Source organism: Camellia sinensis, chromosome 7 (genome assembly GCF_055761805.1).
Source record: "Camellia sinensis isolate YWXY chromosome 7, ASM5576180v1, whole genome shotgun sequence".
NCBI lineage: Eukaryota > Viridiplantae > Streptophyta > Magnoliopsida > Ericales > Theaceae > Camellia > Camellia sinensis.
This window is the reverse complement of record NC_138967.1, coordinates 57557564-57629652: the sequence shown is the minus strand read 5'-3', so window position 1 is coordinate 57629652 and position 72089 is coordinate 57557564. Positions and strand designations below refer to the sequence as shown.

At 38.8% G+C, this 72089-nt stretch overlaps 4 protein-coding genes across 4 annotated transcripts; 1 reads left to right on the top strand and 3 right to left on the bottom strand.

Moving 5' to 3' along the window:
- Window positions 1–26641: 26641 nt before the first annotated feature.
- On the bottom strand, window positions 26642–27118 carry LOC145795830 (uncharacterized). Its single transcript, XM_082880751.1, has one exon. The coding sequence runs from the start codon at window positions 27116–27118 to the stop codon at window positions 26642–26644; it is 477 nt and encodes a 158-aa protein (XP_082736877.1).
- A 518-nt stretch (window positions 27119–27636) lies between these two features.
- On the bottom strand, window positions 27637–30090 carry LOC114292036 (uncharacterized). The gene is made up of 2 exons (XM_028235944.2): window positions 29371–30090; window positions 27637–29277 (listed from the first exon to the last, which is right to left on the bottom strand). Exons 1-2 carry the CDS (start codon window positions 29987–29989, stop codon window positions 27776–27778), a joined length of 2121 nt encoding a protein of 706 aa, XP_028091745.2. The 5' UTR covers window positions 29990–30090; the 3' UTR covers window positions 27637–27775.
- A 9875-nt stretch (window positions 30091–39965) lies between these two features.
- LOC145795111 (uncharacterized) lies at window positions 39966–41742 on the bottom strand. The gene is made up of 2 exons (XM_082877973.1): window positions 40536–41742; window positions 39966–40215 (listed from the first exon to the last, which is right to left on the bottom strand). The coding sequence occupies exons 1-2, from the start codon at window positions 41599–41601 to the stop codon at window positions 40181–40183; spliced, it is 1101 nt and encodes a 366-aa protein (XP_082734099.1). The 5' UTR covers window positions 41602–41742; the 3' UTR covers window positions 39966–40180.
- Window positions 41743–50308: 8566 nt separating this feature from the next.
- LOC145795829 (uncharacterized) lies at window positions 50309–50860 on the top strand. The gene has a single exon (XM_082880750.1). It carries the CDS (start codon window positions 50309–50311, stop codon window positions 50858–50860), a length of 552 nt encoding a protein of 183 aa, XP_082736876.1.
- The last annotated feature ends 21229 nt before the right edge of the window (window positions 50861–72089 follow it).

The window sequence follows — 72089 nt, the reverse complement described above, 5'->3', positions numbered from 1 at the left end:
ACATGATCATTTCAACATTTACAATGTCATCCTCCACCGATGACCAATGACAAAACCTCTAACAACATATATTAAACACATAATGCCATTAACCACTTCTCATGAGACTTTAGATCCAGTTATACAGTAATAAAATAAAATATATTTGTGGTTCAATCTCCAGTAAATTTCCGAAATTCGCACGGTGTTGGTGTTTCACTCTTCCATTTCAAAATCAATTATCTTATCATTCTACATTAACATTCTCTCCCCTTTGCCTCAACTGATTTACTCATTTTACCATAAAAGTATGACCAACTCAATTTCCTCCATTTTAAACAAGGGATTTCCAATCACGGCTAACAAAATTATAATTTATGCAATTTCTATTTAGCAGTAGTATACCTATGGATATTCTAATCGCATGGTTTATTTCATTCTCTTCAATATACACATTACTAATTCATCACAATCAACTTTGAACAACACAATACAAAGTCGACATTAAGAATTTATGAGGTTCAATTAATCTCTAATAACTTAACAACTCATCATGTTTAATTATAATTAATCCAACACAAGTAAATCTTCAATTCATAAAACCCAAGTTATTCATAATTAAATTTCCAAACCATTTATCACATTGTTAAATTCATAACACATTTCAATCACGATTCAACCCCTATTTGTTTATTAGACATTACTACAAAAATTAGGGCTTTGCCTCTTTAATCAATGAATATATTAAATCACCCCCAAATTTAACCCAACTTCACCCATCTCATGAAATTCAATCTCTACACCCTTATCTTACACCTTCTATCACGATTTTCGAAAATAATCAAAAACAACATGGTTTTATGCAATACAAACTTACCACATATCTATCTGTAGGGGAAGCATTGAAGAAAATTTAGGAAATCCCTACCTCAAGGTCTTTGAGAAGATGGAGAAAAGAAACCCTATGTAGACCGCCTGAAACTCTCTACTCGCAGCCCCCCCTTTCGGAGAGGGTGTGAAGTGGGTTCTAGCTACAACAGTTCGGACTCCTGTCGCGGTTCTGAATCTAATCTCACAAAGTGCAATGTAAGACTGATAAATCACCAAAGAGTCCAAATCTGGCAATCGATTTTGAATCAAAAAGCGCCAAACATAGACTGCTTTGCCAGATTACAGAGTCGCTACCTAAATATTTTATTGTGGGAAATTTAGGAAACCCTGACTCATGCCAAAGGCCACGTGTCCGTCATCACCAAAGTTGCCTTGGCTCAGGAACTTGGGCACGAGAGGGGAAGGTCCTGAAATGAGCACCCCCGCTCGCCCGATCAAAGATCGGCCTCTACTAAACATGATATGCTGTTTTTGAAAACACATGTGTTCTTGTTCCGGTTATTTAGCTAACTTACTACGTGATACGCACAGCATACAAGTATAAACTAAATCGCTCGATTTGGAAGAAAACATCTCATGTCTGTTTTTCGAAAATGGTTTGAATTTGCCACCCTCAAGTAGGCTTAGAAATGCGGATTTGCCACCAAACAAGGTGGGCTTAAAACATGATGATTTGCCACTCCAAGTGGGCTTAAACTCACATTTTGATGAATTGTTCCAATTCAAGTAATGAAGCCTTCATCCACAGGCATTCATGCAGTTAATCATTTAAGCACATAGCCTCATGGCAAGCATGCTATCATGGCAGTCACTTACACACATGCAAGGATGCTAAAGCGTAAACACTTACAGTGTACTCCCAGCCAAAACAGAAGCTAATTAGAAATCAATGCATGATCGTAACTATGTTAAGTGCCTAATGCAACACATGCAAAAATGTAACTAAAATAGGCTCGGCTATCTAAGATGGCATATGAATGCAACACTTGATAACATGCTTTGAAACACATATTCAAGAAAGTGTATTGAAATATAATGCAGTTTGAATGATGTGTCGAGCCCGGTGCATGCAAGACAAATGAATGATGCACGCATGCAAAGCATAAGGTATGCTAATTGAAATATGCCCTAATCTAACCACCGAAAGTGGATAAATAAAAGGGAGAAAGACGTGGGATTGGAAGACATGCGCACACACATGCACCCTTATTACATCATTTGCCCTCTCGACGGAGGGTTTGAATGAATAAGCTAAGCTAATCTAAGGTAAGCTACCTAACTAATCTAATTAAACTAATTAGACTAATTATTACAACACTTTAACTAATTAACAAATTAATTAATTAATTACAAATTCAATGCTAACTAACAAGTAAAGCACTAAATTAAACTACTTCAGCTCTGATTGAAGATGTTGAACATGCATGAACGCATTTGGTTTCTCGCCCCGAAAAGCCTTCCGGTTTGCTCTTTAGAGGCTCTGTTTGCAAGGTGTCTTCAAGATCTTTCTGCTGAACCTTACCAAATCAAGGCTGGGGAGTACACCGGTGGCCTGCCGGCCATGAGGAGCTGCTGCCGGCCACTTGCTGGCCAAAGATGGGCCTCTGCTGGCCAACAATGCAAGGGTGTCGGCCATCAATGTGGCACTGCCGGCCACTGGTGTGTTGTGACACCAAACTGCAACAGAGCACAAAACAGAGAAAATTGAGGGTCTCCCAAGGGCATGTATGTACTGTGCCACTCCTTATCATCTCAAAACGTCAAAGGAGAGGCACTGTTGGATCCAAAACCATCACTCAAGCATGCAATGTATGATGGCTAAAGATCCAACTTGCACACATTTAATAAATGCACGACAAACAAGACACTAGGACCACGGCCTTATCATGAGTGATCAAAGGCAATGGAGACAAAGAGAATTGGCTCATTTTCATCACTTCAAGTATGAAATGAACCAATTCATCTTGTGTTCAATATAATGTTTGATTGAACACAATGCAATGCAAATGCAACATGCTTATCTTAATATGTTTTACTTGATCAATTCTTGTTTACACATTTTACATTATCGAGTCATTCATTAACCGATTAAGTCCAATGTGAAAGTCCTCTAGTGGGAAAGATGGCTTCAGCCACAAGCACCTTGAGCATGAAAGAAGCCTCATGCTTTTGGTTAGTAGAAACCCTCAAGAGAAGGCTAAAACCATTAGGCATGAGAGCCTCAATTCCATGCTCAAGCTAACAAGGGGCTTAAGACTACTTTCAAAGAAAATGAAAGAGTGAAGCATGGAGTGCAATGGCATATATTTCAGCACTGAAATGACATGCTAAATGACTTAAAATCATGCAAACAAACCATGCACAACATGTTAAGAGTCAAAAGCATTGAAACTAGTGAAGGACACAACACTAGAGGTATGCAATACAAAGCTCAAATGACCAAACCAGTTCAAAATAGAGCTACATCATGCCAAAACAGTGGCCTAAACATGCTGGAATTGAAGCACAAAAGGCAAGAAAAGCATGCTCACTTATTGGTTCACAAACAAGGCATCAAAGCACAACTCTCAAAAGCAATGAAATAGTGATATATGTGAGAGTGTGACAGAGGTATATGCTCTGAAATTACATGCTAAATGATGATATGGCATGCAAACAACACAAGCAAAGCATGTTGGAGGCCTTAAAGCAATGGACTAGTGAAGGCATTTGCACTATAGCTATACAATACAAGGCTCAAAAGGCCAAGACCACTCAAAATAGTCCTAAAGCATGCTAAATCAGAGCCAAAAACATGCTGGAGTGGAGCATACACATGCTAGATTAATAGGCCAAACCATCAAGTACATTAGGCTAGTGAACAAAATTGCACTACACATGCAAGATACAAGCAACCAATGACTAAACAAGCCTAAAAAAGAGTTATAGCAGGTCCAAAAGTCACAAAAACATGCTCGAACCAAGCCTCAAAAGGGGAGAAATGCATGCTCATTTGGTAGGCCATCACCACATGCAAACAAGACAAGAGGAGAGGGGACCACCCCCTCCTCTTTAGGACCTCAAAACAAGTTTTCTACCACTGAAATTCCTTTGGAATTCAGTGGTTTTAAGGCTACAAAGAGATTGTTTGAAAAGCTTTAAAAGATGGCTCAACACTTAGCAAATAAGCAACAAAGGATGGTGGACTACCCCTAACATCAAAGAGGCCTCAAACCAAAATTTTAAACACTTAAAAATAGAGGTTTTTGTAGTTGACAACTAGGCCAAAATTAGCATGCAAAGGTAGCCAAGATTGTGTACAAAAATAAGCTTAAAAGAAGGAGATGCTCACCCTTGAAGCACAACACAAGAACAACCACTTTTCTTGAGCCAAAACCACCTTTTGGAGCTCAAACAAAGTCCCAAGCTACCTCAGCCCAAAGATGATCCACTCTTGTTAAGGGTTGATAGGTTGAAGATGGTTGTATGCAAGCTTCTAGCACAAAAGCTTTAGAGAGAGAGGATTGTAGAGAGAGAGACTCCCAAACTCTTCCTAAAATGTTCTAACCCTTGAATATAATAGATATGGCCTCCATATATAGCAAAAATAGAGCCTTGGGTCGAAAATATCTCAATAGAGACAGCTGTAATAGCTGGCACCAAAATATCTGCAAAAATCTGCTTTCTGGCATCAATGGCCGGCACTTCCTCATTGTTGGCCGGCACTTGATCATCCATGGCCGGAAGGGGTTACTTTTGGATGGAATGGGGACGGCATTGGCCATTCATGGCCGGCACATGGCCCAAAAATCCCATTTGTGGCCCACATCCTCCACCTCTAGTTGGACAGAAAAATCTGCTTTTTGGGCCCGACTTCAACTGGACATATCTCCTTCATCTGGACTCCTTTGCAAGTCATTCTTGAGCCTAAATTGAATCCTTGGAAGTCTCCTTTCCAATGGTGCCAGCCTCACTTTAAAATTCCAAGTGTGCAAAACGTTATGCCTGTTTGAGTGAAAACTACTCAGTTTCGATCCTACCCGAATTCATGCCGAACTTCTTCCCCAACTTGTTTTCTTCTCTCCTCTCCCATTTTTTTCAACTCCAAACCCTTAAGGAAGGTGTTTTGAAAGATCTTTCAAAGAGTTCACCTCTCTTTCATTCATTCCCACTTTGTCCTTGGTCGGTTTACCGAAAAGCGTAACATTTAACAAAATGCGAGTTTCGGAACATCGTATGAACTTTGTTTCAAAAATATTTTGAAAGAGAGGGTTTTAAGATCTAAAATCTTTGGTCAAAATGTTTTTGGTCCAGAAAGGGGTATACGGTTGGGCTTTGAAGTTCCTCCTACCGAAGAAACCGAACCTTTGCACTGTACATCTTTCACCATGCAAATGATCAGTAGCGCCCAAGTCTTAAGGGCGGTAAAAAATAGGGTGTCTACAGTTGCCACTCTTTGACAGAGCTCAGAGTCATGAAATGACGTGAGTGAATGTCAAAGCTCAGAGACGACCCATTTGTGACAAGGCTGAAGACTTGGACAAACAAGCAAAATATAGATAAATAAATGGTTACGCCCGCAGGCTGCCTACGTATCCCTTTGCAAAGAATCAAACCAGCGTAGTTTAGGGCAGGATGCAAAATGATACACAATATAACAAAACAGTATCAATGATATACAGTGTAACGAAACAATGCAAATGATATGCAATGTAATTGAAATAATCGAACCACAAGTAGTGCAAACCACACAAATACCATCAAGGGATAGAGATGCAAAATCAAACTACGTTTAACACAGAAAAGCAGTGGGCACAAGCCGAACGACGCCTAACACAGGCTAAGTGCCTACATCCTCAGTACTGACCTCAACCCAGCATGGATGCTTACACATAACAGAACCGTGTTTCAATGTGAAAGGGGTGCGAGCACATGCAAAACTATGTGTTTTGCAACAAGAATACAAGATACAAGTAATTGAGGTGGTATGATATAAGTGAGGAATAATCTGCTGTGGAAACACAATGATCCTACATGCTGAATGCAACAAAACAAAATATGATGCAATGGATGTAATGGATAAGGCGCGCGGCCAAACCACACTTCTACCTAGAAAAGGTATGGACACAAAACAAACCACGTCTAACACAGAAAAGGTGCCGAAGCCCTCAGACCACAATTCTCTTAGTGGAATAGGCGCGCATACATGCAGAGCTATGTTTCAACGAAGGAAATGTATGAGCACATGCCAGACTAAGCTTAACATGGAAAGGATGCAAACGATACAATGGATAATGCAGTAGATACATGCGATAGATGCTATATACAATGTGATAGATGCCATGTGATGCAATAGATACTAAATATGATGTAGTAGCTAAGAAGTGAAAGTACCTTACAGGGGCAATCGGCGATGACTGACCTCATGCTGCTGGGGATCTTCCTCTTCTTCTCAGTTGAACCACAGGTACTATTTTTCTTCCTGGCTATGGTCGCAGCTTTCCCTATTCTTCAACAAGGTGACAGACTAGGTTGGTTCAGTATCCAAAATTGAGGCACATACCCGCTATCTCAACCTATGGGGCTGCCGTACAGATTTCAAGTCGGGGATACACTCCTCGGTATTTAAACCAGACTTTAGTCTTAGAAATCCCAAACCTTTACATTCTAGGCATCGGCCATTCGAACTCTAGTTTCCACCGTCTCAGTTGATCTCCTAGGAACTCACTGCAAACACAGGCAGGTGGCTATACCAGACCACCGGAAGTCGTTCAGGCACGACAAACACCAAAAGAATTGCACCTTTAGAGGATTTAAGGTCTCCTAAACCGGAGGATTTAAGGTCTCTTAGATCAGACGAGTGCACAAGACAGTCTGAGGTAGCGTGAATGTACAAAGCAGTGCAAACAAAGAGAATGGACAAAACAGTGCTAGTGTGATACAAGGTGCATAAACAAAATAAATGATTTGGTGATAAATGGACTGAGCAAGATTATTGCGCGATAGATGCACAGAGTGAGATTATTGTGCGATAGATACACAAAGTGAATAAGTGCGATAGATATACAAAGTGGACTTGTGCGATAGATAAACAAGATGAGTATGTGTGATAGATACACAAGATGAACATGTGTAATAGATACACAAGATGAACATGTGCAATAGATACACAAGATGAGTATGTGTGATAGATACACAGATGAGCATGTGTGATAGATACACAAGATGAGTATGTGTGATAGATACACAAAGTAAACATGTGCAATAGATACACAAAATGGGTATATGTGATAGATACACAAAGTGAACATGTGCAATAGATACACAAAATGGGTATGTGTGATAGATACACAAAGTTAACATGCGCGATAGATACACAAAGTGAACATGTGCAATAGATACACAAAGTGAACAAAGTGTGATAGATACACTAAGTGAACAAAGTGTGATAGAAACACTTAGTGAAGAGAGTGTGATAGATACACTAAGTGAACAAAGTGTGATAGATACACTAAGTGAACAAAGTGTGATAGATACACTAAATGACAAAGTGTTCTCTTACTGAGACATAAATGATCTTGTGTAGAACTTCTCTGAATGAACCGTACGCATCAGTTTTAAATGAATCGTACATATAATATCATGCTTGCAAATGAAAGAAGCTTCACAGGTACAATGCTATGAGAATGCATGTTCTATGCAAAATAAAAACGACGCTTATGTAGATGCGCCCGCGTGAGGCCCTCGCTACAGTTCGGACTCAATTTGTGTCACGGTTCTTAATCTGAACCAAAGAGTCCAGATCCGGCAAATCGTTTTGAGAAACAGATTTTTGAAAAGAAGTGCCAAACATGGACTGCTTTGCCAGATACAGAGTTGCCACCTAAATATTTTTATGGGGGAATTTAGGAAACCCTGACTCGGTGCCAAAGGCCACGTGTCCGTCATCACCAAAGTTGCCTCGGCTCGGGAGCTTAGGTACGATTGGGGAAGGTCAGCTATGAGCACCCCCTCTCGCCCGATCCGAAGATCGGCCTCTACTAACCGTGATATCCCTTTTTTGAAAACGTTATGTGTTCTTATTCCGGTTATTAGCCTAGAATTACTATGTTATGCGCATAGCAAACAAGTATAGACCAAATCGCCTAAATTGGAACAAAACATTTCATGCTTGTTTTGAAAATAGTTTGCTACTCGCAAGTAGGCTAAAATGCAGGTTTTGCCACCCTCGAGTGGGCTTTTAGAAAAGATGGTTTTGCCACTATCTAGTGGGCTTAAAATTCATAGTTTTAATGCGTTATCCCAATTTAAGCGATTCGACCTCCATCCACAGGCATTCAAGTAGTTATATCACATAAGCAGCTAGCCTCATGGTAATCATGCTATTATGGCAACACTCACACGCATGCGGTATGCTAAAGCATAAATACTCACATCGTACTCCGTGCCAAAACAAAGAACTCGTTAGCAATCAATGCATGATCCAAGTCCATGTTTAAATGTCTAATGCAACGCATACAAAATGTCACTAGAGTAGGCTCGGCTAGTCTATGAATGGCATGTGAAAATGCACAAGTAGCATGTATTCAAGTTAGATTTGAAATACTAATGCAGTTAGCATGATGCGCCGAGCCCGGTGCATGCAATACTGATGAATGATGCACGCATGCATAGCATAAGATATGCTAAATTAAACATGACCTATTACTAACCATCAAAGCAGGTAAGTAAAAGGGAGAAAGAAGTGGGGGTTGGAAGACATGCACACACTCACCCACACTTATTACAAATTCGCCCTCGCTCAGAGGGACTGAAACAAATTAACTAACTTGCAAGCTAATTAATTATTACAAATTACCTAATTAATTAACAAATTAACTAAGCTTAGAAAAGCAAGAAAAAGGGCCTCGGGAAGAGGGCTCAATGCACGCGTGCTCGGGTCTTGTTTGGAAGTCCACTGCCATGCATAGGCTGCCTCTGTTTTCCCTGCTCTGCCTCTCTGAAGACTGCCAAAGTCTCAGGATGTGCTCACTGGATGTTGAGGAATGCCACCGGCTGGAGGGAATTATCATCAGCTGTGATTTGGTGGTCATCAGCCACAAATGAAGCTATCGGCCACCAATGGATTGCTGGTCGGCACTCTGTGCAGTCGATCGGCAAAAAGTTCCTGCAGAATCTGTTTGACAGCAGCAGAGGATAGAGCTTTGCATGGCAATGCAATTCAAGCAATGTATGCACCAACTATATTCCTTATCATGTTTATGACTCAAAGGGACATGGTCCTTGGTTCTCGGACCATCAATCGCGCATTTCAATGCGTGATGGCCCACGAGACCAATTTATGCATGTTGATTTCAAATGCAATGCAAACCAACAAACAAGTGAGGAGCTCAACCTCAATCATGGATAATCAAGAGGCAAAGCATGCATGCAATGCAACCTAAGCATGTTAACTAGGCATGCAACATGGTAATGCAAACAAGCATACAAGGCATGTGACAACTATGCTAGTTACTCAAGCATGCAAGTATGCAAAGCATGCAACATGTTAGGCAATTCCAACTAAGAGAAATGCATGCCAAATGCAAAGTCACTTAAACATGCCACAACACGTGATAGGCCAAGCATGCAATCAACACACAAGGTAAGCATGTCACAACATGCAAGAATGGACTTAGACTAATTTAGGCAGCCCTCAAACTAACCTAAAACAGTGGCCAAAATGCTATGGAATGAGGGGCAAATACACATATAAACATGCATGCAAATGGACCAACACTTAAGCATCGAAGAGACAACTTTTAAGCACACTTAAAAGAAGATAAACATGGACATATGGCATACATACCAAGCTCTAAAAATCATGTTAAGGATGGTGCCAAACCAACTAAACAAGGCAAGCCAAACATGCAACAATGGTCCAAGACTTAAGGCAAGCCAAAGGGGAGGTAAACTAAGGCTAGGTCAACCAAGCCTCACAAGGCCAAAGGGACTTAAAATAGGTCTAATACAGACCTAAACAAAGCTAAGAATGTACTTAGATGGCATCTAAGTGGTCTAAAAAGTGCAAGCATATTCCGAGGCCTAAACAAGGGGCATAAGGTAACAACCTTTAAACACATTGAAGGAGGATTAAATGCAAGCATATAAGCATGTCAAGTGGACTGAAATGACATGGAAAATGGTCTCAACTCACTAAATCAAAACAAGTAATGCATGCTATACACTCACATACTTGAAGCCTACAAGCTAGAATGCAAAGAGGCTATGCAATGCATGATAAAGTTGACCCAAACAAATAAGGATAGACCTTAAACATGGCAAAATAAACATGAAAGCTTCACGAAGCCAAGCCTAAAACATGCTAGAACAATGGTTTACAACCTAAGGCATGTTAAGGCAACAAAATGGCATTACAAGGCATGTATGCTAAGCAAGCATGGTGTACCAAAACCAACTTAAAACAATGCTATTTCATGGAAAAATAAGCATAAATAACAACTAAGGCATGGTCAACAAGAGCCTAAGCTAGGTGCTCTCTTAAGAGGCAAAAATGGTCATTTTCAAGGACAACAAGGAGAGGGGGTGGCCCTCTCCTTCTTGGGACCTTAAGGCACCATCCTCACCTCTGAAATCCCTCAAGATTTTAGTGGTGAGGAGGCCCAAACACCAAGGTCTCGGAGCTCACCCAAAATGGCACAAAATGGAGCCTTACAAGGCTTAAGAGGGGTCAAACAACCCCAAAGCTTGAAGCAACCTTAAACAACTATTTAGAGGGCCTAAAAATAGAAATTTTTTATGTTATACACTAAGCTCAAAAACAGATGCAAGATAGGCTAAAAAGCTATGCAAAAATGGGGTAAAAAGGGACAAAAGTCTTACCCTTGTAGACCCTCTTCACAAATGGTGGACCAGCAGTCTCCTTAGGTCCAAACCAGCTTCAAAACTTTGAAAATAATCCCTTAGAACCTCAATAGCCAAGGGAAGGTGTAATGGTAGGTGTTTGTGTGTAATACTATGAACAAACACACCTAGAACACTCAAGAGAGAGATATAGAGATGGAATATATATATATACCCTAACCCTAATCCAAGACTCCCTCTGAAATTTTTGTAACCCTAATGCCAAGAGAGGAGCCCTCTTCTTATAGGCAACTCCCTCTTGCAAGGCTTCCAAAACAAGCCATCCAAGAGGGAAATCCCTCCATACAAGTGTATGGAGGGGAAGAGAGTGGGTGCCAGCTATCACAGTTGGCACAAAATATCTACTAAAAGTAGATGAACAGTGATCGGCCATTCAAAATTGCCATTTTGGCAAAATAAATGGCCGACCGGCAACAAAGAGTGCCGACCGGCAATATACATTGCTGATGGCATAAAATCACTGGCCGGTGGCCTCAAGCCATGGCCGGTGATGTGTGGGGATGCCTCACAAGGCATTCCCTGCCCCTCCAAGGCAAAACACAAGTGTTTGGTGCAAAACCAGACACAACACGGTCAAGTCGAGAGATCCTAAGGCAAGGCGCGCAACCGAGACCTCCGGGAACTCAAGACGAACACAAACAAAGGTAATCACCAAGTGTTCCAATGGTGACGTCCAAGTCTTGAGGATGGTCAAAAATGGGGTGTCTACAGCTTATTCAACGCGAGATAATCAATAATGCATATTCAATGCAAGATAATCAACAATGCATGTTCCATGCAAACATAGTAATGCACGGTCTATGCAACAACTTAGAATACATGTTCAATGCAAAATGCAAATGCTATGTGACAACAACAGCATGCTCGATAAAGACAACTCGAAAGCAACTTCCGATTTACCTCCCGGAAGAGTTGCAACGTATTAAAAAGGATACACCTTGTACGTGCTGAGCATCACATGCTGAAATCACAGTCCGGAGCTTCCGCGCAGGCCACTTGAGCTTAAAAAATGTACTTCCCTTGCATTTTCTTAAGGGATTCAGGCACAAAACAGCAAAACAATAACCAAGGAGAGCATCAGAGGTCCACTGGCCACTCCAGGAAGCCACCGGCCACCCATCGGCCACAAATTAATTTCATCGGCCAACAATGGCAGATTCGGGGTAGATTGGAGATTTCACCTTGTGTTGTTGGGGATCTCTTGCTTCTGTATCTTGTGCTTAAAAACCACAGGAACTACCTTTTTTCCTGGCCATGTTCACAACTTTCCCTATTCTCTAACGGGGTGACAGACTAGGTTGGTTCAATATCCAAAATTGAGGTGCATACCTGCTACCTCAACCTATGGGGCTTCCATACAGATTTCAAGCCGGGGATACACCCCTGGGTATTAAACCAGACTTTTGTCTTGAAAATCCCGAACCTTTGTGTTTTAGGCATCAGCCATTGGAACTCTAGTTTCCACCGTCATAGTTGGTCTCTTAGGAACTCATTGCAAACACAACCAATATACCTCTTGCAGGGAATGGTACTCAGGGAGAGCACTTCTGATTGCCATCCTGGCTTGAAGCAGGCTTGAGCTTGAGCTTGAACTTGAGGTAGAGGTACATTCATACTTTGGAGCATTGACAAGGCCTGAGGAAGTACATTTGGAGCGCAATCTCGAAACTTTCTGAAGTTGAAACAAACTCAGATGCTTCGATTTTTCTCTTTTCTTTTGCTTTGCAGTCTGGAACCTATATAGCTTCGGATAGGTCCTGGTTTTACTGTTTTCACATGACCTGGGTTGAACCCTGTAGTTTTATGAGAGAACAAATCCTGCTTTGCACAAATGTAGAGAATGGCACAGCACTTTGAGCACAAAATGATTCATTTTTGAATTTGAAATTGAGAACTGAGTTCTTAACCGGGTATTGAGCCTACAACCGACCACAGTCAAAATGACTCAACAATAGAAAACAAAGGTAAAACAACCTAAATACATCTATTGACACTCAAAACGACTCAAAACAAGAATTGAGACAAACAAAAACACAACAAAACACACGACTCAAATGTGCACAGGGAGCCTATTTCTCCAGGTATTGTTTCCCACCCCTTCTCATTTGTGATTCTCACATCACTCTGGCACTCAATCTCTTGTTTTCTAAAAAAACCCTTTTCTCACTTTTTTCTCTCAGCGCACATCTCTCTATTCATCAATCTCTCTTCTTTTTTATCCCTTGCCTGGGTGGTTGATGGATAAACAGGAAGTTGTGGGCTCTTGCCCCTAGTATTCTACTAGATGCTCCTTCTTGGGCTCACAACAATGAACTTTCCTACAGAGGGATAGTGCTATGACTGGATGTGCAGCAGATCTGCAATTGACATCGGTTAACGATGCACTTAGCTTAGCTTGATCAAGGTGAGCTACAACAGGTTCCACTGGCCAGGCATACAATTGATTGGTCTCACACACATTGTGTTTTCTACGTCCCCATTCCGGGTCAGACGCCAGTTTGAGCATGATCATCCAGATGAAGGAGTCAAACATCCCGCTATATTTTCAATTCATGCTTCGCACTCGGCTTAATACCTCGCTGCCTGGAGGATGAGAGAGCTTTCTGCCCTTTGCTTGTTAGCTTCAGCTGTGCCCTTTCTGGCAAGTACAGTGCCCTTTCCGGCAAGTGTGTTGACGATGGGGAAAAAACAGAAAACCTGACTCAACTGTGCCCCTAGTTCATCATTTTGACCATTTTTGTTTTTCTTTCTACTAAAACAGTTTTCACCAACATGAGAGTTAGATTAACATGCTTGTTCAATTTTCTGATTTGAAATCATGCAAGTCAGGTTATGAGCACTGAAAATTTTCTCTTTTTGGATCTAAGAAATGGTCCAGTTTTGGGAAAATTGAATAATTTTCGAGACAATTAGTCAACCTCATTAAAAATTCTCAAAACTATTTTTGCAACTGGCCACTGCTCGACCAACATGGAATTTACTCTTGAGATGCACAACCTCAGATCCAAAACAATGAAAAATTGCCCCTTGTCTAAATGGCACCGCACGGCAACAGAATGTTGGCCCTTGTCTGCATGGCACCACAGCGCACTGTAATCAGTCCTCAAAGTGACGATCACAATCGAACTCTCGGATACAGAGAAGACAAAGATGATCAGAACCATTACATAGACATAGTCGATTTGGAAGTGTGTATGGCTGAACTTCAAAATGAAGTTGCCTACGTATCCCAAAGATGGGAATCAAGCCTTACGTAGTTCGGTTGAGGTTCACTCGAGTATTGACACTCTCCTTTTGTGTTCTAACTTTTGCCAAGGTCGCCCTTCCGGGTTTTCAACCTTGCGAGCTCTGTTTTTCTTTTCATTTCATTTTTGTTCTTTTTCTTCTCTTTTGTTCTTTTCATTCTTTTTTTTTTCTTTTCATTCTTTTTTTTTCTTTTTCTTTTTATTTTTTCATTTTTTCATTTTTGTTCTTTTTCTTCTTTTTCTCTGCTCTAGCTTTTGCCTGGGTCGCCCTTCTGGGTTTTCGGCCCAGCGAGCCTCTCAAGCATAGAAAGTGTAATATGTCCATGTTGAATGGTCGTAGGATTTCGAAGTCATCTGAATCCAAGAGAATGGCTGCTGTTTGCTGATGATGTAGGAGTCCATCCAACCGGGTCTGAATTGCCCCTAGTGTTGCGGATAGGAACTCAGTTGTCCTTTAGCAATACTTTCTTCTTTTCTCCATTTTGGGATTGGGTTTTCTTGCCAGTCTTTATTGGTTTGCGGAATGACCCATCTTTTGAATCTTTGAGCACATCTGACATTTTTGCCTCTAGTTCAAGAGCTACTTTTGATCGACCTTTGCAAGCTTCCTTTGATAACGTCTGATCTTCTTGATCTGACTTTCTTGCCCCTAGTTCGAGGGCTGCTTCGAATCTAGCTTGAGGGGCCTCCTTTGATGTCATACGACATTATTGCCCCTTGTTCTTGGGCAATTTCAAATCTGGCCATGCAAGCCTCACATTGTGATTGATCATTGAACATTCTGAGTCAAGGTTCAAGGTTTGAAAGCAAAGAGGGTCGAGTCTTGAGACTGAGAGCGATCCAATGCTGCACAATCTCAAAATCAATTCCACGCATGTCTTCGCAGAACCACACAAAACATTTTTTGAAATCTTTTAAGAAAAGTGACTAATCGCTTGCACTGAAGACAATGTAGAACCAATCTGGACCAAGCCAGGATCTTTCTCAATACTCACATTAACAAACATGATCTCATTCATTAAGGGCTTAGCACGCCTCTCTTTCTCTCAATTGATCAAAGTTTTACAAATCCCGAGGAATTCCGCCTTCTTTGTTTTCATCACAGTGTTCAAAAAGTTTTGAAAAACTTAGGTCAATGCAATGATTTCAAGGCACATAAAAGTAGGTGAAAAGCATTGCCGTTTCATTCAGATCTTCTAGCACAACTGGCTCCAGTGGTAGAAACAGACACAAACGAAAGGGTGTAAAAGACAAACACAAGACAAGATAGTGATGCTCGATATAACACCCCCGAAATCTCCAACCTTCGACATGACAAGACTGACTCGATACAACAAGATAGATTCAACTGACTCAGTACAAAAAGACTGACTCAAAACAATACAACGAGACTGACCCAATACCCAAGTCAGAAAGTAAAATAACCAACATTTGTGCATTTGCTCAAAACAGCGCATGCCATCCACCAAATCTGGAGTAAACTGAGCACCAACAGCAGCTGATTCATCCCCGATCACATAATCACATTATTCCCCAAGTTCACTAATCCAGTGCCGATAGACTTTGTAGAGCTTGGCGCGGCAATGACCTTGTTATCAATCAGATCTTGTATTTCGTGGTGAAGATGAAAACACATGTCAGTGTCGTGGCCAGTTTGTTGATGGAAGGCACAGTACTTGGCTGGATCATGGGAGTGAGGAAGTTTATTCGATAATAGCTGCGGTTCTAGGGGCTTCAGATGCCCCTTTCTGATCAGGACCTTCAGGGCCGCTGACAGAGGCATGTACAATGAGGTGAACACCCTCTGGCCCTAAGGTGGGTATTTGGCAGGTTGTGAGCTGGTTGTGTTGGATGTACCAGCGAAAGGGTCGGCGGGTGCTGACTGGGTTTGCTGATCTCTTCCAAGTGTAAGATTGGAACTGAAAGGGGTGTTTCTAGTATGACAGCCCTTTTTCCGGCTTGCCCCTTGATTCAGAATACCCTCATCCCGAGTAGCAAAAGTGTCATCCATAGTTTTTGCAACAACTGCGAGCATTTGCTGTTTATTTAATCCTTCGGCTTCAAAACCTCAACAGCCCACTGAAGATGTTCGTAAGGACCAATGCTTGACCCTACCTTGTTCTTACCACTTGCCTCCACTTTGCCAAAGGATTAACTTTCTTCCAATGTAGCTTGTCCCAAGATTGGGGAGCCTTTTGGTGTGAAATTTCTGGCATGTGATATGGTTGATGACGGAGTCAAAATTTCAAAGGCTAAATCTGCCACAGTTCTTTACAGATCTTCAATTATGCTCGCCAGTTTAGAAGTAGTGGGTTCACGAGTTTGAGATGATTGGGGTTCAGGTGCACCCATCATGCATAAGTCCATGCTTACTGGAATGAACACCTCAGGCTTGGGTAAATGGGCTGGGGTGATATATATACTGGGGTCAAACGGGTTGGCCATTGTTTGGATGAAGTTTACCTGCCTAGGTGGGGGGTTTTGATTGACATTTGGTTTTTCTGGAGGTGCTATTACCTTGTTGTCAATGAGATTTTGAATCTCATGATGTAGTTTGAAGCAAGAGTTGGTATCATGACCGTACTGCTGATAGAAGGCACAATATGTAGCCGGGTCATGCTTTGGAGGGAGAGGATCGGGTAGATACCGTTGTTCTAATGGTTTCAGATGTCCTTTCCTGAGTAGGACGCCTAGAGCTTTAGACAAAGGCATATAAAGTGGGGTGAAAACCTTCTTGCCTCGGGGTATATAGTTCAAAGTTTGGGGGTTTGGATTGGACGTACCAACAAAGGGGGTGGTTATTTTCAGAGTGGTGGTGACCATTCCGACTTCAGAAGATCTTGCAGCTGCATTACCACTGGTGGTCGCATTTGAACTGCGTGTATAACCCTTCTTAGGTGACTCCCTTTCATGGTCAATCAGACCATGTTTCATAGCGTCTTCTAGCTGTACCCCAATCTCATGGAGGTCAGCAAATATGGGGAGGGGTAAGACAATCATCATCTGCATCAACTTCGGTTGCAGATTCCGCACGACCATCCTTATCTGGTCTTTCTCAGCTGGCCTGGTGGTCATCATAGAAGCCTTGGCTCTCCAACGGGTTATAAAGTCAGAGAAGCCCTCCTTCGGCTCTTGTCTAGTTATCTCGAGATCACGAGTTGTGACCTCGATTTGCGTGTTATACGAATATTGGGTAACGAAAGCCTCGACCATCTCTTCCTAACTCCTCTTTACTGAATCTTCTAACTTAGCGTACCAGATGGCCGCAACACCCGACAAGGTCTGACCGAAGAGAGATAGCTTTTGTAATCTAGAGAGGCCCATTGGCCGTAAGATATCTGAGAACAACCGCAGATGTACCATAGGATCTCCAGAACTATCAAAACGGTCTATATGTGGCGTCTTGAACTGGTCCAGCAATGTCACTGCCGAATCTGTGTAACCATCCTCTATGTCTGGAATGGAGTTAACGCCTTGAGCCCTCTTGAATAGCTTTTCAAGCTTGCTCACTTTTAATGCAGTTAGATCCACTTCAAACTCGATAGGGGCCTCAATTGGGTAGGCTTATGCTTTGGAAGTCTGAGGTGGAGTGGGTTCCACTGGGACATCTGTATTCTCCTGAGCATTGGCAGTAGGGGCAGGAGCCCTTGGTGCAAGAATTTCTACTAGAGGTGGGTGGGACGCAGAAGATGTTCCCTGTTGTGTTTGTTGCTACTGCTGTTGAAGCCTGGCAATGAGTTCGGCCTGTTGGGCCACGACCTCAGTTTGGTGGGCGGTAACCTTAACTTCGCGGGCAGCATCCCGCTGCATGGCCTCCATAGTCTGTTGGAGCTGACGTATCATGTCTTTCATACTCATACTGACTAAATGGGGCTGATCTATCGGATATGGTGAGTTTTCTCTTTCTGAGGTGGAAACAGGAAACTAAGCCCAACTGCGCACAGGTGATGTAGATAGTGACCGCTGAACTAGAGACTGTTGAACTGGTGATCTGTGCCTGACTAGCCTTTTCTTTGCCTTGCCTTAGCAAAGGAAACACTGGTTGCCCTTGAACTGAATCTTTGAGTTAACAAAGTCTATCAACACAAGTCCAACGTACCAGGGGGGATATTGGAACCTTCTAAAGCTATGGTTCCAGGACTTCCTTACAAAAAAAGAAAACAGACAGCATCTCAGCCCACTTTCACCAGAACAAATATGAGCATAGCTGAATGACTGTACTCTTTGTTGAATTTTGCCCTAAAATCAGATACCAAACTCACAACTGATATGCACATCCTTGTACAGTTTCACTATAAAGCACATACTAGGTAATTGAGAGCCAAAACACCCCTATGATGGGGTAGGGTTACCCTATCCTAGTTTCGTCAGGAGCTAGGGGTTCACTATGCACGCATGCGGTTTCAAACAGTCCTGCATTCGGGTGAGCAACCTGTCCAAGTTTGGAATGGTCTCTATGGCTTCCGATATACAACTAGGTCGAATGGTCAAATAGGGTGCCTCGGCATAACCGAGGTCTGTGTTCCCATCATGGCAGAGCCTGTAACCGGTCAGCCTTATGGCACGCTTTTCCAAGCAAGCCTCCGACAAACCGTTCAAGAATAACAAACGGCAAACACGGTGTCCTAGGCGCACCAAAGCAAATGCAATGCAAAGAAACACATAAGTGTAAACAAAACAACATATCATGAGTTTCGAGTCAAGTTCTCTAAATCCCCAACAGAGTTGCCAGAAACTGTAGACCGCATGAAACTCTCTCCGCGCAGCCCCTCCTTTCGGAGAGGGTATGAATTGGGTTCTAGCTACTACAGTTCGGACTCCTGTCACGGTTCTGAATCTAATCTCACAAAGTGCAATGTAAGATTGATAAATCACCAAAGAGTCCAAATCTGACAATTGATTTTGGAAAATTGATTTTGAATCAAAAAGCGCTAAACATGGACTGCTTTGCCAGATTACAGAGTCGCCACCTAAATATTTTATTTTGGGAAATTTAGGAAACTCTAACTCGTGCCAAAGGCCACATGTCTGTCATCACCAAAGTTGCCTTGGCTCGGGAATTTGGGTACGAGAGGGGAAGGTCCTGAAATGAGCACCCTCGCTCGCCCGATCAAAGATCGGCCTCTACTAAACATGATATGCTATTTTTGAAAACACATGTGTTCTTGTTCCGGTTATTTAGCTAACTTACTACGTGATGCACACAACATACAAGTATAGACTAAATTGCTCGATTTGGAACAAAACATCTTATGCTTGTTTTTCGAAAATGGTTTGAATTTGCTACCCTCAAGTGGGCTTAGAAATGCGGATTTGCCACCAAACAAGGTGGGCTTAAAACATGAAGATTTGCCACTCCAAGTGGGCTTAAAACTCACATTTTGATGAATTGTTCCAATTTAAGTAATGAAGCCTTCATCCACAGGCATTCATGCAGTTAATCATTTAAGCACATAGTCTCACGGCAAGCATGCTATCATGGCAGTCACTTACACACATGCAAGGATGCTAAAGCGTAAACACTTACAGTGCACTCCCAGCCAAAACAGAAGCTAATTAGAAATCAGTGTATGATCCTAACTATGTTTAGTGCCTAATGCAACACATGCAAAAATGCAACTAAAATAGGCTCGGCTATCTAAGATAGCATATGAATGCAACACTTGATAACATGCTTTGAAACATGTATTCAAGAAAGTGTATTGAAATACAATGCAGTTTGAATGATGCGCCGAGCCCAGTGCATGCAAGACAAATGAATGATGTACGCATGCAAAGCATAAGGTATGCTAATTGAAATATGCCCTAATCTAACCACCGAAAGCGGATAAATAAAAGGAAAAAAGACGTGGGGTTAGAAGACATGCACACACACACGCACCCTTATTACATCATTTGCCCTCTCGACGAAGGGTCTAAATGAATAAGCTAAGCTAATCTAAGGTAAGCTAACTAACTAATCTAATTAAACTAATTAGACTAATTATTGCAAAACAAATTGAACAACTAGTAAACTACTTACTAATTATTACAATACTTTAACTAATTAACAAATTAATTAATTAATTACAAATTCAATGCTAACTAACAAGTAAAGCACTAAATTAAACTACTTCAGCTCTGATTGAAGATGTTGAACATGCATGCACGCATTTGGTTTCTCGCCCCGAAAAGCCTTCCGGTTTGCTCTTTAGAGGCTCTATTTGCAAGGTGTCTTCAAGATCTTTCTGCTGAACCTTACCAAATCAAGGCTGGGGAGTACACCGGTGGCCTGCCGGCCATGAGGAGCTGCTGCCGGCCACCTGCCGACCAAAGACGGGCCTCTGCTGGCCAACAATGCAAGGGTGCCGACCATCAATGTGGCACTGCCGGCCACTGGTGTGCTGTGACACCAAACTACAACAGAGCACAAAACAAAGAAAATGGAGGGTCTCCCAAGGGCATGTAGGTACTGTGCCACTCCTTATCATCTCAAAACATCAAAGGAGAGGCACTATTGGATCCAAAACCATCAATCAAGCATGCAATGCATGATGGCTAAAGATCCAACTTGCACACATTCAATAAATGCACGACAAACAAGACACTAGGACCACAGCCATATCATAAGTGATCAAAGGCAATGGAGACAAAGAGAATTGACTCATTTTCATCACTTCAAGTATGAAATGAACCAATTCATCTTGTGTTCAATATAACGTCCGATTGAACACAATGCAATGCAAATGCAACATGCTTATCTTGAGATGTTTTACTTGATCAATTCTTATTTACACATTTTATATTACCGAGTCATTCATTAACTGGTTAAGCCCAATGTGAAAGTCCTCTAATGGGAAAGATGGCCTCAGCCATAAGCACCTTGAGCATGAAAGAAGCCTCATGCTTTTGGTTAGTAGAAACCCTCAAGAGAAGGCTAAAACCATTAGGCATGAGAGCCTCAATTCCATGCTCAAGCTAACAAGGGGCTTAAGACTACTTTCAAAGAAAATGAAAGAGTGAAGCATGGAGTGCAATGGAATATATTTCAGCACTGAAATAACATGCTAAATGACTGAAAATCATGCAAACAAACCATGCACAACTTGTTAAGAGTCAAAAGCATTGAAACTAGTGAAGGACACAACACTAGAGGTATGCAATACAAAGCTCAAATGACCAAACCAGCTCAAAACAGAGCTACATCATGCCAAAACAGTGGCCTAAACATGCTGGAATTGAAGCGCAAAAGGCAAGAAAAGCATGCTCACTTATTGGTTCACAAACAAGGCATCAAAGCACAACTCTCAAAAGCAATGAAATAGTGATATATGTGAGAGTGTGACAGAGGTATATGCTCTGAAATTACATGCTAAATGATGATATGGCATGCAAACAACACAAGCAAAGCATGTTGGAGGCCTTAAAGCAATGGACTAGTGAAGGCATTTGCACTATAGCTATACAATACAAGGCTCAAAAGGCCAAGACCACTCAAAATAGTCCTAAAGCATGCTAAATCAGAGCAAAAAACATGCTGGAGTGGAGCATACACATGCTAGATTAATAGGCCAAACCATCAAGTACATTAGGCTAGTGAACAAAATTGCACTACACATGCAAGATACAAGCAACCAATGACTAAACAAGCCTAAAAAAGAGTTATAGCAGGTCCAAAAGTCACAAAAACATGCTCGAACCAAGCCTCAAAAGGGGAGAAATGCATGCTCATTTGGTAGGCCATCACCACATGCAAACAAGACAAGAGGAGAGGGGACCACCCCCTCCTCTTTAGGACCTCAAAACAAGTTTTCTACCACTGAAATTCCTTTGGAATTCAGTGGTTTTAAGGCTACAAAGAGATTGTTTGAAAAGCTTTAAAAGATGGCTCAACACTTAGCAAATAAGCAACAAAGGATGGTGGACTACCCCTAACTTCAAAGAGGCCTCAAACCATCATTTTAAACACTTAAAAATAGAGGTTTTTGTAGTTGACAACTAGGTCAAAATCAGCATGCAAAGGTAGCCAAGATTGTGTACAAAAATAAGCTTAAAAGAGGGAGATGCTCACCATTGAAGCATAACACAAGAACAGCCACTTTTCTTAGCCAAAACCACCTTTTGGTGCTCAAACAAGGTCCCAAGCTACCTCAGCCCAAAGATGATCCACTCTTGTTAAGGGTTGATAGGTTGAAGATGGTTGTATGCAAGCTTCTAGCACAAAAGCTTTAGAGAGAGAGGATTGTAGAGAGAGAGGCTCCTAAACTCTTCCTAAAATGTTCTAACCCTTGAATATAATAGATATGGCCTCCATATATAGCAAAAACAGAGCCTTGGGTCGAAAATATCTCAATAGAGACAGCTGTAACAGCTGGCACCAAAATATTTGCAAAAATCTGCTTTCTGGCATCAATGGCCGGCACTTCCTCATTGTTGGCCGACACTTGATCATCCATGGCCGGAAGGGGTTACTTTTGGATGGAATAGGGACAGCATTGGCCATTCATGGCTAGTACATGGCCCAGAAATCCCATTTATGGCCCACATCCTCCACCTCTGTTTGGACCGAAAATTTTGCTTTTAGACCCGACTTCAACTGGACATATGTACTTCATCTGGACTCCTTTGCAGGTCATTCTTGAGCCTAAATTGAATCCATAGAAGTCGTCTTTCCAATGGTGGCAGTCTCGCTTCAAAATTCCAAGTGTGCAAAAAGTTATACCTGTTTGAGTGAAGATTACTCAGTTTCGACCCTACCCGGATTCATGCTGAACTTCTTCCCCAACTTGTTTTCTTCTCTCCTCTCCCATTTTCTTCAACTCCAAACCCTTAAGAAAGGTGTTTTGAAAGATTTTTCAAAGAGTTCACCTCTCTTTCATTCATTCCCACTTTGTCCTTGCTCGGTTTACCAAAAAGCGTAACATTTAACAAAATGCGAGCCTCGGAACATCGTAGGAACTTTGTTTCAAAAATATTTTGAAAGTGAGGGTTTTAAGATCTAAAAATCTTTGGTCAAAATGGTTTTGGTCCAGAAAGGGGTATAAGGTTGGGATTTGAAGCTCCTCTTGTCGAAGAGACCGAACCTTTGCACTGCATATCTTTCACCACCAAGTAAATGATCAGTAGCGCCCAAGTCTTAAGGGCGATAAAAAATGGGGTGTCTTCACCCTAGTTTAGATGGATGATCCTTCAACCCACACTACACCAAGAGGAGCCCTAGTTCTTGATCTTTAAGATTTAGAGGGAGATGATGATGATCTTGGCCCAAAGATTGCAAGAATCAAAGAGTTTTAATGCTTGAGGAAGTTTTCTAGAGAGAAATGGGAGAAAAATAGGGTTTAGAGTGAGAGAGAAATGTGTAAAATGAGTGATACATTCAGACAAAAGAGATATAAAAAATAGAGTTTCAGCTGCCCAGTTGGTCGCACGTGTCGTGCCCTCACCGCTCGTGCGGCTCACCCCACCGCTCGAGCGGCCCACCTCCACCGCTCGTGCAGTCCACTTCCCCTGCTCGTGTGTTGATTTCAGAATTCAACCCCACGAAATTAAGCCCTCACCGCTCGTGCGGCCTTCCCCGCCGCTCGTGCGGCCCTTCTCCGCACATGTGGCCCTGGCCCAGTAGCTCAAAAAATTTTGGCTCGACTCCCGGCACTCCGAACACAACCATGCATCCTCCGAAACAAGTAAAAACTCAAAATAAAAACAAACAAGAGCGAAAATTTTGTGAAGAAGTCCTCGGAAGTAATGAATCCAAACGTTGACAGAAACACGCTTTTAAAACCTGACATTTAACAATGAGAATTCCAACATAACCTCAAAAGAGCAAAGCAAAAATATGCACTGGTCATCACAAAATGAATTTGATGAATTGTTTAATTATTTGATTCAATTGATAATGAGATAATTGAAAGAATTGAAAAGGATGTCCTGTTGCTATTGAAACATGTTTATTTATTTAAGTTAACTTGTTGTGGTTAATTAAATAAATTGGATTTAAAAGATTATGTAATAAAATCATATGGTTTTGACATGATATGATTTTACATATATGTATGAGTATTTTGGTACATGCATATCTTCTAATGTTTTTATATGAGATTGCTTGGTGAACTAGTGGTTGCTCACCTCCTGCCTGTACATGTGTACAGGGAATGCTTTTTGGATTTGAAGATCAAACAATGGGTTTTACCATTTCATAAGTGTAATGTAGTGATGGATTGTACTACTTCATTTGTTGTTTGGCTGAGTGCTATTTATTTTTTTTTTTTTTTTGTAAAAAGTAGAGTCCTCTCTTTTATTGTAAGCGTCAGGACATTTCTTTTATTTGTATGTAAATGTCATTGTTGTATAACGAGAGGGAATATGTATATTTAATTATTCATCATTTCATCCAAGGATGAAATGTTATTTATAAATGGATTTAATTAATGAATATTGGTAAGTTTGTTCGAGTAATAAAATACGGGGCGTGACAACATCCCAAAATCCTAACTCAAAAATCAAAGATAACATCAAGAAAAGACTAGAATATGCCAAAATCATATATATAGCTCAAAGAAACTCCTTACCTCAAGATTGGAGAAAAAAGATGAGAAAAGCTCCAAAATTTGATGGTGTCAAAATCCAATCTCCACCGCACACAACATAGTCCTTGATGAACTCTTTAACTTTAATGACGGCACTTGGGTCAAACCTCAAGTCGATTTAGAGAAATCAAGAATTTTTGGTGGTAGTTGGGTGTTTGTAGAGAGAAGGGAGAGGATAATAAGGTTTAGAGATAGAGATAAATATGAGAAATCAACAAATACGCTTAGCCCAAGGAGAAGGAAAAGAAAATTTTTCAGACTTAGCACATTTCCTGCACGTGCGTGCCCTCTTTCGCATGTGTAGAGCATACCTCTATCGCACGTGCGACACTCATCCCCCGCACGTGCGGTTATTTCAGTAATGACGCCCAGAAAAATTCCACTTCACCGCACATGCGGCTCACCCTCTTGCACTTGTTGCACGCCTCCCGTACGTGCTCTCCGCTTGTGCAATTATTTCAATCCCAACCCCCTGAAAACACCCCATCACTACACGTGCAACACACCTTCCTGCACGTGTGGCTCCAAACCCTACACGTGCAGTTCTACTACTCCTCTAGAATTTGCAAGCTTAACAATCCTATGACCATTCCAACTCCAACTATACCTCCGAAACAAGAAAAACTTAACTTTAGAACAAAAACGGAGATGTAAACGCATATACGACTCAGCCTCATGCACTTGTGGCACGCCTCCCGCACGTACCTTCCGCTCATGCAATTATTTCAGTCCCAACCCTCTGAAAACATCCCATCACGTGGGACACACCTTCCTGCATGTGCGGCTCCAACCCCTACACGTGCAGTTCTACTACTCCTCTAGATTTTGCAAGCTTGACAATCCTATGACCATTCCAACTCCAACTATACCTCTGAAACAATAAAAACTCAACTCTAGAAACAAAAACGGCGATGTAAATCCAAGAAAAGTTTCAAGAAACGATAGACCTAAACGATCGACGAAGCCTCAGATCAGTTTCCGACATCTCCAAAACGAGAAAGATAAATCCGATTAAAGGAGAATAAGACGAGTTATATACTCGAGCATCACAGTGGGTCTCACTGAAAAATACATATTAGAGAAATTTTATCATCATATTTTTAGAAGCAAATTTTTATTGGAACATTTTTATATAATAGTTCATAAAGATGTACAATATCTTCATTTAAAAATATATACATGTTTCCTATAATTTTCTTTATTCTCATAATTCACTTAACATGTGAATATATATCTATCTATACTATTATATAAATACAAATATTGTTAGGCATTTGATCTCTAAAGTTCAAACTTTATTTTTATAGTATTTTAAAATTAAAAATTATATAAATACACGTGACAAATGAGTTGATTTTAAAGTTTTAATTGATTCCTCGATTAATATGAAATTTTTTTAATTATCAATTTATGAACTATTTATGACATATATTATCTATATCTATATTTTATTTTTATAATTTCAAATTAATTTTTTTTATATAGAAAGTCAAAAAAAAAAAAAAAGAAGAAGAAGAAGTTATATCCATATCAGTACCGAACTTGAAATTTAAAAAGATTTAAAAAAAATGTAATTGTATTCAAAAGTAATTCCACTAATTATTTTAGTCTAAAATTTGAATATATTTATTTTAAGAAAAATTAGTGAAACATCCCTCTTCAACTTTGTATAATAGGAGAGGCCAAAGTTGTTTTCTTTTTTTTTTTTTTTTTTTTTTTTTTTTAAGAATTAGGTAAGGTCCCTTGATGAAATTTCTATAGAGAAATTTCAAATTTTCTCTGTGAAATTAGATAAATTTTTCTGTGAAAATTGAAAATTTTCTGTGTCGGGGCCGAAATTTCTCTAAATCTGGTGAAATTTCTCTGAGTCGAATTTTCTTTGTGAGATGTTAAGGGATTTTAACGATTATGAAAATATTTTATGCCATTTATTTTATAAAATCTTAATATCATGAACCTTAAAAAAATTCCCAATCAAAATTTTTTAAAATTAAAATGACATAAAATACATCTAGCCATATCTAACTTTTTTTTTTTTTTTTTAGAGAGAATAAGCAATTACACAGAAGAAGACGCCTCAGACATCACCAACGCCATTAAAGAGGAAGGAACCTCCTCCATCCAAATACGTAGCGACTCAAAATCAAAGGCTAGCCTACTTAAACAATGAGCCACCGAATTGCCATCTCGACAAACATGCGAAACCGCTGAAGAAAGGAACCTCAACAGGAGCGCTTGAGCCACACCTACAAAATGACCATAGCAAGATAAGTTATCCGCCTTACCTTGAATTGCAGCCACCACATTTTGAGAATCACCTTCAAGATGAATATGTCCCAATCCCAAATCACAACCCAGTTGAAGAGCTTTTATCGCACCCATAGCTTCCACACAATCAACATCCTCCATATTCTGGATCTGCTCAACCATAGACGCAATAACTTCCCCACGACAGTCCTGAATAATAATGCCAACACCAGCACTGGCATGGGCCTTCCTAACAGAGCCATCAAAATTCAGTTTGAAGACACCCATATCTAACTTTAAAAAAAAAAGAAAAGAAAAAAAAGCACCGTCTATAGAGAGAATTTCAAAAGAAAATATTAACATGTCTTTAGCTGTATCCAATTTTAAAAAGGAAATCGAAGGGAAATTTTAAGCATATATAATTTGAAAATTTTAAAAAGTTTGAAAAAAAATCCAGAAAAGATAAAAATGAGCAAAAAATACTGAATTTTTTTGGGGCTTGTTTTAACTTTTTCAATTTTCTTTCATAAAATTTTCTAATTTTTACTTTTATATATATACATATGTATATATATATACCTCTACACAAGATGGACTAGAAAAATAAAATTTTTTGATATAATTAAAAAAATTTTAAAAAAAAGAGATAACTTATTGTAAAAACATTTTAAATTAATTAAAAAATAAATTTATCGATTATTGTTTAACCCCGTGCATAGCACAAGTAATACGCTAGTTTAATCATGAAAGAAATCCCAACACATATTCATGAGAATTTGAAAAATTCAACGAAAATCTTATCAATGTGGATATTCAAAAACGAAAAATTTTATATCCAACAATATATGACAAACATAACAAATGAAGGGAAGAAAAAAAAAAATACAATATAAAGTGGAAAGACATACATGTAGGTAAAAAGAGTCAAATCCAAAAGCTTTTTAATTAACGATGTAATTCGTCAAAATCCGAGTCTGACAAGGATCCATTCGATCTTGCATCAAAATTGGAAACAAGATCATCATCAATATCTGAAGGAAAAATGCTCAATCCGCCAATTGTCAAGTCATCATCAACAGAGAAGATGTTACAACAATAAAAGTCGATCACAGGTAACTCAGCACCAATCTCAAAATGATTCTCCCAAGCCTCCTGTAGTTGTAATGCAGAATGCAGGCTCCTTACCACATTGTCTATCGAGGGTCGTCGGTTGTCCTGATCAAGTAGACAACTTAATGCAATATCAACAAATTCCTTCAAGCATTTTGGTGCTATTTTCCCAATCAAATTTGGATCAATGACTTGATCAATGGTTTTCATACCACTCATGAACCAATGGACTAAGGACGTACGATCCCCATCTAGGTTATAATAATATGGTTTCTTAGCACATAATACTGACAATAACACCATACCAAATGAATATACATCAGATTTTGTTGTTAATTTTCCGTGCATAACATACTCTGGTGCCACATATCCGATACCACCGTAAGGCTTTGAAAATGTTGTTACAGTCGTAATGTCATTGTACATTGATTCGGAAAACCCGAAATGAACAAGTTTTGCAACCCAATTCTCATCCAACAGAATATTAGTTGGATTTATGTCACTGTGGATGACTCTTTGCTTCGCATTCTCATGGAGATGTTGTAGTCCTCGTGCTGCACCAATGCAAATCTTGAGTCGTTCTTTCCACCTAAGTGAGTCGTTTGTATTGAATAAATGATCTTCCAAGGACCCATTCTCCATGTAATCATACACGCCGATTAACTCTGATTTCTCATTGCAAAATCCAAACAGAGAGACTATGTGGGGGTGATTCTCAAGTAGGGAGTGTACCTTAATGTTAGCCCTAACCTCTTCCCAATGATACAATGACAGTGCATCGATCTTGTTGATCATGACAATACTAGTTCCCCCATCTATGCAACCTTTGTACACCTTCTTAAGCCTACCCCAACCGATCAAAAGTTCCGTATCGAAATCATTTGTAGCCGCTCGAATCTCAGCAAGTGAAAATTGACGTTGTGGTCGGGTAGCACCATCCGAAAGTGGTTCCGAAAACAAATCCTTAGACAGTCCATTCTTAGAACCGCTGTCCTTTCTTTCCCCCCACCAATGATTCATACCTTTTGGCACAATTGCAATACCCTTAAACATCTTTCCAATCATTCCTTCCGACCTTCCTTTACGTTGTGACACCAATGCAAGATCAAGAGTCCCCACCACTTCACCCATTGTAGGCCTTTTCTTTGGACTAGTATCTAAACAATTGTAGGCAACTTCTACAAAGTACTTTAGACACTGTGGTGTTATTTGTCCACTCAATGAGGGATCAATGATTCGATCAACCTTTCCTTTTTTGATGTGTTGTTGACCCCAAAGGATTAAACTAATTTCCTCTTCCTTGAGACTTGTATCCACTGGTGGCCTCCCACAGAGCACTTCCAACAACACCACACCAAAAGCATACACATCAGATTTCTTAGTTAGTCTGTGGGTATAAAAATAATCTGGATCTAAATACCCAAATGTACCTTTGACTTTTGTACTAACATGGGTTGCTGAATGGCTTGTAGTGCCTTTGGACAGCCCAAAATCTGAAATCTTGGCTACCCAATTCTCATCCAACAGAATGTTTGTGGTCTTCACATCTCGGTGTATGAAACTTTGATTGGTACCAGTATGAAGGTAGTCTAACCCTCGTGCTGCACCGATGCAAATGTTGAGCCTCCGCTCCCATGTGAGATGAAAACTAGTAATTTCAGTTTGGTTTCTACTTCTTTTATAGAGATGATCGGCTAGGGTCCCACGAGCCATATATTCGTAAACAAGGATCATTTCCTGGCAGTCGCTGCATTGGCCGATCAGAGGAACAAGATGAGTGTGCCGGAGCTTAGACAACATCTTGACCTCATTCCAGAACTCCTCTGCGCCTTGATTGGACTCTGCCTTCAACCGCTTTATAGCGACAGTTGTAGCACCGTCGTCGGTGAACCCCTTATATACCTTACCAAATCCGCCAATCCCAATAACTAATTCTTCATCAAAATTGTTGGTCATTGATTGTGTCTCATCTAGTGAAAAGCAACGGCATGAATACTCAGATTCAATCACAGCGCTTGAAATTGCATCATCAGCACTTAAACCAGACATATCTTTGATATTTGGGAGCCTAAATATATCAAAGAATATACCAGTAACACTAGAAGATGATCAAAGATGAGTTTTTGAGAGATGAGAAAGACAGGGTGGACTCTGACTGATTGAAACGGGAGTTAATTTAAAGTAGCGGTCAATTTAGCACGCCAATAGAGAACACTCGGTGTGATTTCAGTGTGGACCCCATCTCACTGACCTTACAGCGTGGCTGCGGGGCCTTGTTTGGTTCATCGGAAAAGAAAAACAGACAAAGGAAAACAAGTAGCCGGCATGACTTTTACGACTAGCTATTTGTTTGGTTAGAATTTTTAAAATTTTAATTTGTACTATTTTAGTTTGAGGGTTCAAGTCATAAATTTAATTTTTAATTTTATTTAGAAATACTTTCATGTGCTAAATTTTTAAGGAGAAATTACAGCACAGTTGAAATAAAAAAAAAAAAAATACGAAAAAAATGCGAGATATAATTGATTATGTGATGGGATACAAGTGAAATGTTATGGAAGTTCAAGAGTGACCTGCACCCCTCCATGTTTGGTAAAAGAAAAAGTTTTTGTCCCATTGGAATGTAATTACTCCAATTTTTTGTTAAATAAATTTATTTTGTATTAAAATAATTTAAAATCTCATAATTTGAGTTTTATAGATTCGTTTTTAATAAAATTGATATATGTATATTTTTTATTTTTTTGTTAATATTTTTCAAATAAGATTATGAGCTAAAATTTATCAGTGAAACTGAAATTTCTCTATAAAATTTCACTTTGAACTCTGTATTGAAATTTTTCTATGAAAATGTTGAGAAATCTTAACTATTATAAAAATATTATATGTCATTTATTTTATAAAATCTTAATATCAGGACTTTAAACTAAAACCCTTTGAAAAAATACATGAAATAAAAGCAAAAAAAATATATATCATTCAAAACAGACTACTTAATGTAAAATTATGACATGTTGAAATTTTAAAATCATAAATGATTTGTTTTTTATTTTAAGCTTCAAGTACCTATTTGTCCAAATCATGGCAACAAATAAATAAATTAAAATAATTTGAACAAATAACTAATAATACTGGGATAGATAAATTAAAATAATTTGGATATAGATATGTTAAAATATGGGGAGATAGATTAAAATAATTTAGATAGATAAATAAAAAGAGTTTGACTTCCCTTAAGTTAGGATCTCAACTTGAGAGAGTGTTTAGATTTGGTAGATCTATTTTAAAATGATCTCAACAGTTAAAAAAATGACCAAAATTATGAATATTTTAAGTCCAAATAGTGAATATAAAAATTAATATCCATTAACAACACTGGAATTTATCAACATACAAGCAACATAAGTAATTATACAAAATTCAGTCACTTAAAAATATATATGATCAAATACATTTCATGTAGTTTATTTATTTATTTATTTTTATTTTCAACTAGAAAAAAAGACACTTCGTTGGGGGTGTCATAGCATCCGTGTGCCTTAACCTCTGGTAATCAGTTGCTGGTTAGATTTAATCAGACCCAAAAGAAGGAACCCACCAACGAGACAAGAGAGGAATGCACCAACCCCCAGAACAGGAAGCAGAGTCACGATCGAAGTACAACACAATCAACTTCACCATTTAAAAAACGGCCGCTAGTCACATCCCAAAAATTGAGCTCTACTTAACTGTGTAGAAGGAACCTTTCTACCTCACCACTAACCCCGGTGGCACATTTAATGTAGTTTGAATGGGGTTATCGATTGAGGTTGCCCATGTGCAATCTGCAATATAATTGTCACCTATAGTGTAATGCATTTGAAGCAAGAGTGCAGGACCCAACCTTTTTTTGAGGCAAAAATATGTTCTTGTCAAATTTTATTATGCCTGTTGCTTAACAATAATACAATAAGAAGGATGAAACAACGAGAAAAAAAAATGTCAATTAAATTAAAATTCATGACAAAATTTTTAGAAGCATTTGAGAAATGTTTAAAAAAAACTTTTAAATTCACTCTGTTTGGTTGAGTTTTCAAATTTCTTTTCTAACATTTTTTTAGAAACTAGTTAAACAAGTTGTGAAAATTGAGAAATACAGCTTTTTCTCCAATCATTTTTCAATACAGAGTTCTATCAAATATTTCAAGTTTATATATTTTCGTACAACTTTAGTTGCAATATTCATGGAGTACCCCCAAAGTGAATTGCTTCTGAATATGAAAAACAAAATTCTCGAGATCCGTGAGAGGGAGGCCCAAGAGAAATACTTCCGAGGAGATGAATGAGAGGTTGAACAAAGAGGTGGTTGAATGAACTAGTTTCTCAGAAAGGGAGAGGGGTTCGCCGTTTTTCCCAAATTCATTTTTCTCTCTCATTTTTGGTTTGGGTCTCTAGACAAGAGACTGAAGAGTAATTTGCGGAAAACAAAAGGGTTTGGGTGTTTCCATATTAGGTGGGTCTATAATTTTAAAGTGACAATGTTACATCAATTATTAGTACATTAATTAATATATTAATTAATGTATATAGTTTTACTCTTTTTTTGAATTTTATAATACTTAAAATACACATGTCATATTATGATTAGCCCAAAATATAATTTATATAAATGAAGTTAATTTTTAAATAGTCTCAATCATTACCAAAATATATTGGTGTTGATTTATTTATTTTTTCAAATTTTGTGATTGTTATTCCTATAATTACCTTATTCAAATTGCAACCATAATATATCATTATACATACCAAACTTCAAAGAAGTCTATAATTATATTTAAAAAGTTCAAAGAGTTATATCATACTCTATATATATATATATATATGTGTGTGTGTGTGTGTTTATATGCTACAAATTGGGATGAAGAGATAAGAAAATAAAACCTTTGAAATTATAAAAAAATGAGACTAAGAAATCAAAGAAAAAGGAAGATGAATAGATAGAAGATTGTGTTACCGTGAAAAACAGAATTTCGTGATTCCAATTTATGCAAAATCCTAATTTATCTTCTTAATAATTCACAATTTGTATCTTGTTTTAACCTAAAACAGTCATAATTTGATATAAATTTTGGGACAAAGTGTGTATTAGTGAAAAATGTAGATGATTTTCCTCTCTTATTCTTATGTTGTAGTCACATTCTTGTCACATGATTAATTTCTATTAAAGATTTAAACAATTGAGTAATAGAAAAGCGACATTGATACTTGTGTAGGGACTAAAGTGAGATTTGACAAAAAATATAGGAGGTTGACTATCACAATTTCATGTGTAGGGACTAAAATAGAATTTGATCAGAAGTGCAGGAGTTGACTGTCATGATTTCATATATAGGGGTCAAAATAAAATTTGGTACAAAATGCAGGGTGCAAAGTGTAATTTAGCCCAAAACTTTTTTCAATTAAAGCAAATTTAGATTTCACGTTCGGACAACTTAAATTAATACTCAACAAAACTGGTAATAACCTTTCCATCAAATATTACACGAAGTTACATAATTGTGAGAAAAATAATTTACTCATTTTAACGAGATTATTTTATTTTTGTCCCTATATTTTTTCACGATTTTCAATGACCCTCCTAAATTACTCTCATTTTCACGCGTGTCCCTATACTATTTAAGTTACTATTAATTTTGCCCTAGTCGTCAGATTTGAAACAGAAAAAGTTAAAAAAAATAACATTTTGGCTCAAAATTGCAGACCCACCATTTCCTACCAGCAAACCATCACCAGCAACCACCACTTCAAACCTTTCTATCTTCTTCGTTATAACTCCGTTTTGCCTCATTTTTACGTCGTTGGATTCAACTCACTGTCTAGTTTTCATATCACATTTCACATGTATCGTTCTTTCTCTTTTTGCATGCTATCAGAGCTCCGAAAGTTGATAAAAAAATAAGACTTCTCTTTTCGTTTTTTACTTTTCTTTGAGCCATCTTTCGGACTTCATATCTTTATCGATTCTTGACGGTTCTATTTCATTCTTTCGCCATTCTCTTCACCTTACTTCGTACTTTGCCCTACACTGCCTCACTTTCTCACTTCTTCGTGTAATGGGCGGTTTTGATATGCCGAAAGTTGTCCGAAAATTAATTTCGAAAATTTTAAAACATTCATCTTTTGTTCTTTCTTCTCCATCTTCCTCATTCTTCTTCTTCTTCTTCTTCTTCTTCTTCTTCTTCTTCTTCTTCTTCTTCTTCTTCACTTATAACATGATGTGAAACATGATTCTAGCTGGTAACAGAACTGGTGATAAGGAAGATGCATATATAAGCAAATATGTGTTGGGGTAATACAAATAATATGGTTGCTAACATTCATGCCAATATTGAGTTCAATTGCTTTGATTTCTGTTCTATTAGTTTCAGTTTTTTATAGAGTGATTTAGGTTTCCCTTTAATTGCTATGGAATACATGGAATTCTTCTATTTACGTTGAACTGCTAAATTGCCCCATTCTTTTACCTTGCAAATTTGGTTCATAAATGGCAGCTCTCTCTGTTGTCAATATTAAAAAAAAAACTTCTTTTGTCGTGAATTACTTTAATTAAATGCTTTAGATATTACAAGTTCTTTAATTAACCTCTCACTTTATCAACCTCTTCTACAAGATTGTTCTCTATCATGGATGACATATTCTGCTTGTTTCAAGGCCACATTGAGAATGTCGCTCATCTTAAGCAACAGTATGGACTAGACATGATAGCAAATGAAGTGATCATTGTTATAGAAGCTTATGGAACTTTGAGAGATAGAAGCCTATTTCCTGCAAATAAGGTCGTGAGAGATCTTCATGGGCAGTTCATTTATTCTCTACGACGGCTCTTCAAAAACCACTTTTATAGCTGTTGTAAGTGAATGTTTCAGTCTAGCATTGATTTTTTTTTCTCCTGAACTTTAGTGAATTTTCCCTTTGTGCACATATTGTTTCGTTTATGGAAAACAAGATGCCGATGGGAGTGTTCCGTTCTTCTAGGGAAATGATTCTGAAGGTCATCTCGTGCTCGCAGATGATGCAAAGACCGTGAAGAAGGATTTGCCGCACACCTTCTTCACTAGTTCCATTACCATCTAGAACCATGTTCCACATTATGTTATAAGTGAAGAAGAAAAAGAAGAAGAAGAATAAGGAAGATGGAGAAGAAAGAAACAAAAGATGAATGTTTTGAAATTTTCGAAATTAGTTTTCGGACAGCTTTCGGCATACCAAAACCATCCATTACATGAAGAAGTGAGAAAGCGAGGTAGTGTGGGGGCGGAGTAGGAAGTGAGGTGAAGAGAATGGTGAAAGAATGAAATAGAACCGTCAAGAATCGAGAAAGATATGGAGTCCGAAAGATGGCTCGAAGAAAAGTTGAAAATGAGAAGAAAAGTCTTATTTTTTTTAATGAACTTTCGGAGCTCTGATAGCATGCAAAAAAAGGAAGAACGATACGTGTGAAATGTGATACGAAAATTAGATCATGAGTTTAATCCAACGACGTAAAAATAAGGTGAAATAGAGTTATGACGAAGAAGATAGAAGGGCCTAAAGTGGTCGTTGCTGGTGATGGTTTGCTGGTAGGAAAGGGTGGGTCTGCATCTTTCTTTTGAAATTTGGGGCCAAAATGTAATTTTTTTAACTTTTTCCGTTTCAAGTTTGACTGCAGGGGCAAAATTGATAGTAACTTAAATAGTATAAGGGTATACGTGAAAATAAGAATAGTGTGGGAGTCATTGAAAATCGTGACAAAATATAGAGGTAAAAATGAAATAATCTCCATGTTAACAAACAAACTTGGATTTCCAATTTCAAAGATATTAAAGTTTAAATATTTGAAAAAAATCAATTTAAAATAAATATAATATAACAGGTCATTCCTAGAAATAAATTTAGTTTAATTTTTTTAAAAAATGAGTTTATGCTAGCATCAAATACTCGTTCCACTGCTTCCAAATTTATTTACTTATTTATTTATTTTTTTCCAATCTAAAAAAAAATCTATCCCATCGACTGGTTTTCAATATAAAAAAAAAAGTTGACGTACTTTAAATTTTAAAATACTTCAACTAAGAAAAAAATATACCCATACATAATTTGATTTTCAAATAGTGGCATGATTGGTTAAAATTCTAGGTAAAATTTCTCACATTGATAGTAAAAACGGGAAATTATATTTTCATACACTTACTTATTTATGTGCACATTATTTCTCAATACACACGCTTAAGTAATTTAATTACTAATTATTATTCTCATTTCACACACCAAATATTTCAATCATACTTTTAATTCATATCCGAATACACACTACCTCAACCATGTTTCCGCACACATGTTCAAAATTGTAAACCAACAGTTGACCCTATGTCAGTTCCATATAGTGAAAACCCACCACCTCAACCCTCCATTAAAGACACCACTCAATTTTAAAAGAATTTGATAAAGAAATTGGGGACAAATTAGAGTGTCGATGATGAAATCAATTGCGGTGATATGGTGTTGCCGAAATCATTATGGAGGAACTACTCTCTCTGTCTTGACGACGAACCATTCACCAAGCTCATCGACCTCCACTGCCCTTTCAAGCCTCGCTTAAAGAACCACTTCAGAGTCGTCGGTAGCTTTCAGGGCTTGATTTGTCTCCTCAACAATTGCTTCGGCTACACTTACACTATCATCCTCTGGAATCCTGTGATTCGCAAGTGTCTGACCCTTCCAAACCCAAGTTATGTTTCGATCACTATGGTCCTTACATGTTCGCTATTGGGTTCGGTGTCGATCCTCGGACTGATGACCCCAAGGTTGTGAGGGTTGTGTATTTGTCTGAGACCGGGAGAGAGAATTACTTGGTTTCTCCTAAAGTAGACGTTTATGAAAATATTAATATTGAGAGAGAGAGAGAGTGATTGAAAGACTAAACATAGACTCTTTATTTCAATATCTTAAGCCTTACAATGCTACTCCATTATATAGGAGGTTTATACAATATGATCAGATGGAGGCCACGAGGCCACGAGGCCAAAAACACAAACAAGCAGGCCACGAGGCCACTACATATTTAACTATACATTAATATATATTACATATCTATCAGCATACACTCTGTTTATTATTATAATAACTAGCTTGATTAACCACCGAAAGCATATGAAATAAAGAAAAGGGCTTGATGCATATGGCATCTGATGAAAACGTGGCTTGATTTTCAACACGCCCCCTCAAGCAACGTTGTAGATGTTAATCATGCCCAATTTGTCCGTCAGATCTTCGAAGTTAACTCGAGCAAGAGCTTTGGTGAGAATGTCAGCTTTTTGACAGTTTGTTGGAGTGTAGCTGACTTGAAAAACTCCCTCTTCAATCTTTTCCTTGATAAAGTGTCGATCTATCTCCACGTGCTTAGTGCGATCATGATGAACCGGATTCTTAGCGATACTGATGGCGGCTTGGTTGTCGCAGTATAAAACCATGGGATGCTCAGATGGAACTCGTAATTCTTCTAACAGTCTGTTCAACCAGATTCCCTCACAGATACCTAGGGCCATAGCACGAAATTCTGCCTCAGCACTACTACGGGCGACCACTGACTGTTTCTTGCTTCGCCATGTAACCGCGTTCCCCCAAACAAATGAACAATAGCCAGAGGTTGATCTTCGATCAGTTACTGAACCTGCCCAATCTGCGTCTGAAAAAATCTCAATTTTTCTATTTGTTGTTCTTTGGAAGAAGAGACCCTTTCCCGGTGTCTTTTTTAGGTACCTCAATATTCTGGTCACAGCAGTCATGTGTTTGTCGGTAGGATTGTTCATGAATTGACTGACCACACTAACAGAGAAGCCGATGTCTGGCCTTGTATGAGAAAGATAAATGAGTTTTCCCACAAGACGTTGATATCTCCCTTTATCACTTGGTGCACTACCGTCACTTTCTTCCAATTTGATAGTTGTGTCCATAGGAGTTTCTGCCGGCTTGCATCCTAGCATCCCTGTTTCATTCAGTAAGTCTAGAACGTATTTACGTTGTGAGACGACTATACCTTTCTTTGACCTAGCAATTTCCATTCCAAGAAAGTACTTAAGATTTCCAAGATCTTTAATCTCAAATTCCTTTGTTAGGAATGTTTTAAGTAAGCCAATTTCCTCTTCATGATCACCTGTTAGAATTATGTCATCCACATAAACAATGATAATTGCCAATTTCCCTCCTAGGGAGTGCTTCACAAATAATGTATGATCGGATTGACATTGAACAAAACCGTACCCTTTTACTGCCTTAGTGAACCGTTCAAACCAGGCCCTGGGATATTGTTTGAGACCATACAAGGATTTTCGGAGTCTGCAAACTTTGTTGAAATTTGATGTCGTCTCAAGTCCAGCCGGAATGTCCATGTAAACTTCTTCCGCTAAGTCACCATTGAGGAAGGCATTTTTTACATCAAGTTGGTGAAGTGACCAATCGAGATTAGCTGCCAAGGATAAAAGTACACGAACAGTGTTGAGCTTGGCAACCGGAGCAAAGGTTTCTTGATAGTCAATGCCATAGGATTGGGAGAATCCTTTGGCAACCAACCGAGCTTTATAACGTTCCACATTACCATCTGCCTTGTGCTTTACTATGAAAATCCATTTACATCCAACGGGTTTCTTACCTCTTGGAAGATCAGTAATTTCCCAAGTACCATTCGTTTCCAGAGCCCGAACTTCCTCAATGACTGCTGCCTTCCACTGAGGAGACTTGAAGGCTTCCTGAATATTCCGAGGAATGTGTATCTCCGTGATGCTAGAAGTGAAGGCACGGAACGAAGGTGATAGATTATCATAAGAAATAAAGTTCCCAATGGGATGCTGAGTACATGATCTAACTCCTTTTCTCCAAGCTATGGGCATATTAAGAATACTGTTTTCGAACTCAGAATCAACAGTACTATCTGTGGTAAGAAGATTGTTACCTGGAATGTTGCTTGGATTAGAACCCGGTTCAGCCTCATGGGATTGTTGAGAAAGTGCTCCTTCCTCCATTTCCTCTTGGATGTGTTCATTATCCCGCAAGGCAACAATGAACTCGGAATTTTCGGCAGGTACAGATGGATTCAATGACTCAGGAGGTGTGGGATTTTTGGTGGTGATGGATGGCTCACTAAATGACTCAGGGGTCCAAAATTGATATTTAAATGACTCAGGGGTCCAAAATTGATATTCCTGGGTTGGAGTCTCCCCCTGAATAGCAATTTTAGGGTAGTAAGACTGGGTTTCAAAAAATGTGACATCCATGGAAGTGTAGAATTTCCTAGTGACCAGAGAGTACCACTTATACCCTTTCTGATGTGACGAATACCCAATGAAGACACACTTGAGCGACCGGGGATCAAGTTTACCTCGATACTGTTGATGGACATGAACAAAGACAGAACACCCGAAAATTTTGGGTGGGATGGTGGAGATGAGGCGAGTAGTGGGAAAGGATTTTAGGAGAAGTTGACAAGGAGTTTGGAATTGTAGTACCTTAGATGGCATCCTATTGATAAGATAGGCAGCTGTAAGAACAGCTTCCCCCCAGAAGAATTGTGGAACATTTGTGGAAAACATGAGTGATCTAACAACATCTAACAAATGCCGATTTTTCCGTTCAGCGATGCCGTTTTGTTGTGGGGTGTCAACACATGAACTTAAGTGAACTATCCCTTTGTCTGCTAAAAAATCTCCTAGAATTGAGTTGAAATAGTCCCGAGCGTTATCAGACTTTAGAATTTGGATTTTTGACTGGAATTGTGTCTGAATCATAATTTGAAAATTTTTGAAGATTTGGCTCGTTTCAGATTTGTCTTTCATGAGGAAGACCCAGGTTAATCTAGTGTGATCATCTATGAATGTGACAAACCACCTAGTACCAGTTACATTTTTTATTCTGGATGGACCCCAGATATCACTATGAATTAGTGAGAATGGACGAGACGCTTTATAGGATTGAATGGGAAAATGGGACCGTACATGCTTAGAAAATTGACAGATTTCACAATCAAAAGGTTTTGGATTTTTATTAAATAATGAAGGAAATAAATGCTTGAGATACATAACATTAGGATGACCTAAGCGATAGTGCCACAACATAATTGCTCTATCGTTATTTTGACACGAAACCGAAAAAGAACTACCACAAATTGCCGTTTGAGGTTGTTCTTGTGGATAGTGGCGTTCCTTAAGGATGTAGAGTCCAGAGCATTCCTCAGCATTGCCAATCATCTTCCCCGAATCCAAATCCTGAAATTCACAATGAGTGGAGAAAAAATTAGTAACACACCTCTTTTCCTTAGTGAGTTTACTAATTGACAATAAATTACAGTCCAAGTCAGGAACAAGGAGAACAGAGTTGAGAATAAGATTCCTAGACAGCACAACTGAACCTGTACCGGCAACCTTTGATAGTGAACCATCTGCTATTCGGACCGTTAAATTATTTTGACATGAGTTATATGTATCAAAAATTGTTGCATCTCCCGTCATATGATCAGATGCTCCTGAGTCCACAATCCAAGGTTTTTTACGTTTCTTACTAACAGTAAAGGCGTTCAAAGAATTACCTTTGTGAGCCAAGGTTCCGGATCCTATGATGTGGTTGGAAGACGAACCAGATTGTGACTGTAGTAGTTTCTGGAGCATCTCCATTTGCTCCTTGGTGAAAGGGCTTGCTTCAGGTTGTGGTGATGGTTCATTTGTACCTACATGATTACCTCGTCCTTCTTTCTCAAGAGGCTGACGTGGTTTCCAATCTACTGGCTTTCCATGAATCTTCCAGCAAGTTTCTCTCGAGTGACCCGGCTTTCTGCAATGATCACACCAAGGCCTACCTCCTTTATTTTTCTGACGGTTGTCGATAGGAGCGAATTGAGTCTTAAGAGCCAAGCTTTCTGCCATATTCAGTTGTTGATGAGATCCCATCATGAGTTTTTTCCGACTTTCTTCGCGACGGACTTCAGAGAATGCCTCTCTAAGGTTAGGGAGCGGTTTTACTCCCATAATTCTTCCTCTGATTTCATCAAGATTTGTGTTCAATCCTAACAAGAATTTAAACACACGCTTCCCTTCGACAATCTTTTTATATAACAGACCATCAGTAACACACTGCCAGTTATGAACCTCAAACGTATCAAGTTGACGCCATAGACGAGTAAGGGTATTGAAATATTCAGTTACCGTAAGATTGTCTTGACGTAAATTGTGGAGGGAGCTTTCAAGCTGGATGATTTCAGATGTGTTTTCCTTGTCTGAAAACGTTTCTTTTGCCATGTCCCAGATCTCTTTGGCAGTATCAAATGACAGAAAATTTTCGCCAATGTCAGTGGTCATAGAGTTGACGAGCCACGACATGACCATATTATTTTCAGCTATCCACCTTTTGTAGGTTGATGCTGTGGTTTCTGGTAGCGCCGAGGCTCCGGTGATGTAGTCATCTTTCTCCTTTCCCCGTATAAACATTAACATGGATTGAGACCATTGCAAATAATTTTGCCCATTCAGTTTATGGGCAGTGATCGGAAGATGAGAGGTTTCCATTTGATGAGAGGATGAAGATGATGAGATGATAATATCAGAAGAAGAGGAGGATGAGTTGATAGTCATTCCGAAAGCTGGACCGTATTTAGTCATGCAATAGAAGGATATATTTGAGTAGAAGAGAAAAATTCGAATATTGACTGAAGAGGCGAAAATGACGAGACAGGATTACACCTGCTCTGATACCATGAAAATATTAATATTGAGAGAGAGAGAGAGTGATTGAAAGACTAAACATAGACTCTTTATTTCAATATCTTAAGCCTTACAATGCTACTCCATTATATAGGAGGTTTATACAATATGATCAGATGGAGGCCACGAGGCCACGAGGCCAAAAACACAAACAAGCAGGCCACGAGGCCACTACATATTTAACTATACATTAATATATATTACATATCTATCAGCATACACTCTGTTTATTATTATAATAACTAGCTTGATTAACCACCGAAAGCATATGAAATAAAGAAAAGGGCTTGATGCATATGGCATCTGATGAAAACGTGGCTTGATTTTCAACAGTTTATGCTCTCATGGAAATGGAAGACTGTGAATGCTTCCAATATTAGGCAAAACATGGTTGAGTTTTTCTAGTCTAAAGCTTTTGTCAATGGATCGATGCATTGGGTAGTGTATAGTCAGAGCAAGAACAGTATATTCGGCAATGTGGTGATGTTGTTTGATATGGGTAGTGATAGGCCTATTATAGTAATTTTACTTTATGATATAATTGTCATTGAAATAATATTTTATTAAGTGTGTGTACAGAACTAAGTAAATGTGTGGAAATAAATTTTTTTAATAAAAACTTTTGTGATTCCCCTTATGTCGTTTCAAGAATGCCAAGCCCGAAACGAATAGTAGCAACATCACTTTTGTTTTATTTTTTTGTGTGAGCTAGAAAATGTGTATCTATAGGTGGGAATTTGGTACTCTTAGAATAAAGTTATATGTATTAATTGATATTTTAATTAGTGTATTAATGGATAATGTGTCAAAATTTTAAAGACTTTGGACTTTGTAGTTTGTATAATGGGTGGAGTCTGTAATTTTGAAATGGTAATGTCATAATATATGTTGATACACTAATTACTATACAAATTAGTATATGTAGTAACACTCTTTAAAATATGTTGATCATATTCATAGTTTAATTTACACAATACACTCATTTTTTTAAGTTAAAGTGTCTTGAATAATTTTTTTTTATTTCTATTTTTTTTTTCCCTATGCATAAAGAATTTTGCTGTGATTATGTCTTAAAAAAAATACAGCCTAGCGTGCAATTGCTCCCCCATTATTATTCTGACTCTTAAACTTTTTAAATATAATTATAGACTTCTTTGAAGTTTGGTATGTATATATATTATGGTTCCAATTTGAATAAGGTAATTATAGGAACAACAATCACAAAATTTAAAATAATAATATTAATATATTTTGATAACGATTGAGAGTAATTAAAAATTAACTTCATTTATATAAATTATACTTTGGGCTAATCATAGTATGACATGTATATTTCAAGTATTACAAAATTAAAAAAAAAAGAAAATAAAATTATATATACTGATTGATATATTAATTAGTATCCTAACGATTGATGTAGCATTGCCACTTCAAAACTCTAGGCCCCACCTAATATGGAAAGACCCAAACCCTTTTGTTTTCCTCAAATTACTCTTTTGTCTGGTCTAGAGACCCAAACAAAAAACGATAAAGAAAAATGAATTTGGGAAACATGACAAACCCCTCTCCCTTTCAGAGAACTAGTCCATTCAACCACCTCTTCGTTCAACCTCTCATTCATCTCCTTGGAAGTATTTCTCTTGGATCTCCCTCTCACGGATCTCGAGAATTTTGTTTTCCATATTCAGAAGCAATTCACTTTTGGAGGCATTCCATGAATACTGCAACTAAAGTTATACGAAAATATATAAACTTGAAATATTTGATAGAACTCTGTATTGAAAAATGACTGAAGAAAAACCTGTATTTCTCAATTTTCACAACTTGTTTAACTAGTTTTCAAAAAAAAATTTGGAAAACAAATTTTGAAAACTCAATAAAATAGAGTGAACTTAAAAAGTTTTTTAACATTTCTCAAATGCTTCATGCAAGTATCTATATCGTGCTTGGCATGTGGCGCGCCCTACGAGCACCATGTCATCACCATCACACATCCACGTGACAGACCCCCAAGGCACCACAATGAGTTGGGGTTGTATGCCTAGCCTAAGTGGGGGCTTGCACACCGCAAAGTATGAAAACAGGACCATAACTCATCTTAATAGAGGTAGCTCACCTAGAGCTCTCTATGGTTCTTCATGACTCATAAGAAATATATTCTTTGCCCACTCACTCCAGCTCCACAGCAACATAGTTGGACCCTTGGCTCACCTATGTTTACTTAGCTGTTTATGATGAGCCCTTGGCTCACCCATTCATTCACTCCCCTGGGCTGCCTAGGTTGAGAGTAGGAACTAGGCACTCTCACTTGGGATGATTGGAGGATTGTGAATTCGAGGCTAAGACCTCGAGATTGTTAGGGTCATGTAAAACTGTCTCCCTGTAGTGATAGTTCTACCTTGACCTAACTTAGAGAAAGAGGATGTTGACCTTACACTTAAGCCTGTTGCATATATGATACGCCTCTTGAGATATCATACCTACACCTGAAGCTCTTATGATGCAACCTTTTCAAGGACCTAAATCGTAGGACACAGCTAGTAGGGCTAATATCACCCTCATGTCGAGTTGAGGAGAACTTGCCACATGTCTTGAGGTTGCTTGGGCTCCAATACTCCTGGAGTCTATATAACAGCATCATAAGTGCAGCCAGAATAATAACAAGAGCAACAATAATCATACAACATACATAGTATTCAAGGTCTCTCATTGCCACCCTTTTCTTCTCAAAACCTACCTTGGTATTCTCCTCTTCCACATCCGGTGATCTTAGGCCTTTGAAGTGCCCGCTATCTTTCTAGACATCAATGACTGATTGCCTTTAACATCTCTCACCCACATTATACTTCACTGGGGACGAGTGATGCTCACTTCATATAGCACCCCAAAAGAGCACCGAAACTGGTACAACGACATCGCAAGGTGGCAGTAGGGAGACTCTGGTAGAGACTCGGAATACAACCCCAACTCTAAAGTTACAATCCTTTTAACCAGCCATAGCAGTGTGGTTATATACATTGATTGAGAGTGTTACCTCTCTTCAACGGAACTAGTGACTCTTGATGGATGCCCTACTAGACTTACAAAAGGCACCTACACTTCCATCATCATCTAACCCCCTTTAATCATTACAGAATAGTGCTCCACCATTAGCTAAGAATGGTTCAGAGGCCAACCCCACTCCACAAAACAACTTGCAAACCCAAGCGGGAGGACAAACAACTGCCTTACTCCCTTCATCGACTCCAAGCCAAGTACCTCCACCATAAGTCAATTTAGTCAGCGAAACCCCCAACGCAGTGGGTTTAACTAGCTCTTCGGCTCTTCTGCCATACCAGACTCATTTAGCTAAACTATTAACATTGGACATAGTGAAAGAACACATACAATTCCTTTGGTAAAGGTGTTGTGGAGACATCACGAGATTGAGGAAGCAGTTTGGGAGCGTGAGTTGGAAGTCCGTTAGAAGTATCCAGAACTATTTGTTGACGTTTGAAACATGTATTGAAAATTTTGTTACGTTAATATAATATAATATAAACATTGTATATGTTTTGGGAATGTGAATTGTATATTATGTATCGATAACCTGTTTTCATTGTTATGAGAATGAATGACCGGTGGATGGGTCATGGTGATGAATTTGATTTTCTATCAATGTAATTGGTTTAAACATGGTTTTGTTGTTGGATTTAAAATACTGGGGACAAAATTACTTAAAAGGGGTGGTTATAACGATTCCGGTTTAGACCCGACCCGTTTATTGCTTTGGATCATGGATATCTTGTCTTGTATCACGGTTCATGTCTTTATTCATCTTGTACTTCAATGAGTTTGGCTATTGGAGTATCCTTGTCGTGTTTGGAATAGGTTGTGAGTTAGTCTTTTGAAAACTGTGTTGCCAAGAATTTTGCTTGTTCGCTCGAGCGAAGCTTCTTCCGCCCAAGCGGCCTTTTACAGTCTGCAAAACTATTGAGAGTTTTATATTTGCGCGGGAGCAACTCTTCTTGCACTTGAGTGAACTTTTATAGGTCTGAACTACTAGGAGTGTGCATTGTGCGCTAGAGCGACCATTCTTGCACTCGAGCGGTGTCTTCGTTTGTGTTTGGTTGCTCGAGCGACTATTCCTATGCTCGAGCGGTCTGCGCGTATATCAGTCCGTAAAGGCACATTTTTGGATCACTTTTTCACATCTCTCTCTCTAAACACTCTGAAATCCCAAATTTGCTCTGTCTCTCTAGAAACCATCTCTAAGCTCCAAATACACCTTGATCTAGTGATTTGCTCACCTTAGTCCCTTTGATAAAAAGAGAGAGCACGTCGAGGAGGGCTTCGTTCTGATCGGAGAAGTTCATGTTTTCAGCCCCGTTGAGTTCTACCCATCCTTTCTTTGAGTCTTCTTCTCTGAGATAGGGATTTCTCCGCACTTTCTTATGATTTTTAACTTAGCTATTTGTTTTTATAAAACAACATTGTGAAAAATGGATTTTTGAACAATTTAGGCTTTGGCTTGAAATCAAAAAGAGGGGGTTTCAAGTGGGTTGTTGGAAATGATTGAGGAAATGTATTCATTGTTGAGTTATGATGAGATGATGGATTTTTATCTTTGAAATGGATTTATAAAGGAAAGGGAATTTTGCCATAAGAATATCAAATGTTGATTTTGTAATCATAAATGGAATTGATGTTGGAATTGTGGAATTGGATTGGTGTTTATGAGGATGGCGGAGTTGGATATGTATTATCACTTCCATATTGAGATTTTCGGAAAGTTTATCTTTATGGAAATTATTTATCTGTTTAGGGATATCTATTTTGGATAGCTATAATTGTTATAGAAATTGAATGAGAATTAGGTGAATTGGAACTAATTTCTCATCCATTAGCATTGAACATTGTCACATCTTTAACACATTGAAAATGTATATTGTTTGGAGAAAAAGGGGTGAATACTTGGTGAATCTGGGTAGGGGGTATGGTTACGATATTAAGTTGGCCTATGTGTCCTTGGTGAAAGACCAACAACCCGTGCGGATAGGTGTTGAGCATTTCGGTTCATACCGGTAAAAATGACAAATTGGTAGTACTTGTATAGTCTACTTGCAAACACATACCTAGAGATTCACAGTGTTGTACTTATCGCCTTGTTTTCTATTGTGAAGGAAATGGCTTTATGAATTGTGTTATAACTTGGCATTGCATGGTTTTGAAAAAGAGATATAAAACGTGTTTAGCACAAGCATTGCATATGCATTCATCTTATATCATTGTTAAGATTCATAAACTATGTTGTAGTATCTCTACTGGGTTTTGGCTCACCCTATGTGAGAAAACCATTTTCAGGTGTTAATGATATGCCTCCGTGAAAGCAACAACTTGGGAGGACTTGGAGCTGAAGGCTTCATTTTGGGTATTGTTGTATTTATTTTGCACAAGCCAAGGGCTTTAAGTGTATTGTATTTAAATCCATTTTTGTTGTAACTAAGCATTGTCTTGGAAAATTGTATGCCTTTAGGGCATTTCTTATTTGTTTTAACTCTTACTTCATATTTTTAACTTGTAACACATGCTATAGATTCAGGGTTAGTACTTGTAGATGTATAATTTCATGTGCTACCTTTTGTAGCACGGAATCATATGAAATGAAATGATACTTATTTCAAAAAACTATATTTAGACATTGTTGTTATTTATTAATAATGTCGATGATTTACTGTAATTATTTCGGGGCATTACAACTTGGTATCAAAGCGTATCGGGTTTTAATACTTTGGGTATGTGAGAAGTGGTTCTTACCACAATGGGTTTATCTCGCTTGATAGAGATATTTGTATGTATGGTATGCTATGTGATAATACGTTTATGAGGCTAAACGGGTATGGAATTTAATTTTTAAGACATTGATTTGGTCTACGAGTCTGTAGAAGTCCTATTAGAAGAGCACTTGATCACTGCTATTTCTAATTGAAACTCTGGCAACGTTGTGGGACGATCATTATCTAGAAAGGAAATTCGTATGTATTTATGTGATTATATGCTTATATGGAGTGAATTAATTGTTGTCCATCGCTTTAGGGCACAAGTGAGTTAGCTTGACACATTTGTAACTAATCTATTATGTTACCTTCATTAGGATGTCAGGATGTGAACATGGTGATGGTAGGTGTGGTAGGCCCAGACGGCATGAGGTGCCATTACTGGACAAAATTTCGGTGTAGGAGGAAGAAGTTGGTAATGCCAATGTGGCCAAACTGGTTGTTCAGCAAACTTTGGGCGCTTTTGCCCGTGAGATGGCTGGAGCTTTGCCGAAATCTATGGACATTCTTAGGTTTGAGAATCAAGTCTAGGTCAATGTTGTAGAGACAGAGCCGTCTTTTCTGAAGATGGAGTCCTTTTAGTGAAATTCGAATGAGTTCTTGGGGGATTTGAATAAGTTACTGAAGGCAGATGAGTGGTTGGAGTAGATGGTGAAGACGTTCGAGGGCGATGGGCTGAGAGTGACCTTAGCATCCTTCGAGCTGAAAGGAGATGCAGGTTAGTGGTGGAAGTTTGTGTGAGAACGCATTAGGGGGACTTGGGAGGCTTTTGTCAATGTCTTCTGGGACAAGTTTTTACCTCCCACTGCCAGGGAGAAGTTAAGGGAGCAGTTTTTGAAGCTCAAGTAGCTTAACACATCAGTGGCCGAGTTTGAGGCTACTTTCACTAGTCTGTCGAGGTTTGCACCCGAGCTAGTAGCAACGGAGAAACGCCGTTGGTTAGAATTTGAGAAGAGGCTGAGGACTAGACTCCTTTTCAAGATGGCTACATCCATGATTCAGGATTACAGTCGGCTTGTGGAGGTAGCGACTCACTTAGAGACCATGATTCAAATCGAGGAGGAGAGGATAAGGGGCTTTAGGCAAAAGAGTCAGGAGGTTTAGGGAGAGACGCGGGACAGTAAAAGGTAGAGGGGTTCTAACCCACAGCAGTCCCAGGGAGCATAGTCTAGGTCCACTTTCTCGATATCGAGTTTGGGTTCTGGGACAGGTGGTCAGGATGGTATCACTTGCTTCAAGTGTGGTTAGTTGGGCCACAAGTCTGTAGTTTGCCTACAGAAGAGAGGATGGCAATAGTCTGCACCGTCTTCGGCTTATTCTCAGAGCCAAAGTCAGAGGAGGGAGCAGCTGCTTACCTGTTATCAGTGTAGGCAATTGGGGTACGTAAAGAGGTTTTGCCCTCAATTGGGTGGCATATCTGGTGCATCTGGCTAGAGGCAGACACAGAGCCATCAGCCTATACTGTCACCACAGGCCTCGAGAGCCAATTAGGGAGCCTCTTTGGCTTAATCAGTGCATTAGAATTTTTCTCTGAGGGGTGAGCACGTAGAGCAGAGACCTATAGGGTGTGTGTATGTTGTTACTAGTGCCTTCAATAATGAGGGGTAACTTTTTGTTGTGCAATTCTATTGCCAATGTGTTGATTGATGTGGGTGCATCCCATTCTTTTATCTCGTCTGCATTTGCATTGGCATTGGGGTTAGAAGTGGTTCAATTAGCATCTCCACTCAGAGTAGAGTCACCAGTTGGTGGTGAGGTTGTGTTGGACAAGGGGTGTCGGGTTGTGAGATAGAGGTTGTCGGTCGTCGACTTCCTTTTGCATTTGTGTTGATTGATATGTTAAGTTTTGACATCATCTTAGGTATGGATTGGTTGTCATCTTATCGGGCTGCTATAGATTGTTACCATTAGAGAGTTACGGTGTGCACCACAAGTGGTGAATATTTTTATTTCTTGGGATACAGAGTTGATAGAGACTTGTTACCAGTGTGTGATCTGCGTGGTCAGGCGAGCATAGTCTCATTCTTGCTACATTCTTAGGTGTTAAGAGTGATACAGTCCTAATTGAGTTTGCCGAGGGTAGTTTGTGAATACCTAGATGTCTTTCCTGAGGACCTCACTAGTTTACCACCTCACCGTGAGATTGACTTCTCTATCAACTTAGTGCTTGGCATGACACCAATTTCTGTGGCACCGTATAGATTTCCACCAGTTGAGTTGAATGAGTTAAAGATTCAACTCCAAGAATCGTTAGATAAGGGTTTTATTTTCCCTAATACTTCACCTTGGGGAGCACTGGCTCTCTTTTCCAAGAAGAAAGATGGCGCTTTGCGACGTTGTATTGGTTACCGAAAGTTGAACCGTATAACTCTTAAGAACAAGTACCCATCGCCTCGTATAGATGACTTGTTTGATCAATTGAAGGGGTCTTGTTGTTTTTCCAAAATAGCTTGAGATCGGGTCCCTGTGACTATTGTTTCAGATAGAGATCTGCGTTTTACGGTTTGGTTATGGCAGAGCCTACAAAATACTTTAGGCACTAGACTGACTTTTAGTACCGCCTATCATCTCCAGACTAAGGGTAGTCAGAGCGCACCATTTAGATTCTAGAAGATATGCTTTGGGGTTGTGTTCTTGATTTTAAGGGATTGTGGGAGAGGCACTTGCCTTTGGTAGAGTTTGCCTACAACAATAGTTTCTAGTCGAGTATTGGCATGGCACCATTTGAGGCCTTGTATGGCCGACCTTGTAGATCTCATGTGTGTTGGGCTGAGTTGGGTGATGCACCTATGATAGGTCCAGAGTTGGTTTGGGAAACGACAGAGAAGGTTGCACTTATTCATAAGAGGTTGGTTATAGTTCCGAGTCACCAAAAGAGCTACGCCGACTGTAGGAGGATATTGTTATCCTTTGAGGTAGGAGATCATGTCTTCTTGAATATATCACCCAGGCGAGGTTTAATGAGGTTTGGGAAGAACAAGAAGTTGTCTCCTAGATTTATTTTTCCTTTTGAGATTTTAGAGCGTATTGGGGAGGTAACTTATCGCTTGGCCTTGCAGCTACAGCTTTCCAAGGTGCATGACGTGTTTCATATCTATATGCTCTGGAAGCATGAGCCGGATGCATCACACGTGTTGGATTGCACCGAGTTAGAGGTAGGTGAGGATGCGTCGTATAAGGAGAGACCGGTTAGAGTTTTAGATACTCGAGGCCAAGTCTTGCGTGGCAAGACAATTTCTTTTGTAAAGGTGTTGTGGAGACATCACGTGATTGAGAAAGCGACTTGGGAGCATGAGTTGGAAGTCCATGAGAAGTATCTAGACCTGTTTGTTTATGTTTGACATATGTATTGAAAATTTTGTTATGTTAATGTAATGTAAACATTATATATGTTTTGGAAATGTGAATTGTATATTATGTATCGAGAACCTATTTATCATTGTTATGTGAATGAATGATCGGTGGGTGGGCCATGGTGATGAATTTGATTTTCTATCAATGTAATTGGTTTAAACATGGTTTTGTTGTTGGATTTAAAATATTGGGGACAAAATTACTTAAAAGGGGAGGTTATAATGATTCCGGTTTAGACCCGAACCGTTTATTGCTTTGGATCCTAGATATCTTGTCTTGTATCACTATTCATGTCTTTATTCGTCTTGTGCTTCAATGAGTTTGGCTATTGGAGTATCCTTGTCCTGTTTGGAACAGGTTGTGAGTTAGTCTTTTGAAAAATGTGTTGCCAAGAATTTTGCTTGTTCGCTCGAGCGAAACTTCTTGCTCTCAAGCGGCCTTTTGTAGTCAGCAAAACTATTGAGAGTTTTATATTTGCGCTCGAGTGACTCTTCTTGCACTTGAGAATAGGTATAATTGTTATAGAAATTGCATGAGAATTAGGCGACTTTGAACTAATTTCTCATCCATTAGCATTGAACATTGTCACATCTTTAACACGTTGAAAATGTATGTTGTTTTGAGAAAAATGGGTGAATACTTGATGAATCTGGGTAAGGGGTGTGGTAACGATATTAAGTTGGCCTGTGTGTCCTTGGTGAAAGACTAGAAACCCGCACGGATATGTGTCGATCCTTTCGGTTAATACCGGTAAAAATGACAAATTGGTAGTACTTGTACTGTCTACTTGCAGACACGTACCTAGAGATTCAAAGTGTTATACTCACCGCCCTATTTTCTATTGTAAAGGGAATGGCTTTATGAATTGTGTTATAACTTGGCATTACATGGTTTTGAAAAAGAGATATAAAATGTTTTGGCACGAGCATTGCATATGCATTCACCTTATATCTTTGTTAAGATTCATAAACTGTGTTGTAGCATCTCTACTGGGCTTTGGCTCACCCTATGTGAGAAAACCATTTTTAGGTGGTGATGATATGCCTCCTCCAAGGCAATAGCTTCGGAGGACTTGGAGCTGAAGGCTTCTTTTTGTGTATTGTTTTATTTATTTTGCACAAGCCAAGAGCTTTAACTGTAATGGATTTAAATCCATTTTTGTTGTAACCAAGTATTGTCTTGGAAAGTTGTAAGTCTTTAGGGCATTTCTTATTTGTTTTAACTCTTGCTTCATATCTTTAACTTGTAACACATGCTGTAGATTCAAGGTTAGGACTTGTAAATGTATAACTGCATGTGCTACCTTTTGTATCGTGGAATCATATGAAATGAAAGGATACTTATTTTAGAAAACTATATTATTAATAATGTGGATGGTTTATTGTAATTATTTCGGGGCGTTACACATAGTCTACCTCCATCCTCCTTACCTTATTCACATTGCAAGTTCTCTATATTCGGTAGGGTATGCAGTGCCTAAGTTTGTCAGTTTTGATTGACAAAAAAGGAATGCTAGAGAGCACGTTTCACGCTTTCTTGAAGCTTTTGGTGCTCACTGAGAAGACCGAAACCTCCGCATGAGAGAGTTCTCCAAATCCATCATAGACCGAGCATTACCACCCTTCATCTTATGAGGGAAACAAAATGACTTGTAGAGGACATCTTTTCTTATGTCCATTGTTTCAGAGAAAAAGCAGTAGACATTCAAGACCCGATAGAAGAATAACAACTGGTGTCAATTTGTATCGAAGGGATGCTCATGACTTACAAGCTCTAATTGGTCAACCACCACTTCCCTAACTTTTCTACTCTATGTGCTACAGCTTGGAACATAAGTGAAATAATAAGATTAGGGCCACGAACGGAAGCATTGCAGCCTTACTCATGGAAGTCGATGACATCTCGGCCTTCTTAATAGAGGCTTGATCGACGCAACCACGATGTATATGTAGCCGAAGGCTCCTCTGGAGGAAAAGGAAATTCACAAGCAAAAAAGAGAAAGTTTGATCAAGTAATCCTGCATCTGCCCATCTCAGTAGACGAGGCACAAGCATTCCTCAACTCTTGGGTAGAAGATAGAAAGGTTCAGCTCCCTGAGCCAAGGCGACCTATCACCAAAAAGGAATCAAGGGCGAGCAAATTGTTACATGTACCACTGTTCCATCAAACATCCTACCACCGAATGTTAGGCACTCAGATCTGTAGTTAGAAAGATGATGGCTGATGACACTTTAGAGGTACCCCGCCATACGAAGGATGTCTTGAAAGATTCTCCCTGCCCCCCTCCCCAGTCGCAAAAACAACAGTAAGATGGTCATGATGCTTTCACATTATGATGAGATGGAAGAACCAATGGTATGTGAGCTCTCTGAGCTCGCAGGTCCTACTTGTCTAGACTTTGAGATCAGGAGGGTGATAGCACTTAAGAAATCAACGAAGTTCAAATGGTTCTTCGACCAATTCATCTTGTTTGAAGTAACACACTTCAAAGCCGCCAAGGCCTTTTTAAGACTTGCAGAGCAAAATGGTGAGGCATGCGTGAGTGTAAGCGGATCAATGAGGAAAGTACTTTGAGATAAGTCCTTGGCAATAACCTTTACTGAGGTAGACAAGCAAGTATCGTTCCCATATAACTGTCCTCTCTATGTCCCAGTATTCATCAATGAGATGGAGTTTCAAAGAGGATTCATGGATTGAGGGGCTTCACTTAATGTAATGCCCTATTCTACTTTCCAAGCAGTTGGGATCTCACAAAAGCAACTGGTTAGACAATCCATTTCCATCATCGGTTTTGGAAATCAAAAAATCAAGACCATAGTTCATGTCCAGTTAGATTTAGCCAATTTGCTCCACCATTAAGTTCCATGTCATAGAAGTAGAGACGACTTATCCAGCTTTCTTAGGGAGAACTTGGTTCCACAAATATGCTGTGATCCCTTCCACCTACCATCAATATGTCAAAGCAATTTACAATAATGAGGTAGTAGCCATAGCTAGCTCTCAAAAACCTTTTCGAGTAGATGAAGCTCACATGGTAGACATAGTGTTTTACAATCATGTTAACAAACACGAATGTCCCTTGTCGCTTCGAGGTACTCCCATACCAAGTTGAGATGATCTCTCTGAAAAGGATTCATCACCACCTCACAGAAAGCATTTGCCAAGTCAAAGCCCTCAAGAAAGCTTCATAAAGTGACCAGGCTTTAAACAGAGGATGACAGAGTGGTATACCGTTTATGATGGTGCTTGGGGTTAGCAAACGCCACCTATGCGAACCCCTAGCCAGACGAAGTAGCAATTGCTCATCACAAAACAAATGAAGAAGATCACTATTGTTATGCTCTGTCTACACTAGCCCAACGCCTACCAAGGGCAAAGAATAGAAAAAGCTAGGACAAAAGAAGCAGGAGAAAAAAAGCTATAACTCATTCACCAGTAGAAACACTTTGACAAATCCAATGGTCCTTCAACGATTCACTTGGATAGAGCTGAAGGCTTAGGGGTTAGGTCCTTCACTAAGGCAACCACTTCATCTCCTAACCATGCCTTTTCTAGCTCGGTTGCAATCCAAAGCAAAAGGGATTGTAGGAGGTAAGGCCTTCTGCAGAGTGCCTATAGGATGGCCCTCAGCCCCAAAAGCAAGAATTGAAAGAAAGCAACATAGGCCCTGAAGGAAAACCCAAGCATCCTATCTTTTTTTTTTGCAATGATTTGCTAGTAGAATATAGGGAGCCCCTTATCGAGTTAATCAAGAAATATTTCGATGTTTTAGTGTGAACATATGAATAAATGTTGGGCCTAGACACAGATGTTACCATGCACCACTTGAACATTATCCCCTTGTCTCACCCAGTCAAGCAAGGTGTAAGATTTTATAAATCTTAGATAGAGCTCAACATCAAAGATGAAATGGTGAAGCTGATTAGAGTAGGATTTATAAAACCTATCTAGTACCCTATATGGCTTCTAGTATCATCCTAGTTATAAAAAAGAATGGACAAATTTGTGTGTACGTCAACTTCAGAGACCTGAACAAATCTTGCCCCAAAGATGAATTCCCACTCGCAAACATTGACACCTTGATTGATTCAGTGGCTGGACACCATATGTTCTCATTCATAGATGGCTTTAGTGGCTATAACCAGATCAAGATGGCTTTAGAGGATGCTCCAAAGACGGCGTTCACACTTCCATAGGTAAATCTTTCTATATTGTAATGGTTTTTGGATTAAAAAACGCGGGAGCAACATACTAGAGAGCTATAATAGCCATCTTCCATGATATGTTGCACAAAACCTGGGAGTATTACATTAATGATTTGGTGGTAAAATCCAAAGAAGAAACTAGTCACCTCGAAGACCTCCAAAGAGTCTTTGAACGTTGGATGAACTTGCTTAAGTACGCATTCAGAGTCACTGTCGGCAAGTTCCTTGGATGCATTGTTCACTGCCCTGGGATAGACCCCACCCAGCAAAGGTTGCCGCCATAAAAAATATGTCACGACCAACAAATTTAGACGAGTTGAGAACCTTCCTTGGTCTGGCATATTATTTGAGATGGTTTATCCCCATTATGGCTGAAATAACATAATCCTTTAACTCATTGCTAAAGAAGGATGTTAGGTTCATTTGGAATGAGGAGCACCAACAAGCGTTCGAAGCGGTGAAGTTAGCTTTAACTTCTCTTCTCTCCATGATTCCTCCTCAATCAGTGAGGGCTTTACTCCTTTACATCATTTCCACGCCGAAGTTAGTCGGAGCTTTGCTTGCCCAGGAAATCGACAGACTTAAACGACTTGTATACTACATAAGTAGAGTCATTTAAGGGGCTGAAGCCTGATATTCCCCCATCGAGAGGCATTGCCTCGCCCTAGTCTTTGCCTCCAAAAAGCTCCAATATAACCTCCTTTCTTACCCCATCTATCTCATGACCAGGAGCGAGCTCATCTGATTCCTTCTCACTAGACCAGCTCTCTTCGACAAACCAGCTAGCTCACTAGCTCCTCTCGTTAGCAGAATATGGCATAACTTGCAAAGCCCCCAAGCCCATTGCAAGCCAAGCACTAGCTGACCTCCTGGCTCGCTTCCCTAGCAGAGAACATGAGTTGCCCTCGGATGAACTTCTAAGAGATGAGTTCCAAGCTGCTGAAGTAAGCACCAAAGGAGAATGGAGTTTGAGCTTTGATGGATCATCCACATTCAAAGGAAGAGGAGCTGGAATAGTCCTTACTTCCCAAAATCAAACCTAAGTCAATTTGTCATACAAATTGAATTTTAGATGCTCTAATAATGAGGCAGAGTATGAAGCCCTTATATCAAGTCTTCTTTGTCTCAAATGTGACTCTAATCTAGTGGTCAAGCAAACCAATGGAGACTACACTATCAAAGAGCCCCCCATGGCTTCATACAGAATCGTCGTTTAAAGGTTGACAGACAAATTTGACACGATAAGAAAAGAATACGCTCCTAGCTTCAACAATCGACACCCAGATGCCCTCCCTACCTTGACCTCTAAGGTAGAATTCTTAGAAGAATAAACCAAGATAGAAGTCCTGAAATGCTCCATGCCGTGCTCAGTAATAACTATAGTTCCTGAAGAAGAACTCGCCAATTGGAGAGCCCCAACCATCAATGAGCTCTATGCCTCCTTAGGTAAACTACCTTTGAACGAAACCAAGCACTTCACAATTTACCAAGGATTCCTCTACTATAGAGGGTGTGGTGGTTTGTTGGCGTGCTATATCGACCTTACTGAAGCAAAGTCCAAATTAGAGGGGGTTCATAATCGCTCTTGTGGGACAAGAGATGTGAGCCTCTACAAGAAGCTACAACGATAAGGATATTATTAGCCTACTATGGCTAAGGAAGCAAATGACCTTCAAGGGAAGTGCACCAAATGTCAAGAATTCCCTCCAAAAGTTGAATACAACTTCATAGAAATCACCCCCAACTAGCATCAGATGTATATAGATTACCTCAAAGAAGATTCATTGCCACCAGATCGCTCCACAGCTACAACAATCAAGAAGTGAGCTTCGAAATTCTTTTTACAAGGAAAACAACTTTTTAGGCACAACTTCAATGAGAAGCCATTTTGCTGCTTATTAGGAGCAGAAATCCATAATGTTTTGGAACTTGCTCACAGATTGGCGCACCAAGGTGGAGCCAAGCTATTCCAACATCTCCTACATATAGAGTATTGTTGGCCTACCATGGAGGCAGATGCCAAAATATATGCCAAACGCTGCAAACTTTGCCAATTCCATTGAAACCTCATTTATGCACTAGCCACCGATTTGCATAGCTGAAGCTTACCATGGCCTTTCTACACATGGGCTATGGATCTCATTGGCCCCATCTCTGTACCATCAAGGGGATATATCTATATTGTGGTGACTATAGAGACTTACACTAAATGGGTAGAAACCATCCCCCTGAAGAGGGTAATAATAGTCACTGTCTCCAACTTCAATCGAGAATACATTATATGTCATTTTGGTATACCTAGAATAATCCTTTCAAATAATGGGACCCCTCTTGTTAACTGCTAAGTCAGACAACTCTTGGTCTCCTACGACATCACATGCAATAAATCAATGCCTTATTATCCTCAGGGGAATTGGCAAGTTGAAGCGACTAACAAAACACTTCTTAGAATCCTTTCAAGGACTCTCAAGGATTATCAAAGGGATTGGGAGCACATGCTCCCAATGGTGCTTTGGGCATACAAAAGATCCAAAAGGAGGCTAACTCAAATAATCTTGTTTTCGTTGGTATACGGCACGGAAACAATCTTTCCCGTGGAAATTGCCATACTCTTAGCTCACATGGCCCTCTAAAGTATAGGATTAAAGTGAGAAATCACCCTAGGAAATCCTTTATTACTAATTTAATCAAAATGGCAATGTAAGGCATTGGCTCATGCTTATGATAAATAAAAAATCATTTGCTATTTTCATTCTCATTACTCTCCATGCAACTATTAACAATAATTTTCAATATATATATATATATATATGAGAAAAAACATAAAATAATTGAGGGTTTTTCATTACAAGAATGTTAGCTCAACTCTCCATCACATGAACCCTTATGAAACCCCTCAACTCACCTAACTTGGACCTATTTGGTGACCCAAATCAAAAACCTCCCCTTCCAAGCTGAAAAGTTGAGCCTCTACAATGGCTCTCCTCTCCTCCAAATTCAAAATTTCCAAGTCCACATCCGCCAACACCTTAGTCGCCCGCTCTAACTCCACCACGGTGTTCTCCATAGCCAACGCTGACTCCATCAAAGTCTTGTCCATTTTTGCCAGTTTAGCCTCAAGGTGACGATTCTTCACTTGAGCTTCCATACGAGATAAACTCTCTCCAAGCCGGCTCACATCAAACTCATGTCGTTGAAACTTTGCCATGACAGCTCGAAATGACTGAAATGTGTCAAGAGAAGCCTGTAGAGTAAGGCCACAAAACCCTCTGAGCATGTAGCAGAATGCCTCTAACAAATAATGTAGTAAGAACACAGCTTCTAACTGCATGAAAGTGCTTGGCTTATGATAAAAAAATAAAGTTTAGCCTTGGCAAATACTTGCCTCGTACCCTATGAAATAATATATTGGGATCAAGAACCCACTCCGCACTATCAGGCCCTACCAAAGATATACAACCATCGTCAAGACGGGTCATAGTAAACTCGTCATCTATGGTAGGTAAGCTCACTTGGTCACTACCATCAATGTTAGGAGCAATAGTCTCTTCATGAACACAATTGCCACTCTCACCAAGTGGTGAACTGATAGTAACTCCAGACAAACTAGGCAAAGTACCTAGCTGAATATCCACTAAAGGCAAACTAACCTGAGCATCTACTGAAGGTAAGCTGAGATGAGCATCAACTGATGACAAACTGCTACTCCCATCAAATAAAGAGATGACAAACTGCTCACCAGAAGGAAGGCAGGACTGAACATCAGCCAAAGGCAACCGACCAACTGGATTATCACCATCGACCGTCCCAAGCCTAACTAAATGTACCACTGGGTGACCTAATTGCAACAGAGGAGGCGCAAAAGTTACTCTATCTTCAACATATGGCACAGTAACCTAAGATCTCATCCTATTAGTGGGAACATTTGTCTACTTAGATGAAACCCTAGCAACATCACCATCCCTTGCATTCAAGTTAGCCTCTAAGCTATCCCCATTGCCACCCTCACTTTTAGAATCACTAGAACCATTAACCTTAGCTTGGCTCCACAACTGCCGATGCAAAAGCAAATCATCCGTAGAGTTCTCCTCTTTAGAAGTGTTTAATTTTGAGGTACCTAAGAAAAACATAACAAGGAAGAAAATCATAAAAAACAAAGTAGAGCTAGCCTTCATTCTCTTCGAAGGCTCATCCCTAGGCAAGTTTAGGCATCGCTTCTCTATACCCGCTTTCCCCTGAAGACCATTTACAGCCACCACTTTCACCCAACTTAACACATCAGAGAGCAACTCCAAGCATGCTGGGTCAACTCACCCCTAGCCACCTAAGTCCTACCCTTCACGTGCGGCTGACATAGTTTGTTATCCTATGAGATGAACACAACCTCTAAGTTCCCAATATCACCTTCAAGAAACTTTCAAAACGCGGCAAAGGTCTCTCTCCAATAATGTTGCCAATGTGTTGTTGCCCCACCTACACGATTGGCACTCACTTGAATAAATTTTTCACACTTTTGGAGCCTGCAGAATGTAAGTATGATAGAAGAATTGTTCAAAAGCATCGGCTACAGAAAGAACTATGCCAGGAGTAGGCATCCCTTAATTAGATCCAAATTGACGAGCCACCTTCATTAGGTTATAGGACACAAAACCATAAATACCTCCCACAAAATACGGCAAGGAACAAGAAAAGAAGCTGTAAGCCATCATTAACTTAGGATTGCTTAATTGCCCACAAAAACCACCTCGGAGTCTACAAAGTCATACATCCGAAAAGGAACCACCCCAACAACTGGTGGAACATACAACCAAGCTATAAACTCACTCTTATCATAAAAAAAATGTCCATTAATGGCCTGCAAATGCATGCCCTATACCACCTGGCAGCTCGATGCTCTCGTCCTTCCCTAGGTTTCGATTTGGGGGCAAATTTAGGAAATCACTCATATAAAAACATCTAAAGAAAGGAAGTTAATGCATAGTTAATAGCATCATACCTTTCAATCGACTTCTTAGCCCCAGCCTGATACATATCAAGCCGCCTATATATAGTCCCCAAAAACAATGGCCCAAGCACAACCGAAAGTCCAACTGCAAGATAAATGGCAATATCAAACACGAATGGATCTATTCCATCCTTGGGCGGCCACTCCAAGATGTACCTACATAACCAATATGAAGGGAAAACAACAAGGTAAGTGGAACTGTGCCTATACTTCTCATATCTAGGCCCATTTACCCTATCTTCCACTACCTCATTTCCTTCATTAGGCAATGGATTTAAGTCTCGGTACCAATATCGTACCCACCCTTCAAAAGTATTCTTAAGATGTTCCCGACATTGTGGCCTAATATATTTTCATTTGTCATAGCCTCTTAATAAGAACTCTACTTCTGAAATCGAAGCCTTCAGAATAGATACAATCTTTAGATGTTTTGGAACAGATGTATCAGCAAGAAGGTCTATTATACCAAGCAGAAGCAAACCAGTCAAAACGCAAACATCCTCCATTGTAGGTGCCAACTCTCCTTACCAAGCAACAAAAGTGTGAGTGCAGGAACTCCAACGAGAAAATGCTACACTCAACTATGATGGTTCCCTCCTTACATTCAGCCCAATATTGGTTGTTATGGCGCCATAAACACCAACGTTCTTTAAAGTCTCACTGAAAGAAAGATCTATTAGCACTTCCTCAACCTAAATATCAAAACCCCCACAATTCTTACATAAAGCATAACTATTGTGAGTTGGAAATGAATAAGGGTAGAGGTCGCGCTCTATGTGCAATCACATAATAGATTCGGAAGCTATCACTGCTTCTGCTCCCTTTTCTACTTCTGGTACCCCCCAATAAAATCTGAGATGGATTGACAGTCCCATCGTCTGACACCCGTTGCCAAAACTTATTCTCAACTCTAAAATAAGAAGCACGAAACTAGTGCTTGACAGAAGGCATTTCTGAAGACTTCTCACTGCTTGCTTTGCCTAGTAACTTCTTGTTAGGCTTTTTTGGCAGAGGAACAACAATTTTTCCCTTCATCTTGAACAATCAACCTCTACCTGCATCATTTCAAATGGCAACAAGTAAGTTTCTTATACATGAATCATATTTACAAAAGAACTATGCTTAGGAATTGTGCTTTCAAAAATTTAAAAAAAGAAAAGAAAAAAAGAAACATAGTTCAATTGCTAGAATTTTGTGAGGAACATCAGCTATAGCTTTTATTTGATAAAGTTAAATACACTTATTAATTCATGGGCTCACCAAGTCCTCAGCTCCCCAATTACATAGAGCTCTCCTAAGTGCTCGCTCCCCTAAAAGCTAGCTTCTAAGTTTTCTCACTAATTTCTAGCCAAGTCCCTGAAGTCAGCTCTCCAATTTCATTGAGTCACCAATATGGATAGAGCCAAACATTTTATTTTACGTTATTTTATTTCTTATTTTTAGAGCTCTCCAAAAATGATATTTTTATTTCTTGGCTCTCCAATTCCAGCTCTCTTTAGTAGAGCTGGGGTGATAGATCTAAATATTTTATTATTAATTTTTAGAGCTCTTTAACTTCAGCTCTCCAAGATGGTGAAAACCAACAAAGTAAAGCTCTCCTCCCTAGAGCTGGCTCCTAAGTTAGCGCTCCAACAAAGTAAGAGTTAGCTCTCTTCAGTTAGATCTCCAGCAAAGTAGAGCTCCTATAAAAAAAATAAAAAAAGGGCAATCGCCAGAATTTTATAGTAGTTAAAGCTCTCCTTTGATAAAGTTAAACACACTTATTCATTCATGGGCTCACCAAGTTTCTGGCTCCCCAACACGGTCTGGCTTGTTTTTCGTGCTCCTCGGAAGGGTTTAGTCTCCTCAGATACGATAGCCCTACAGTTCAGACTCCCGTGGTTCTGGATCTAGTTCACAAGTGCAATGTGAAATAAAAAACACACAAATGAGAGTCCAAATCCGACAAATATTTAGAAAATCCACTTATCATGAGAGATGCCAAAAATGGACTGCATTGCGAGACTTCAGAGTCACCACCTAAATATTTTTGAGAAATTTAGGAAACCTGTGACTCGTGCCAAAGGCCACTTGTCCATCATAACCAAAGTGTCTTAGCTCGAAAACTTAGGTATGATAGGGGAAGGTCATGAATTGAGCACCCCGCTCCCCTATCAAAGATCGGCCTCTACTAATCATGATGTAATTTTTAATAACATTATATGCTCATGTTCTAATTATTATACTAACATTACTATGTGAGGCACACAAGTATAGACTACGTCACTTACTTTGGAATGCTTTGATTTCATGTTTGTTTGAAAAGAGTTTTGAACATGTGTTTTTTGAATGAAAAGTAAGCTTCTATGTACATTAATCAAAATCATTCCAACTTAAGTGAAATAGCCTTCATCTACAGGCATTCAAAGAGATATTTCAAACAAGCACTTAGCCCCATGGTAGTATGCTTGACATGGCAACACAAACACACATATAATATGCTAAAGCAAAAACGCTCACCTAGTGCTCAACTAAGGCAAGCCAAAGGTAATTATAAAAATGCATGCTCCTAAATATGCAAGGTGACTAATGCAACACATACAAAATGCAACTGCTAAGTTCGGCTTTTTTAACATGTCATATGGATCAACTCAAAGCATGCGCAATGAACGTATTCAAGCAAGTAGGAAATGACAGTGATATTAGAACGATGAACCAAACTTTAATGCATGCAAAAATGGATACAAAGCATAGCAATGATATGAAACGAAAACATGATGCTACCACAGTAAGCATGTAAGTAAAAGGGAGAAGAAATGGGGGTTGGAAGACATACGAATATTACAAATTTGCCCTCGCACAAGAGGGTCCGAATGAATGTCCTAATTAACTAATTATTACAACACAATTGAATAAACTAATTAGCTAAATTATTGCAAGTCCGAATGAAAGTAAAGCAACTAATTAATTACAACATACTAATCTAAAAGCTATTAATCTAATGGATTTGAATAGGAGGCGAGGAACCACATGCGCACAATCAGGAACATCCTCTGGAAACCTCTCTATCTATTACCAAAATTTGCTCTGTTTGCAGTAAAAAAATTATTTTGTTTTGGCTTCAGATTTTGCTCTGTTTTGCTATAAAAATGCCATTACTTGTACAAAATAAGTGGCCGGCCGGCCCTGAGAAGTGGTCAGCCGTACAAAATGATGGCCGGCCGGCCACTATTTTTGGGGAATACCCTACTGCAACATAACTGAAGTAGAGCAAAGCAGAGTGTTTCCAAAAGATATTTATTCCTTCTGCCCTTCTTTATCATGAAGATGATCAAAGGAGGAGCAGATTCGATTATCAAATCATCAATCATGGCAAATTTGAAACGGTAGGACAAGAGTTTAATAAACTCAAAAAAAAAAAAAAAAAAAAGAAAAAGAAAAAGAAAAAACAATACCTCCTCCCTATCATGGAGCTTTCTCATGGGAGCGGGGTAGACTTGTTTCACGAATCATTGAACATCACTAAAAAGTATGCAATGATTAAAGACGCAATAGGTTCAATATAACGTCCAACTGAACCTAGCCAAAATTTATTACCTTTTTACCTCTTTTACTCCAATTTTATTAGCCTTTTTTACTTTACCTTTCCATTTTCTTATCTTTTTTCCCTTTTTGTCCAAAGGTGATGATTACGCCCACTAAGTCCAAAAACAATAAAGAATAGCAAGCATGACTTAACCTGAGAAATGAGCTCTTCGAGCCCTTTTCTACGGGGGAAAGTACAAAGGAAGTATCAAACCTATTTTCAAGCGATAATGAACTCGGAGTCAAATCCAAAATGAGCGATAATGACTAGTCAAACTCAAAAAGAGTGATAATGACTAGTCAAACTCAAAAAGAGTGATAATGGCTAGTCAAACCCAAAATGAGTGATAATGACTCTAAATCCAAACTCGATAATGAGTTATAATGACTCTTTCCTTTATGATTTCCAAGGGTCTAAAAGGAAAATTAGTCCCTTAGAAGTAAATGCACTGGTGATAAAGGGAGGTATCAGACAAGAGATTGTGCTTAGCATAAGAGAGATGTAATGCCCTGGTAATGAACCTCCAAGGAGATTAAACCATTTAGCTTGAGAGGTCTATTTCTTATGCCTTGAGCTCCAATCTTTTGTTTGATACAACTTTTAATCAAAAGAAACAAAGAAAGAAGGGAGATTGCAGAGTGCTAATGAAAGGTCGGTGTTTACAATGGTGTGAATATGTATGTGAAAGCTATAAAAAAAAAATGAAAGAAAAGACTATCAATTCAAATGGATTGGAAACTATGGCCTATACACTAAATCCATGAGGACTTACAACAACACAAGGATAATATTCAAACCATAAATTAAATGAACACACTAAACAACCCCTAAGCATAAAAAAACAGTGGCCAAAATCAAAAGAAACAAAGTAGGAAAAGCAAAGAAACAAGCCATAGAATAAGGCCTAAGGAAGGGTGGCTAACCCCTCATATTTTTATGACTTTTCAATCACATTTTTAAGATAAAAACAGCTCTAAAATTAGTGTGAAAAGGCAAAGAAAAGAGAGAGAAAAGATGATGTAAAAGCTCAAAGATTACCCCTTTAAAGAGAGAATGCTCTTTCTAGTTGACAAACAACAAGCTAAGCACTCTCAAAGGTCTGAATTTATCTTCAAGAATCTCAAAAAAATCCTCAAGTTTAAGCTTAGAAGGTCTATGTATAGCGTATATCTATTGCAAGAGAAGAGGGAAGTGTGTTGGACAAGTTATGGCTCTTGGCAAAATATTCTAACCCCAAACCATGATGGGGGTCTTATATTTATAGAAAAACATCATCTCACATCGGAAATATCTGCATAAAGACAGCTGGTGCAAGGCATGCACATAAGGACAACTAGCAGTTGTCAAAATATCTGCTACGCTGAACATGGCCGGCCGGCCATGAAGAGGTACAACCGTCCTATCAAAAATGGCATGTCAGCCACTTGTTAGCTAGCTTTTCTCTGAGCGGTTAGACTAGAAAAAATGTGGTTTTGGTTCAAAGGGGGTGCAAGGTTTTGGTTTTAAAGCTTGAAACTGAAGCCTTTTGCTGAATAAATCGAATGATTGCATAGCGTAACATTTCACCATCGAGTGTTCAAAGTGAGGTGCCCAAGTCTTAAGGACGGTTAAAATGGAGTGTCTACACATGGCGGACCACGTTCCTAGCTCCTTGACATAGCAAACCAAGTTCCTGGCTCCCTCATATAGCGGAGACCAATGAAGAAGAGCTTTCTCTAGAACTGGCTCCTAATTCTTGAAGAGTTAGCTCCCCAACAAAATAGAGCTCTCCAATTTCTTGGCTCACCAATGTGTATAGCTCTAAATACAATATTATTAGCTTTGGCTCATACATGGTGATAGCTCCTAAATATTTTATCATTAATTTTTAGAGCTCCCCAACTCCAACTCTCCTTGGTGAGCTCTCCAATTTTATGGTTCTCCAAGATGGTATGGTGATAGCTTCTAGCTCCAAATATATTATTATTATTTCTTAAAGCTCCCCAAGTCTATAGTTCTCCAATTTTGTAATTATCCAACAAAGTAAAGCTCTCCAACTTCATGGCTTTTGAGGATGGTAGAGACCAATGAACTAGAGCTCTCCCTAGAGTTGGGTCCTAATTCTTGGCTCTCTTGAGTTAGCTCTCCACAAAGTAGAGCTCCCCCACTTCATGGCTCTTTAGGATGGCATAGACCAACAAAGTAGAGCTCTCCTTAGTAGAGCTGGCTCCCAATTTTCTCATCAAATTTGCTAAGTGCCCAAAGTGGAGAAGTCAACAAAAAGAGTGGAGCGTGGAGCCCACATGGTGATAGCTACAAATATATTATTATAAATTCTTAAAGCTCCCTAAGTCTATAGTTCTCTAAAAAAAAGAAAGCCAAGTGGAGCCCATATAGTGACAACCATAAATATATTTTCCGGTTCTCCATATGGTGATAGCTCTAAGTATGTCCTTTATTAATTTTTGAATCTCTCTAATTTCTTAGCTCTTGGCTCTCCAAAGCAGAGCTCTCTCCAATTCTTTGGCTCTCCACCAAAATAGAGCTCCCCAATGAGAGGTAGCCCCAACATGATGGGAACCATTGAAGTAGAGTTGTTCTAATTTTCTCACCATTTTCCTTAGGATAGCTCCAAACACGGTTTTTGTTTTTTTTTGATAGCTCTCCAAATACGTTTTTGGGAGATCATCAATCTGTTGGCTCTTTAGCTCTCATGAGTGAGTTCTTCAACAATGTGTTAGCTCTCATAAGAAATAACTCCTAAATTCACCTACCAATTTACAGCCAAGTCTAGAGCTCGTATGATGGCTCACCAATTTTTAGCTCCAAATATTGTTGGGAATTTCATGTCAAAAAAAAAAAAAAAAATCAATCAAAGATCAAAGAAATTTGCGAAAGAATAAATTACCTAAAGATGAGATCACCACCGACGCAACTGGGCGAGCTCCTAAATTTCTATCCTGCCAAAGCGAGTAGAAATCGACTAAGCTAGCAAGGCACAATGGAAATAAAGTTCACCAATAAAAAAAAGTTAAAAAAAAAAATCGGAAGCCTTGAAGAAATCGAGATTGAAAGCATACCTCAACAAATTGACCTTCAATTGCACAAGACACGACAAAAATAGACCTCCAAATAGGTGGAATCCAGATTGTGGCTCACCTTAAAAAACACTAAGTTCTCTCCACACAGCTTTCAATTGTGGCTCACCTTTGAAAACACCAAGTTCTCTTCCAATAGCTCACAACTCCCCAACTCACATTCCTCGCTTCTCTCATTCTACATTGATTGTCAATGGTCCATGCCTTGCCTCTCCTCTTCTCTCTCAAGAATTGAGAATAGCAACGCCTCTCATCTCTCAAGAATTGACAATAGCAATAACTCCTAAAAACCCTAACTTCAATGAATTAAAGGATCAAAACCCTAGCTCTACCTTTGTTTCGGCACATACCTTCAAAACCTATGCCCGACTCAGTCACAATAGCGCAAGCGTCACCTTCCCTTCGTTACACCACGTAGCACCTTTGTAGCCTGCTAATGGCAACCTTTGCGGCTTGTTGACACCGTTCTTGCCTCCTTTCTTTCTCTAAAAGCTTGCCTTTTTTCTTCTGTAGTAACTTCAAAGCTTAACCCACTCCCTTTTTCAATTGAAGGCTTTGAAATTGGTAATACCAAACCCTAGCCCTAATACCAAAATCTGAAATCGACCTTTTAAAATTACAATCTGACTCAGCCGAAGTAATGTGAGAGTCGACCTACCTTTTCCGCACCACTCAACACCCCTGTGACTCGCCAACAGTAGCTTTTGTCCTTCCGTCTTCTCTCTGAAAGCTTGAACACATCTTGGGCAACCAACCAATCTTGGAGTGAAAGAGAATGAAAACCCAGAACCAAACTGAGAGAGAGAGAGAGAGAGAGAGAGAGTATAAAAACCAAAATTGAATAAGACCAGACAGCTTGCCAAGAGGGATATTTACATAAAAAACCACAGTGCGGGTAACAAAGTCAAGAAAAACCCCTCTTTACAATGGGTAAAAGAAGAAGACGATGGAAGTGACTAGAAAACTCAAAGCCCTGCGGATGGGTTCAAAAGATATATGGAATTTATATTTTTGCAAAGTACAAGGAAAATCCCTTATTTCACAATGGGTAAAAGGAGAAGACGAAGAAAGTGACCGACAAACACAAAGCTCCAATCAGATTCAAAATATATACAGAATATATATTTCTGTAAAAAGCAAGCTCTTATTTGATCGGGTTCAAACTATACATAGAATATATACAAACTTTTATTCAATGAATTCATATAGAATACATGTTCATTGTTGCAAAAATAAAACATTTAAGTAGAACGACAAGCTCCAGTAACAATATATATATAAAATACAATTTTTGTACTCTTTAAAAAAAAGAAAAAGAAAAAGAAGAAAAGGAATCATGCTTGTATATAAGCAGATGTGACCGGTCATGGCTGCAGAGGCCTCGAGACAGCAAAAAGGTGCTAGCAAACCTTAAATTCTCCAAAGTCACTTCTGCAGCTACCAATAGCTACAAATTCAATAGCTATCACAAACTACCATGAGCAACTCCAAATCAGTAGCTACTATTGGTCCACTCTAAAACAATAGCTACAACTAGAACTGATGAGTTATCCTTTCCATGGATTGCTCCTTCCCAACGTCGTCATAAAGCTGTAAAAGTTAATAAACTCACTTTCTCCTTCCTGATGCAACCCCTTTATAAGAGAGCAAAACAACAACAATCGCAAAAAAACAAAAAAAACAAAAAAATCCTCAAGCAAATTCATAGTCATATTAAAAAAAAAAAAATTAAAAACAAATCCATTTAATCAAAATAATTAAGATTGGTGACACTAAGAAACATACCTAATGATCCTAAAGTAATTAGGGCTGGTGACATTAAAAAATATAGAACATGATAGCCCAATGTGGAAAATATAATGTCCTAATCATGTCACAATTATTGTTTGTGAATTATTTTATTTGTTACATATGAATAGAGTTATCTACTTTATTTTAAATTATAAAATCTTGTACATAGCACGGATTTTCTATTAAAATTTTAATGGGCCAAACAAGCAGATAGTATAGGATGAAGGGTGGAGGCAATGTGAGATTTGAGAAGAGAGGTTGTGGGTTGGTGTGATGTCCCAATCCTTTTTAAAATAACTTAACAATGTTAATTCAAAATTCCTATTCCATATTAGGATCTTTGCTACTTTTGAACTCTATGAATCATGCGTTGTCACCTACTATTCTCTTTGTTATTATTCATTCTTGTCCAAAAGTGTATTCTGAGACATCGACTTGGGTCTTTGGGTGTTGGAATGAGTCTGGGAATAGTGGGAATAATTTAAGATTGATTTTAGCCTTGCTTGAAAGCTAATTCCAGTCGAGCAGTTCCTTCGCCGCTTGAGCGGTAAATCCGTCCATCCAGTCTTGTGTTCTGAAATCAGAAATACTAGAAGTGTGATTTCACCGCTCAAGTAAAAGTTTTACCGTTAGAGCGGTTTGCCTGCAGAAAAGAGATTTTAGGAGTTTGAATTTATCCCTCGAATGCATGATCCACCGCTCAAGCGGTCTATCTAGAGTCATGTTCGAAAAGAGTGTCCAATCACTTAAAATCTAAGGCAATCTCTTTCTCTCTCTATCTCTTCTTTCACTTTTATTCCTCTCTCTCTCTCTCTCCCTCTCTACATTTCACTTTACTCTCCTTTCTCTCACATCTCTCTAGAAAACACCCACTAACCCTCATAAATTCATCTTTCCACCAAGATCCATTGAGTTCTTGAGGCATTTTTGGAGAACACGTCAAGAGTTTCGTTTGTGTAGTGGAGATCACGTTTCGGCACCGTCGATTTTGGAGCTTTTCTTTCATCCTCCTTCTAAAGCTTAGGGTAGGGATATTTTTAGAGTTATATATATATATATATATTTTACAAATTTATACTTGTTTTGAAACCAATTTCTCATATTTTGAGTGATGATTTTGGGTCATGAACTCTTGGTGATTTTAAACGTGGGTTTCCCTATTACTTCTTCAAAATCTTTGAGAACATAAACTATGTTGATGGTTGTTAGGGTTATTTGAGAAAAATCTTTTCAAAAATGAGAAAAACCCAAATTTGTGAAAACCCCAGAATTTGGGAATGTGGAGAAAATGTTGAGATATTGTGAATTCATGCTTGGTAAGGCATTATTATGGATAAATGATAGGGAAATTACTATGTTTATATCAAATGTTAAAACCCCATGGAAAAAGAAAAATTTGATTTAAAGTATGGTGAATAGTATGTTATTATGAGTGCTTTGCAAAGATGAGAATTGAGAATGTTAATTGAAATGTTGAGAATTAATTGATTAATGGAAAAGAGAATGCTTGAAATGTGATGTTGTCATTTACCACTTGGAATATATATATTGTGCATATATATGTATTGAGTAGAGATATAGAATTTGATCACAATGAAAGATTGTGCGGTTGAAATGAGAAATGGCTGAAAAATGAGAAAATTTTATAATGTATTGATATATTGCATTATCATCCATTTCATTGCATTACCATTGCTTTTAGAACTGTCATTTGAGATTATTCTTTAAAAAGGAAATGGTTTTGCGAAACAAATATTTTGTTGTCAAACTGCTTTAGGGTAAATACGGTGGTAAGTCCGGGTAGGGAGTATAGTTTTGAGAAATAAGTTGGCTTGAGGTCTGTGGTGAAAGACCAAAAACATGGGCAGAATAGGTGCTTATACATTCCAGTTAGGAGCCGATAAAGTAATGTTGGCAGTGCTTGATATATCTACTTGTACACACCAGCTTAGGGACTACCTAAGTTGTATTTACCACCCCTTGAATTATAATGAAATAATGGGTTTGATTGCATTTTCAAATGGACATTGAGCATTAACTTTCTCTTCTTCTTTTTTTTTTCCTTTTTTTTTTCTTTTTTTTTTTAAATGAGAAGAATATTTGTTTTGAGCATGGCATGGCATGGCTTGTCATTGTATCCATTTTATATGACTATATAAAATGCATATATTTTGTTAAGAATTCTCCACTAGGATTATGGCTCACCCCTTAGTGGATTTGTTGCAAAAAAAGATGTAATTCCACCTAAGTAAAGGCGAGTGGATATTTGAAAAGTGCAAGACTCTTTGTTTTGTTTTTGTATTTTGACAAGCCAAGGGCTTTGCATATATGGGTTCGATAACCATTTATTTGTAACTAGACTTAAGCCTTGGAACTTGTAACCTGAGTGACAAGTGTCCTTATTTTTTTGTTTGGTTCGTTTATATTATCTATTTCACATGCTACAGATTCATACCTTAGAGGAGATTGAATATGTACTTGCATGTGGTCACTTTTTTTGTAAATCTCTCATATTTCATGGAATGTAAACATAGAGATCGATCAGTATTGTAATGACTAGAGAACTATGATTATATAACTAAGAAAGATTAGTCAGGGTTATTATCATATGTGGAATATTTGGGAGCGTTACAATTGGGGTAGAGATCGACTTGGGGAAAAGGTAAGGAAAAGGAGTTAAAAATTGGAGTGGTCGTCTAGCAGGGGTGCCTTAAATTGAAACCAATGTGGTCAAAAGAGATGGAATGGAAATTGCAGAGATAATGGTTGATCAAGGGTAGAGACTTGACGAGGGTTATTGGGGGAAGTAGTATCATGTTCCTCTTAGAAAGGGATAGTTGACAAGTTTAAAAATCAACGTATAAGATAGTTTTATGTAAAATCATTTAAAAAGGAGGACCAATTACAAATTTTACAACAATAACTCATTCTAAATCATAAAATCTCATGCATAGCACAAGTAATATGTTAGTAATAAAAAAATAAAATACAACAATAATAAGAGAGATAAAAAAGAGAAAGAGAGGAAAAAAGAAAACGAGCTAAAGGAGAGAGAAGCATCAGATTAGCCAATTTAAAATGAATCTTTTTATTAATTAATTATTAAGTTAATAATTTTTAATGATATTAGAAATATAATTTAATTAATACTTTTGACAGTTTTATCGTTGTAAAAGAGGCTAGTTAATTTTTTTTTTTTTTAATTTTGTTAAATGACAAATTTTAAGAAGGGGTCATTTATAATTTATAAAATCAAATGAGATAATCTATTTTTTAAACCAATCTCAAGAAATTTATTTATAATTTAATTAAAATATTTAACAAATGCATTCTTAACAAGTTCATAAAGAAAGAAGCAGATAATTTAAGCTTACGTAACAAATTTCAATTAATGTTTTGCTTTCTTGATTGTTACCCTATCCAAAAAAAAAAAAAAAAAAAAAACAATTGGGGTCAATAACTTAACAATATGGTTACATTACATCACTGATGATGCACTCAAACGGTTTGGAAAAAGATTAAATAAATAAATAAAAAAGATTAATTACTCAAAAATCTTATACTTGGTATAAT

Coding starts and splice junctions, on each gene's coding strand:
- LOC145795830 (XM_082880751.1), bottom strand. CDS start 27,118: ATGGGTGTCTTCAAACTGAATTTTGATGGCTCTGTTAGGAAGGCCCAT.
- LOC114292036 (XM_028235944.2), bottom strand. CDS start 29,989: ATGTCTGGTTTAAGTGCTGATGATGCAATTTCAAGCGCTGTGATTGAA. Junction 29,278..29,370: donor TGTTAGTACAAAAGTCAAAG/GTACATTTGGGT, acceptor TGTTGTTGGAAG/TGCTCTGTGGGAGGCCACCA.
- LOC145795111 (XM_082877973.1), bottom strand. CDS start 41,601: ATGACTAAATACGGTCCAGCTTTCGGAATGACTATCAACTCATCCTCC. Junction 40,216..40,535: donor CGGAACCTTGGCTCACAAAG/GTAATTCTTTGA, acceptor TGTGAATTTCAG/GATTTGGATTCGGGGAAGAT.
- LOC145795829 (XM_082880750.1), top strand. CDS start 50,309: ATGATAGGTCCAGAGTTGGTTTGGGAAACGACAGAGAAGGTTGCACTT.